The 70,101-nt window shown below is 55.7% G+C and overlaps 2 protein-coding genes across 2 annotated transcripts; both read right to left on the bottom strand.

Moving 5' to 3' along the window:
- Positions 1-10,430: 10,430 nt before the first annotated feature.
- On the bottom strand, positions 10,431-11,011 carry LOC142486152 (dynein light chain Tctex-type 5-A-like). The gene has a single exon (XM_075584811.1). The coding sequence runs from the start codon at positions 11,004-11,006 to the stop codon at positions 10,431-10,433; it is 576 nt and encodes a 191-aa protein (XP_075440926.1). The 5' UTR covers positions 11,007-11,011.
- Positions 11,012-15,408: 4,397 nt separating this feature from the next.
- Positions 15,409-64,891, bottom strand: DBT (dihydrolipoamide branched chain transacylase E2). Its single transcript, XM_075584810.1, has 7 exons — positions 64,768-64,891; positions 20,569-20,812; positions 20,054-20,220; positions 19,481-19,558; positions 19,026-19,217; positions 18,858-18,929; positions 15,409-16,437 (listed from the first exon to the last, which is right to left on the bottom strand). Exons 1-7 carry the CDS (start codon positions 64,777-64,779, stop codon positions 16,270-16,272), a joined length of 933 nt encoding a protein of 310 aa, XP_075440925.1. The 5' UTR covers positions 64,780-64,891; the 3' UTR covers positions 15,409-16,269.
- Positions 64,892-70,101: the final 5,210 nt, after the last annotated feature.

Below are 70,101 nucleotides of genomic sequence, written 5' to 3'. Positions count from 1 at the left end.
CTCACGAGCCCCCTCTATTTCCCACCCTCTACCCATGTATTTCTCCCCTCTGTCTCACTCTCCCCCCCCCCTCCCGCCTCGCTTGTATTTATCTCCCCTGCGTCTCACTCTTTCTCCCTCTTTTCTTCACTCACTCCCTCCCCCCTCTTCTCTCACTCGCTCCTACCTTCCGTCAATTACCCCACTCGCTCAGTCCCCCCCACTTACTCAGTCCCCCCCACAAAATACATACCAAAAAAAACCACCCCTCTAAACACATGTAACCTCACCCGCAATCTACTATATATTTCTGAAAGCATTGTATGTATGTATGTTTCACTGTGTTCCCTGTCCCTAGCGGCAATCTCATTGGTCCCTTGGCCCGCCAGGCCCCGCACACCTCTCATTGGCCTCACACACTCACACCACCCCTTGGCCCGCCCCCCACACCTCTCATTGGTCTGAGGCGGAGTGACGGGCCAAAGGTCCAAAAAACACACACACACACACCTCTCTCTCTGTCCTCTCCCCCCCCCCCCATCACACTCACCTCCCCCCCTCCCCAGTGCTCCACTCGCCTCCGCTCCACTCACCTCTGCTCCACTCACCTCCTGCTCCACTCCCTCCCGCTCCACTCACCTCCCACTCCACTCCCTCTCCACTCACCTCCCCCCTCCCCGGTGCTCCACTCACCTCCCCGCCTCCGCTCCACTCACCTCCGCTCCACTCACCTCCCTCCCGCTCCACTCCCTCCCTCTCCACTCACCTCCCTCCACCTCCCTCTCGCTCCACTTACCTCCCTCCCGCTCCACTCACCTCCCTCTCCACTCACCTCCTCCCACTCCAGTCCCTCCCGCTCCACTCCCTCCTGCCTCGCGGACTAAGTAACATGGCGGCGGCCGGAAGGAGAGGTGACGTGTGTGTGTGTGTCACTGTGTGTGCGTGACACTGTGTGTGTGTGACACTGTGTGACACTGTGTGTGTGTGTGTGTGTGTGTGACACTTTGTGTGTGTGTGACACTGTGTGTGACACTTTGTGTGTGTGTGTGTTACTGTGTGTGTGTGTGTGTGTGTGTGTGTGTGTGTGTGTGTGTGTGTGTGTGTGTGTGTGTGTGTGTGTGTGTGTGTGTGTGTGTGTGTGTGTGTGTGTGTGTGTGTGTGTGTGTGTGTGTGTCACACAGTGTGTGTGCCTCCCCCCCTCCTGTCCACTCTCCCCCCCTCCTGTCCACTCTCCTCCCCCTCCTGTCCACTGTCACCCCCCTCCTGTCCACTCTCCCCCCCCTCCTGTCCACTCTCCTCCCCCACCTGTCCACTGTCCCCCCCTCATGTCCACTGCCCCCCCTCCTGTCCACTACCCCCCCCTCCTGTCCACTGTCCCCGTCCCTCCCCTCCTCCTGTCCACTGTCCCTCCCCCCACCTTTTCCTAGCGCCAAATTTAACTCACGGGCAACGCCGGGTCTCTCAGCTAGTACATAATAAAAATACCAGCCCCGCCAATACATATTAAAAGGACCCCCACCGCCAATACATTTTTAAAAGACCCCCTCCCCCCCCCCCCCCCCCCCCCCCCCAAATACATTTTTTTTTTAAATCGGGCCGCACGGGTAAAATCATCATCATCATATCTCCCCCCACACCCCTCATATCACCCCCCCTGCATCTCCCTCATATCACCCCCCCTGCATCTCCCTCATATCACCCCCCCTGAATCTCCCTCATATCACCCCCCTGCATCTCCCTCATATCACCCCCCCTGTATCTCCCTCATATCACCCCCCCCCTGCATCTCCCTCATATCACCCCCCTGCATCTCCCTCATATCACCCCCCCTGCATCTCCCTCATATCACCCCCCCTGCATCTCCCTCATATCACCCCCCTGCATCTCCCTCATATCACCCCCCTGCATCTCCCTCATATCACCCCCCCCTTGCATGTCCCTCATATCACCCCCCTGCATCTCCCTCATATCACCCCCCCTGCATCTCCCTCATATCACCCCCCCCCCGCATCTCCCTCATATCACCCCCCCTACATCTCCCTCATATCACCCCCCCCCTTGCATGTCCCTCATATCACCCCTCCAGCATGTCCCTCATATCACCCCCCCTGCATCTCCCTCATATCACCCCCCCTTTCATGTTCCTCATATCACCCCCCTGCATCTCCCTCATATCACCCCCTGCATCTCCCTCACATCACTCCCCCTGCATCTCCCTCATATCACACCCCCTCTGCATCTCCCTCATATCACCACCTGCATCTCCCTCATATCACCCCCCCTTGCATGTCCCTCATATCACCCCCCTGCATCTCCCTCATATCACCCCCCCCTGCATCTCCCTCATATCATCATATCACCCCCCTGCATCTCCCTCATATCACCCCCCCTGCATCTCCCTCATATCACCCCCCTGTATCTCCCTCATATCACCCCCCCCCTGCATCTCCCTCATATCACCCCCCCTGCATCTCCCTCATACTGTATCACACCCCCTGCATCTCCCTCATATCACCCCCCCTGCATCTCCCTCATATCACCCTCCCTGCATCTCCCTCATATCACCCCCCCCCTTGCATGTCCCTCATATCACCCCCCTGCATCTCCCTCATATCACCCCCCCCCTTGCATGTCCCTCATATCACACCCCTGCATCTCCCTCATATCACCCCCCCCCCCTGCATCTCCCTCATATCACCCCCCTGCATGTCCCTCATATCACCCCCTGCATCTCCCTCATATCACCCCACTGCATGTCCCTCATATCACCCCCCTGCATCTTCCTCATATCACCCCCCTGCATGTCCCTCATATCACCCCCCTGCATGTCCCTCATATCACCCCCTGCATCTCCCTCATATCACCCCCCCCCGCATCTCCCTCATATCACCCCCCTGCATGTCCCTCATATCACCCCCCTGCATCTCCCTCATATCACCCCCCTGCATCTCCCTCATATCACCCCCCCTGCACCTCCCTCATATCACCCCCCCCCTGCATCTCCCTTATATCACCCGCCTGCATCTCCCTCATATCACACCCCCCAGCATTTCCCTCATATCACCCCCCCTGCATCTCCCTCATATCACCCCCCCTGCATCGCCCTCATATCACACCCCCTGCATTTCCTTCATATCACCCCCCTACATCTCCCTCATATCACCCCCCCTGCATTTCCCTCATATCACCCCCCTGCATCTCCCTCATATCACCCCCCCTGCATCTCCCTCATATCACCCCCCCTGCATATCCCTCATATTACCCCCCTGCATGTCCCTCACATCACCGCCCCTGCATGTCCCTTATATCACCCCCCCTGCATCTCCCTCATATCACCCCCCCTGCATCTCACTCATATCACCCCCCTGCATGTCCCTCACATCACCCCCCCTGCATGTCCCTTATATCACCCCCCCCCTACACCTCCCTCATATCGCCCCCCCCCTGCATCTCCCTCATATCGCCCCCCCCCTGCATCTCCCTCATATCACCCCCCCCCTGCATCTCCCTCATATCACCCCCCTGCACCTCCCTCATATCACCCCCCCTGCATGTCCCTCATATCACCCCCCTGCATCTCCCTCATATCACCCCCCCTGCATCTCCCTCATATCACCCCCCCTGCATCTCCCCCATATCACCCCCCCTGCATCTCCCCCATATCACCCCCCCTGCATCTCCCTCATATCACCCCCCCCCCCTGCATCTCCCTCATATCATCATATCACACCCCCTGCATCTCCCTCATATCACCCCCCCCTGCATCTCCCCCATATCACATCCCCCCTGCATCTCCCTCATATCACCCCCCTGCATCTCCCTCATATCACTCCCCCCTCCCTGCATGTCCCTCACATCGTCCCCCCCCCATGTCCCTCACATCACTCCCCCCCCTGCATCTCCCTCACATCATCCCCCCCTGCATGTCCCTCACATCACCCCCCTGCATGTCCCTCACATCACCCCCCCCTGCATGTCCCTCACATCATCCCCCCGCATGTCCCTCACTTCACCCCCCCTCCCTGCATGTCCCTCACATCGTCCCCCCTGCATGTCCCTCACTTCACCCCCCCTCCCTGCATGTCCCTCACATCGTGTCACCCCTGCATGTCCCTCACATCACTCCCCCCCCCATGTCTCTCACATCACCCCCCCTGCATGTCCCTCACATCACCCCCCCCTGCATGTCCCTCACATCATCCCCTGCATGTCCCTCACATCGTCCCCCCCTGCATGTCCCTCACATCACCCCCCCCTGCATCTCCCTCATATCACCCCCCCTTCATCTCCCTCGTATCACCCCCCCTGCATCTCCCTCATATCACCCCCCCTGCATCTCCCTCATATCACCCCCCTGCATCTCCCTCATATCACCCCCCCTGCATCTCCCTCACATCACCCCCCCTGCATGTCCCTCACTTCACCCCCCCCTGCATGTCCCTCACATCACCCCCCCCGCATGTACCTCACATCGTCCCCCTGCATGTCCCTCACATCGTCCCCCCCCTGCATGTCCCTCACATCATCCCCCCCCCTGCATGTCCCTCACACCCTCCCCCCCCTGCATGTCCCTCACACCCTCCCCCCCTGCATGTCCCTCACATCGTCCCCCCTGCATGTCCCTCACATCGTCGTCATCCCCTATGTCCCTCACATCGTCGTCGTCCCCTATGTCCCTCACATCATCCTCCCTGCATGTCCCTCACATCACACACACCCTCCCGCCCCCTGCATGTCCCATCTCCCTCTCTCCTCCACCTCAAGCGGCAGCGTGCAAGTTGCGGGCGGGCAGTAGGCGGCGGGACACACGCGAGCTAGAGCGGGCTCGGCGGGGCGATGGGAAGAGCCGGTGAAGCCGGAGAGAGGATGATCCAGGGAGCGGAAGAGCCGGTGAAGCCGGAGAGAGGATGATCCAGGGAGCGGAAGAGCCGGTGAAGCCGGAGAGAGGATGATCCAGGGAGTGGAAGAGCCGGGGTAGCCGGGTAGAGGAAGAGGGGGCACACTGCCGCAGCACGCCGCCCCCTGGTGTCCGTACTCGCGAAGCACGTGTACGTACACGGGTATGGTGCAATGAAAAATAAATGTACGTCCTTGCGAGTGTACGTAAAACGGGGTGTGCCTGTTTGCAATAATGCTAAACACAGTGAAGGAGAAATAATAAAAGGGAGCTCCAAAACTCCTACTCACAATTGAGTAGAATAGAAGCAGTAATGCAACCAGTGGCAGTGCTGTCCCTGGACGGGGTGTTGTAGTCGGGTCAGCAATCTCGTGCAGAGATAAACAAAGCCAGAGTGCAGGTCACAACATATTTATAACACAACGACCTCACAACTGAAGGCTTACAGTAAGAAAGTGAGTATTGGGCTGGGTAGGGATATGGTGTGGCTGTATGGTTGTCAGGAATGAGGGCACACCCCGCCCTCGGCGCTGCCCTTCCTTACCTATGCCGCTGGCTGCAGTCCCCTCCGCCCCTGCTCGGCATCACGGCCCGTTCCTCCGCCCCCGGCTCTCTCGCACGCCGCTCCTCTTACAGGGCGCGCACCTCTCAACTTAATTTATGCACTGCACCGGCCGTGTAACTCCGCCCCCCGGCCATCTCGGGTCCCAGGCTCACGTCCTCCTCCATACACCTGCAGCAAACCTGGCCATTAACCCCTGCCCTATCACAAAGGGCTCCTGGGCACGCCTCTAATCTGCCCCTCCCTCCCATTGGCTCTCCTCACTTTATAACCCCTGTGCTTCCTCTCCAACCTCGCTCTGCATAGTTCGTCTGCCTAGTGCTGTTTCATGCTGTGCCCAGCTCTCTCTCTCTGTTTCAGCTTCGTTACCGAACCGGCTTGTCTACCTACCCTCTCTGGCTCTACGACCTCGGCTTCCACTCGACCACGCTTACCTCTCGGACCCCCTCGAACTCGGCACTTGGACCTCTACTACCCGGAACTCTGATACCCTCGACCTCTGGCTTCGGACCCTACTACGGCACCTTCTCTACGCCCGGATCTGGGAAGTACACTACCTACCCTAGTACCCCTGGCCTTGACCACACTACCAAATCCACATTCCGGGCACGCTCTCACTATTGCTGGTGCGTGGTTACTCACTTTCCACCTCAGTATTGGGGGTTAGTCTGGTCTGCGGGCAGAACAGCGTGACAATGGTAAGTCGCAATCTCACCACTCCACCGCTTTACTGCCCGTGCCGTCAGTCACTGCCGCATGCGTCTTGTTCCTCTGGCGTCACTTCCGGTCGCATGAATTCACCCGCCGGAGCCGTCAGGAGATACCTCGGGGATGCCTCTCTCTGAGTCTTGCCGCAAGCCACGCTCTACGCGTTTCGCCGTTCGCAAATGACGGCTTCCTCAGGAGTGGTTACCTACTACCTCACATGTGGTTTAAATACCCACTACTCTATCCCCGAAGCTAATCTATTGTCTATCGGATAGAGACACACCTGTCTTACATTCATATTAGTGTAGCGTCATTACAATCACAAATAACGCAATGTGTAAGCATTTAAAATACATAAGAAATACATAAAAACAGTATACAGTAAAAATATATAATTAATATATGTTATAAAATGTCTAGCTCCTACAAATGGGTATGTTGCCCCCAAACAACATAGCCATATAACATCTAATCTAACATTCTGCACGGACAGTACTACAGATACATCGATTTATGCTTTTTCCTCATTAGACATGAAACAGAAGGATGAGAAAAAAAATATTAATAAAAAGAATATTAATAAACGAATATAAATAAAACAACAAGGGGATTTGTGGTCACAGATACATATAGATATCCTACAGAATATGCAAAGGTCCCGTCACCCAGCCTTGTCACCAATATCACAGAAAGACCCCCAGCTCTATATCGACATTGAGTCCATATGGAGCTAGCGTTTTAAGTGTAAAAATCCAAAAAGAACAAACAAGCAATAAAGTCCGGGCGCAAAATATCACAGAGAATACCAGAAAAAGAGAGCTGCATTTGTGAGTACTCTGCCTGCTATGTCTTCATTCATATTACATCTACCTGTCTCATTGTACTTGCTGATTTGTCCATTACAGTATATATAGAGGACAGTCAGCCTCTCATAGAGACTTGTATGAGATTCTATTTTGCTTAGAGGCATGATTTATAGTCTCACGCAGCGTTCATTGTTTGTTTAACCCCAATTCCAGTGAACTTTTTGTTGTATTATTTTTTCAAATGGTCTAGCTGTTACTGAGCCCTGAATACTGGGACTGGTGCCCTAAAAACTCTCTTCCTTCAGAAAAGATGGGGAGGGTGGGAGGAAAAAGGAGCCCAGGACTGTCCTGCTCACACTGTTCCTTTTTCTGTATGGGAGTTTCTCTTGTTACTGTTCCTTGATCCCAATGCTCTGCAGAGATAAAATACAAAAAACCATTGTGCAGTATCCTCTGAGTAATGGAAACTCCTCTCCCAGCCACTGGCTACTTACAGCAAAGCTGCAGGGAATGGATGTTGATTTGTAGCTTTATCTTTAGTTTCAGGTCACTGCAGTAAACACTGGATCACTCCGCACCGCGTTTTGTCCTCAGGTATCTATTCTGGCACTCAGATTCAAAGTGCCCAGAGGATATAGAAGACAAACATGGCGCAAATACCGCTAATATAACATTTATTAAAATGACATGACAAAACACCACAAGGTGTCACACTCACATTTGCAATGTGATGGTTGAACCATCTACAACATGCCGCCCGCTGCCTGTAAATTCCAAGCTGCATACACTAGTAGCTGGGGGTGGATCCCTTCCTCCATCCTCGCGGCCGCGACTCCAATTAGATCATCCCCCCGATGGCAAGACTACTAGGCTGCTGCTCTCTTCCTACGTACACGGAGTGACATCACCAATAAGCTCCAGCCTACGCGTTTCGTAACTATCGTGTTACTTCGTCAGGGGGACGCAATGGGTTTTTGTATTTTATCTCTGCAGAGCATCAAGATAAAGGAACAGTAACAAGAGAATATCCCATACAGAAAAAGGAACAGTGTGAGCAAGACAGTCCTGGACTCCATTTTTCTTCCACCCTCCCCATCTTTTCTGAAGGAAGGACTGGTATTCTCTGTGATATTTTGCGCCAGGACTTTATTGTTTGTTTGTTCTTATTGTTGGTACAAGTCGCTGGATAGCCTTGTTATATACAGTATTGTTCTAAGGCTGCCATCTCACAATTTATTTTATGGTTGGATTTGGGATTGTATCACATTTTTATTGATTTCACATTGAGGTATATTATCACCCATTATTTTTACATTGCAATTATCATGTTGTAGTTTAAGGTTGAGCGCACTGTGCAGTATATTTTTATAGTCATTGTCTTAAAAATCCAAAAAGTCTCACGCCTCGTGAGTTCTAGATTTCTATCACCTCCCCTCCGATGTGGCAATACATGAGGTCAAGAATCTTCCTGGGTCTGTCCAGAGCTTCAAAGAGGGCTTAATTGGTGAGTTATTCCTTATGGCACAATTAAAGTACAAGATGTGTTGTACGTAGCTCATGAGATAACGCTGGCAGTTTTGACCGAGATGGGATTATAAAATGGCTCTCTTGACATCTTTATAAACTGGATCCTTTTAACGTTACCTTCAATGCATTCTCTGGAGGGTTCTACAAGGTTCAGGGGGCGTGGCCAAGAAAGTATTCAACACGAGTGAATGTATTAAAAATAAGATTATTGATGTTAAAGTATAACGTTCAGATCTGTGTAATCGTTGCAAGGAGACGCATGCAGTGAGGCTAGGCACGTGAGGTCTAGAAGGTAGCCAGGGACAGGTATCCATTTGTCACTCAAATTTAGGAGCAAGTTAGTTAATTAAATAATTAGTCTTGTTACATTCATCATAATCACCCGAATCTATTGATATGACTGACGCCTGTCCAAAAATCAGAGACCGGAAGTTATGAGTGTATTTATATATTGAGTCAAAACATTTTTAAACTTCAAGAGGTTATTTCCCTCCCTCTGTCGTAAAAACGTCAACCTAGCACTTGATTCACGTCAAGGGTGGGCTTATGTTGTATCAATGGGAGAAGAATGGTATATAGGTCTTGCCCTGGAATTAAGAAATCAGAATTTAACAGAGGTGTGTTTGTTATCAAATACTGTACAGTACGTGAATTTTCATATTTCTACGCCAGTGACCTCTCTGGGGAAAAACTATGAAATATGGTAACATATTGTATAGGGATTCCAGTTTTATCGTGATATTTTAAGAAATGGTTCTGCATTTATTATAACTGTATGTTCTTGTAATTATCTTTTTCTGTAATCTGAAACATTGTATTTTTATATATTACACAATTTTTTAATGTGATGCTTTGGGCTCTGAATGAACTGTTGCACGCTCTGGAGAAAGTGTTTACATTATTGGACACATTTTGCTACAACAGATATGTGTGTTAAGTGCATACTTTTTTCTATAATAAACAGGGACCGGAGACCCTGGCAGATATATTAATGACCTATTTTGCATACTTCTCTGGTGATGGAAGTGGATATGATTGCAATTGAGTAAGGAATTAATATTAACACATTGAAAGTACCTTGCGCAGGAGAAAGGCGAGTTGACTTGAGTAGCTGTGTGTATTAACCCTGGTTGCATATTTAGTCAAGTGCTCACTTGTGTGCTGTTCGTGACATAGTATATGGGGACGGATTGAGGGGAGATATTGGTCATTTGAGGGACCTTTGCGAAGATGAAAAGTGGGTCATCTAAAGAGCTGTGTATTAACCCTTTGATCCATATACAGGTCATATACTCACAGGTGTGCCGTACGTGACAATCAATAGTGAGAGTTTAATAGGGTCACCCTATTACAATAATTCTAATTAATAATGATCTTAATGGTAAAGGTGTCGGTCCCTTCACTTGAATGCTGCAGCTTTTCTCATCCACACAGTATGTAAACGTGAGGTGCAGAGATTTCACATGCCTGGAGATTTGGGGGTTCTGGTACAAACTGAATGGCATTCTAATGGTATTTTTATCAGTGAGACTCTAGTGAAGTCTGAGACGCTCATACTAACAATCAGTACTAGGGGGGGACAGAGAATCAGTGCAGGGGGGACAGAGAATTAGAGCAGGGGGGGACAGAGAATCAACCTGAGTGGGGGACAGAGAATCAGCATGGGGGGTGAGGGACAAAGAATCAGCGCATGGGGGGAGGGACAGAATCAGCGTGAGGGGGGGGCGGAGAATCAGCACAAGGGAGGGACAGAGAATCAGCGCATGGGGGGACAGAGAATCGGCACAGGGGGGACAGAGAATCAGCGTGAGGGGGAGACCGAGAGTAAGTACAAGTGGGGGAGGACAGTCAGCACAAAGGGGGGACAGAGAACCAGCACGAGGGGGGGGACAGAGAGGTGACAGTAAAAGGTGAGGTGCAGGTCACGTTTCTACTGTTACCTGCGGTTGTGTCACTCGTAATACCCAGCGTACACCACGCACAGCGCAAACAGGGAGCGATTCCTGAACAGATACTCGGCGTACGTGTCAGAGCCGGAACTCCACACGCTTCTGCTGCTGCAGCACAGGTCGCTCTGTGACACCGGTCCCAGCACCACGTGACACACCAGCTTGTACCTCTCGTACCCCAATGCCCGGACCCCCAACTTCACCCGCTCCGCCAGCTCCAGCGCCCGCCGGGAGCTCCCCGCGGCCTGGTACCTGCTGTCTTGCAGCTCGCTGTCCAGCACAGACTTGATGACCCCTTTGGCCTCCTCGGCAGAGAACACTCTGTCCGGCCACGGCTGGAGTGCCAGTTCGGGCTCCGTGGCCCCTGTCCCCATGTGAGCTCTGTGTTTGGCATTGTCCTGAGTGATGTCCCTCCTCCTGCCTCCGGGCTCCTTCCCCCGCTGACCGCTTCCTTGCTGGGTCCAGGGGGTCTCTGTTTGGGGTCTCATTGTGTCCTCCGTTCCACTCTTCTGATGCGGCTTCGGTTTGGGAGTCCCCCAGCGCCTGCTCGTCACTTCAGCTTCTCGCCCTGTCTTCATCTCGCACCTGTAAAAAATGAGATCACACACGCGTGTGGAAAGTTGTGTGTCCGTTCGCTAGGCATTGGGACACCTCTTAAGATAGTGTAACCACATTTTGCAGCGGTTTGTGTCTGTTTGGCTACAATTGGACTCCATTTTGAATCAAGATGGCGGACTGAACCTTTCACAACTGCCCGGTTGTTAACCACGTTCGGCAGGAGTGTAAGTAGCGGGGCTGAATGTAGAAAATCCATGTTTTGCACATTGGTAACGTTATGTTGTATGCTCCAGAGCGGGAACTGGGGAAATGTGCATGTTTTTTTATGTCTGATGAAAAACCCCAAAATATAGTTTACCCAACAGCATTAGAATAAAAATAGATACATTTATTTTTCATTAAGAAACTAAAAAATGTAATTATCTATTTATAAATCTCTTTATTCTGTGGTTTCTAAGAATTCCCTGAGTAACGCCGGCTATATTCAGTGTGTGTATAAAAGTCTCTCGCCTGCAAAGGGTCCTGGCACTTACTAACCTGTATGCTGCCAGACAGACCTGCAATGCTTCCCTCTGTCCAGCGGACACGGTGCAGAAACCGAGCGCTTTCCGACACGTACTCCACGTGTCTGAGCTGTGACTCCACGTGCTGCTGCAACACCAACGCACACCCTACTGCTACTATAACACACACACACACACATTACTACTACTACTACTGCAACACACACACACATTACTACTACTACTGCAACACACACACCAGCCCCAGCTGCCAGTGAAGAAAGTTACAATGATAGTTTTCACACAAACTGTGTATTACGTCCTCCCGAGATGGGAAGAGCTCCGTCACATCACCGGATTTGGGAGAGATGGGAAGAGCTCCGTCACCTCACCGGATTCGGGAGAGATGGAAAGAGCTCCGTCACATCACCGGATTCGGGAGAGATGGAAAGAGCTCCGTCACATCACCGGATTTGGGAGAGATGGGAAGTGCTCCGTCACATCACCGGATTCGGGAGAGATGGGAAGAGCTCCGTCACATCACCGGATTTGGGAGAGATGGGAAGAGCTCCGTCACATCACCGGATTTGGGAGAGATGGGAAGAGCTCCGTCACCTCACCGGATTTGGGAGAGATGGGAAGAGCTCCGTCACCTCACCGGATTTGGGAGAGATGGGTTTGTGTGTCAGGAGAAAGTTTCATTATTTTTGTAATCAAGTTTTTAGGAGAAGTTTTAGGGTTTTATTCTGCATTTGCTGGAGCGGCCGGTCAGGCGGTTTGTAGACAAAAAGCCACACAACGTCTACATGGATTATTGGCCGAAAACTGCCACTTTGGACAATATAAAATTAACCCCTTCGTTTCTGAACACATCTTTCATTTAGAGAATGAGAGAGAGAGAGAATGAGAGAGAGAGAATGAGAGAGAGAGATAATGAGAGAATGAGAGAGAGAGATAATGAGAGAATGAGAGTGTCACGGTAGCCCAAGACTTTTAACACCATTTATATTTAAGGGATCAGTCAATATGCAAAACACAGTAATGAAATAAAATGAGGTTTATTCGGATAAGACATCAGAAACACACAGAATATACACTTACTGGGGTCTGGGGTTAAAACTAGGCTTTCCTAGGTGCAAGGCGTCTGCTTCAGCAAAGGCATACCTTGATAGGACCCTTGTCCTGGACTGAAATCCAGCCTGGACCAGGTAACTTCACTCCTCAGAACCAGTCCTCAGCTTGGCTAGGAATTCCCTGGCATCGCAATGCCTCTGGGAAACCTCCCCGGCGCGTGACTGGACCAGTCCCAAGACTATAAGTCTGAACAGACAGAGAGAGAGAGCTCTGATCTGCAGCAGCCCCTTTTAGAGACTACTATGACCTATGTTTTAACATGGACAGAGCCTTTCAGCCACTCAGAGCATGGGAGTATTCTCAGCAGCCAATCAGAGCAGGGCTCATCTGGCTGATGAGGTCAGAGGCAGGGGGCATGTTGAACTGGCTCAGGACGCCCCATGGGCGGGACATATGTTCTGGCCCATAGGAAAAGAACCTACCATCCCCATCTTTTCTTTAGCCAGCCCATTGCCTCCCACTGGTCAGGCGCCACTGCGTCCAGCAGACCAGAAGGTTTCCCCCCAGGGGGTCTCTGTTCTCCAGACCCAGTACTCCGCCCTGCCCCGTCCATTTAGCACCCCGACACCTCCCAACGTCCCGTCTCCTCCTTCATCTAGGGACTCTATGCAAACTAGCTGGCACCTTAACCATATGCCTGGGCTGTCTGTATAGAGCCTTATAGTAAACGTGAAACACGATATAAAGTACACTTCATTACAGAATATACTTTGGGGGACATTATACTTATAAGGGAAATAACTGGGGATATTTGGGCTCGAAATCCAGGAGTCTGGGGGACACAGGGAAGCCCCGGTGTAATTCACCCTGCGCACCGGCAAATCATGCCTGCTCGCTGGGGAGAATTAAATTACTACCAGCAACTTTGGCCCCCCAACTCCTTTAACCAAAATAATTGTATTTCCACCCAAATATCCCACCTAAAACTGACACACAAGAAATTTCACAGTTCTAGAGCTAAGGGAACATGAAATAGGAAAAAACAGGGTCATTTTATTTTCCAGCATGTTTTGTCCCTGGCTTATGGCGGTACAAGGGACCCCACGGGTTCAGGGGTAACCTGCGGGCTTAACCTTTATTAGATAGCCTGGTTACCCCCTCCCGTCACAGAGAGAGAGAATGAAAGAGAGAGAAAATGAGAGAGAATTCATTAATTTGTCCCCGATAGACAGTCAATAGAGCCGGTGCATGTCACATATACATAGTATAGGTATACGATACCGATGGTGAGACCAGGAATCATGAGACAGCACTCAGTATGAAATATCAATAATATATTTGAAAACAGGCACACTACTATACACACACACACACACACACACACACACACACACGATATCATGCAAGAAAAGTGTTCTCACCTCCCAGTCCCAGGCTGGTGCTAATCCTCGGCAGGAGATATTCTGTATAACTCTCTGCCGACCCCCGGAACCACCAGTTAAGGGCGTGATGTGATTAACAGGTTAAAACTAACTGATCGATGCCTGTACAAAGTCCCAGAGCAAACAGAGTTCTCTCTCTGATGTGGGGAATACTGGGTGCGATTCTTAGCATTCTCTTTCTCAGTTACTCACGGGGGTTCTCTCGCTCTCCTTTTGTCTGTCTCTCCCCTTCTCCTTGTCTGTCTCTCCCCTTCTCCTTGTCTGTCTCTCCCCTTCTTCTTGTCTGCCTCTCCCCTTCTTCTTGTCTGCCTCTCTCCCCTTCTTGTCTGCCTCCCCTTTTCCTTGTTGTCTGTATCTCTCTCCCCTTCTCCTTGTCTGACTCTGTCTCCTTGTCTCCCCGACTCTATATAATACCTGCACATTACCAGGGCTGCATTGTAGCCCCACATTATGACGTTGCTATGTAACTTGCTCCTATCCTCCCCCCCCCCTCTCTCTCTCTCTCTCTGGGCTCCGTCACCTCCTGATGTGTGGAAGTGCAACGGGGTAATTACAGTAATACTGAGGAGGTCTTGGGAAATTCCAGAGACACTGCAGAGAACTGTGTACTTCTTACCACAGGGTGACAGAGGGGACCGATGGGACATGGAGACTGTCCTTCCCACCACAGGGTGATGGATGGGACATGGAGACTGTGCTTCCCACCACAGGGTGACAGACATTGGTCTGATGACGATGGTCCAATCTAGTGACGGGTGACATACCGATGGGACATGGAGACGGTCCTTCCCACTACAGCATGACAGAGGTATCGATGACTGCCCCTCCCAAAGCATGGTAACAAGTGACACACACAGGAGAAATGTACCCGGAGCCTCACTACACAGTGACAAATAGACACCTGGATGTTGGACGTCAGCCCATGGTGGCTGTTTCCACCACTACAGATTGGAATGTAGAGAGAGAGCTCAGCCTGGGGTTCCAAAGGCTTCATTAGTGCGAGAATGTCACAAACACAATAACTCACTGGCTTCCTATGCAAATCTCACACACTCCAGCTCGTAATCCCTGCTTAAAGCCGGGTATACATCCAGCACAGAGGGGCAACGAGGGGGGCGTATTTACAGGACTAATGCAAAGATACAAAGAAAACGAGTCTCAGGCTAAACCGACAAATTCTCAGACAATACCAAGGAAAGGAACACACAGCCCACCCACCTCCACCTATACACACACACAGCCTACCCCCCTGCACAACCCCTCTTCATATATATATATACACACACCAACTACCCACCGCACCCACACACATTCGTACGTATAATACAGAGACGCGCTGCTCTGCGCACGTATAACACAGATACACACACTGCTGGGTTGAAGAGCACAGCAATAAAGCCATCTTCCAATAAAGCGTTTTATTCAGATACATGAGCAGATTTTGTGTTTGTCCCCAGTATCCGAGTCATGTCAGGGTCACGCGTCCCAGTGCTGGAGTGTGGCGTCTGCACGGCACAAAGTCTGTCCCCAGGCCAAGAAACGAAAATCAAAACTATCCTGGAATTGACCTAGTTTTCTAAAACATACATGAAATCAGCGCAATCACTGTAGTTATGTATGTGAATGTACATGTAGTGTAACACAGAATCAAGCCCCACATAATGACCTACTGTATAACCCCCCAGCAGCTCCTTACCTCCGGCCTCCAACTTTAACCAATAGGAATGCTCCGTTCTGCTTTGCTTTTTTCACCCTATCGGGTGCTTAGTGTGCAGAACTTTCTGTAGCTCTGTGATTGGCCGAGACGGTCACCGCTGATTGCTCGTCGGGGGGCAGGGCTTAGCTTATATTTTACCGACAGATTCACGCAAATGTGTCCTTTTTAAACTTATAGGCGGATTTACAATAATGTTAAAAGGAGCAGCGACGCCTTCCTCCTGAATAATGAGGGGGCTCACTTCCAGGAATCCCATGTGTACCACCCTCTTCCCCTATCAGAGGCAGTGTTGAGCCCACATTAACCCCTTCCCTGCCGGGTGTGCCAGCAAACGCATCGCAAAGGAACTCTGCCCATCACTGTGACGCGTCGCTGGCCCTCTGGCAGAGAAGGGGTTATACTACATGCTTCGTCTCTGCGCTGATTGGCTGATGACTCCCCCCCTCGCTGACCTCCCTCCCCCCCCCATCTGTCCGCAGGGGATAGCGGGGTCAGTCTGAAGGGGTCCCTCTCTGGGGGGGTTGAGGTGGTTCGGAACCCCTCCGTGTCACTTCAGGTCCAGCAGCATGGAGGACGGGCTCTCCAGGTAGGACTTCCACAGGTTGGAGAATCGGGACATGGTGGCCCCGTCAATGATCCGGTGATCTGCCGACCAGCTGATGTTCAGGATGTGCGCCTTCACGACCTGCCCATCGGGGTCAAACCTGGGGAGGACCTGGGGAAGAGGAACAGGCACTCAGATCCATGGGGCACATTCTGGGGTATCTCCGGCAAATAGACTATATACATATTTATAGATTGTAAGCTCTTTGGACCAGTGTTCTGAAGTCGTTCCCTTTCCTGTCAGCGCTGCAGAAGAAGGACTGATATATTATTATGATCACTATTATTTTATGGGGGGAACCAGGGAATTGGCAATATGGAGCAGTATAATAGTGTGACGGTAGGGGTAAATGTGACTGCGTTTAATAAAAGTCCTGCATTACCCCTACCTGTCAGTAATACAGTTGTATTATGTTTTGTATGTATGTCGATGTACTATGTCTTAACCTGGTTCCAGCAGCTCAGGGACCCAGGGTTAATTTTGGTTGCAGGAGAAATATCGCAGAAGTTGTCCCTTTCCCTGTAACAGTTTTATGTAACTAATGTTATGTTGCACTTCTACCCACCAATCAGGGGCTGGGTATGTAGACAGCACCTGGCCCCGAATGTTGCAATATGGTGGGTTAAGTGTATAAAAAGGTGAGGAGGAAGACACCTAGCAGATCAGACGAGACTCAGATTCAATCTCAGGCCAGGAGTTTCGGGCTGAAAGGATTCCAGTGCTGGGGCCAAGCCTGGAGTCCAGTCCAGATTACATCCTGTTGGGAAAATCTCTCTAGGGAGGTCCCTGCGCCTAGGACTATAGGATATCCCCAGTTTACCCCGGTTAAGTATGTGTTATCTGTTTATTTGTATAGTTGTGGATAACCTTTTTCCAATAAATGTATTTTATAAACTCTCGTGTTTCTGTCTGGCGAGTTGACCCCTGGTATTAGTCCTGGTCTCCCGTGACACCCAGCGCCAGCTTTTTGTGACAGTGGGCGCGTGACTTGCTCTCGGGGTGTCTCTCTGAGATGGGGGTGGGAGGGGGGGTGTCTCTCTGAGGTGGGAGGGGGGGGGGGGTGTCTGTGACATGCACAGGGGAGGGGGTTAATGGTTTTCAGCAGTTAGAGATTTAAGGATGTAACTCCGCTATGTAGGAGTCCGGGAACATTGTATTTCAGAGCTGGAACAAACTCAGAGACGCAGCAAACAGGACACGGACAGAAAACAAACAGCCCTTATCGGCCCATCTCTAACGTGATTCTTTCTGATTTCCGGACAATAGTTAGAGAGAATCTCAAAGAGCTGGAGATGGGTAGCACGCGCACACGCACATACGCGCACACACAAACACGCAGGCAGTGTGCAAATCAGATCGCTCCCCAGTACGATACACAGAAATACTCATCTATATATATATTTAGAAATCGCAGTGTTTGGGTAGCTCCGCTGGCTGATACTATACATGTCATCTGCATTTACCATGACCCCTGGCAGACGCACTAACCAGAACGCCCTCCTACTGTCTCTGTACGGTCTTCCTACTTACCACTTAGACCAGTGATGCCCAACCAAGGTTCCGTGGAACCCTGGGACTCCTTGAAGCAGTCTAAGGGGTTCCTCCTATGGACCACAGACCCCCCTCCCCTCACCCCCCTGGGGGTGGGGTTTTTTGGTATGTATTTTGTAGGATGGATTGAGAGAGTGGGGTAATTGACGGAAGGTAGGGGACGAGTGAGAGAAGAGAGGGGCAGGAGGGAGGGAGCGAGTGAGGAAAAGAGGGAGTAAGAGTGAGACGCAAGGGATAAATACATGCGAGGCGGGAGGGGGGGAGTTAGTGAGACGGATGGGAGAGAAATACATGGGTAGAGGGTGGGAAATAGAGGTGGCTGGTGAGGTATGAAATGTTGTGACTGACCCCGGTCAAACCTAATATGTGTCAGCCAGATAGGGGTTCCCCTCCAAACAAAAAAGGTTGGAAATCACTGACAAACTGTAAGCTCTTCAGGGCAGGGATGCCTTGTCCTGTTACTTTTATATCTGGAGATCTGATTCCTATTATGCTGTTATATAAATAAAGATATGCGCATACATACACAGACGAGACAGACACATGCTCTGTAAACATCAGATATCAGTACATATACCCCATAGACACAACAAAATAAGCAAAACACCAGCACTCCTAATAATAACTAATTAAAAATGTGAGAGGTGCAGTAGGGAATAGAGTAATGCAAAAAATACTGACAGAACAGCGTCCCAGAGGGGCGGTTGAATCAGTGAGAAACCCTATAAAACAGCACTCAGACACATGAGATGTGTGTGAATAAATACAGGTGAGAGCTAGGATATCCAAATGAAATGGGTGATATGATGATAATAATTAAAACACTTTAATAGTACCAAAATGTATAAAACACAGGGTGTTTAAAATACCCCTCTGGGACGCTGTTCTGTCAGAATTTTTTGCATATACCCTATAGACAGCACCTGCAGTACATGGAGGGCGCTATATAAAGATATACATACATAGTTGAATAAACAAACCTGCATTTTTCCAATGGCTCCAATTGCCACCTCCGGGGGCAATATAACCGGCTTAGCGTAAGTGCCCCCAATCTAGAGAGAAACCAGACACACCGTCAGAAAGATTTCCTTCTCGTGCCACTACGTGTTATGTATTGGGTCCTGCACACGCGTGTGCGGCCAACTCACCGATCCGATGTTGGAGAGCGTGAACGTCCCTCCTGTAAGGTCGCTGGCGCCCAGCTGGGCTGTGGACCCAAGAGCTTGCAGGCGGTTCAGCTCTGCCGCAATCTCAAAGATGCTTCGGACCTGCACATTCTTCACATTGGGCACGATGAGGCCCTGCTGTGTGTCCATAGCGACCCCGATGTTATGAGCGGCCTGGAGGGGGAAGGGGAACAGGAAAGGGGGCATTTGTAACCTCGTCCCGCATTCCCAGATCTGTTTAAAAAAAATTCCCTTTTACCACTTCCACTAGAAGGCAGCTCCATGCATCCACTACCCTTATAAAGGAGGAGCACTCCTCCTGTTTCCCTGCAGAGTAAGGTGCAGAAAGGACGTTGCAGAGCGATCTGAAGGTCTCCGCATCACTACACGGGGCTGTATGAGAAAGGTCTGGGTGACCAGATGGTTCCGTCACAAACCTTGTAGGTGATGTTCTTGCAGTCCTCGTCCAGGGACGCGTTTAGTGCGGGATAATGAAGAAGCCCCAGACTGGCCGCCTGTGAGGAGGAGACATGGAGCTCAGAGAGGCAGAGGGCAAAACAGAACCCCAGGCTAGTGTCATACCGACGAGAGGGACTCAATACTGAACGCGAGACCAACTCAAAAAGTACACTGGGGACCCCCGGCACATACAGCAGGGGGGGGTCCCCGATACACTGGGGACCCCCGGCGCACACGGCCACACCGAGGGACCCGCTGCACACACAGCAGTTGTGTCGTGGCCCCCCAGGTACACAAAACAATTAAGTCACTGAAACACCATGGAACTGACCACGGGAGACAACGCGATCGTACATTGTAATAATCCTAATCGGCCATCTCCTTCCTACCAAATCCCAGTTTCTAAAAAGGTTTCTTTAATAAACACCTGTTCCCTCCATCACGGGCAGGCATGCGTTTCATTTTGGTGCATCTCTAACTCATTGCACTAGGATTGTTGACACACGCCACTTAACCCCTTCTGTATCCCAGGGACATTGCTTTGATCTCACCTTCAGGAAAAAGGGCATGAAGGACAACCGGACTCCGCGAGCTTCGGCCTCAGGCTTCAGCTCCAACCTCAACTGGACGAGCCTCGTCATGTCCACCTCGTCACAGTAGCCGAAGTGAGGGATCTTCAGCGCTGCCGACATAGTCTTCACCATGGCCTTGTGGAACCCTACAGGGAGGAAGAGAAGCAGACTGTATGCAGGACCTAGACCCCTACTAGAGAAAGAGAGGCAACCTGCAAGGAGGACCAAAATCCCTGCAAGAGGAAGAGAAGCAGCATGTATTGGGGACCTAGAACACTGCAGGAGGAAGAAAAACAGCCTGTATGGGGGGACCTAGAACCCTGAAAGAGAAGTGGCCTGTATGGAGGATTGAGAACCCTGCAAGAAAAATAGATGTGTACTGTATGCAAGACCTAGAACCCTGCAGGAGAAAGAGAAGCCGCCTGTGTGTCGAACCCAGAATCCTGCAAGTTATTTTCTACCTCCAAATTTGGAACACACAGGTCTATAGTTACCTTTCAAAGGCTCAGTGACGTCCTTTCCCGTGAACACGGCGGGTTTGGCGAGAGGAACCGGGACGCTGGCGCTTTGCTCCCTCTGGAAGGGTTTTGGGGTCTCTGCCTTCGGTGGAGGGGGCGTAATTTCCAGCTGGGGAGAGGGCGGCAGTATGGCCCCAGTCTGCTTGGCCAGAAAGCTCAGGATGTCCTCTTTAAGGATGCGCCCGTCTCTCCCACTACCCACCACCTCACTTAGCTTTATCTGGAAATACACAGAACAGAATCTGCAGCGTTACGACCAACCAAAATAAAGGGACCTTAACCCTCAAGGGGGCCTGAAACACACTTAATCCTCTTGGGAAACCCCTCTGGCAATGCCATGTTTAACAGACCATACAATGGATGAGCAGAAGCACCGCAGGGAAAGGTCAGAGTTTCTACTCATAACAAAGCCAGTCTTATTACACCAACAACATGTGATTTTAAACCAATTGAAGGGGGAGAGTCGTGTTAAACGTTCTGAAAAGGGTCAGAGTGATACAAAGGTACATTCCACACGGGTCAGCAGCCCGGCTCTGTACACAGACAAGAAGCCGGGGTCTCTGGCCTCCATAGCAACTTACTGAGGCTGCCTGGTTATGAGAGGCGATAACTCTCGTGTTAGACCAGGGGTGAGGGCAACTCCAGTCCTCATGCGCCACCAGCCGGTCAGGTTTTCAGGCTATCCCTGCTTCAGCACAGGTGGCTCCATCAGTGGCTCAGTCAAAGACTGCACCACCTGTGCTGACACAGGGATATCCTGAAAACCTGACCGGCTGGTGGCGCATGAGGACTGGAGTTGGACACCAGTCGAAGACTGAGCCACTGATTGAGCCACCTGTGCTGAAGCAGGGATATACTGAAAACCTGACGTGTTGTTGGCCCGTGAGGACTGGAGTTGCCCTCACCTGGTAACATGAGCGCACAATGTCTATGCTGATATTGTTCTACTTCTCTGAAAACAAAATGCAGCGGGAGAGCAGAAACCCAAAGACAGCACGGGGAGGGAAGGTACAAGGGCAGGACGGGGAGGGAAGGTACAAGGGCAGGACGGGGAGGGAAGGTACAAGGGCAGGACGGGGAGGGAAGGTACAAGGGCAGGACGGGGAGGGAAGGTACAAGGGCAGGACGGGGAGGGAAGGTACAAGGGCAGGACGGGGAGGGAAGGTACTAGGGCAGGACGGGGAAGGAAGGTACAAGGGCAGGACGGGGAGGGAAGGTACTAGGGCAGGACGGGGAGGGAAGGTACTAGGGCAGGACGGGGAGGGAAGGTACTAGGGCAGGACGGGGGAGATGAAGGTACTAGGGCAGGACGGGGAGGGAAGGTACAAGGGCAGGGCGGGGAGGGAAGGTACTAGGGCAGGACGGGGAGGGAAGGTACAAGGGAAGGACGGGGAGGGAAGGTACAAGGGCAGGACGGGGGAGCTGAAGGTACTAGGGCAGGACGGGGAGCTGAAGGTACTAGGGCAGGACGGGGAGTGAAGGTACAAGGGCAGGAAAGGGAGGGAAGGTACTAGGGCAGGAAGGGGAGGGAAGGTACTAGGGCAGGACGGGGAGGGAAGGTACAAGGGCAGGACGGGGAGGGCAGGGACAAGGGCAGGACGGGGAGGGAAGGTACAAGGGCAGGACGGGGAGGGAAGGTACAAGAGCAGGACGGGGAGGGAAGGTACAAGTGCAGGACGGGGAGGGAAGGTACTAGGGCAGGACGGGGAGGGAAGGTACAAGGGCAGGACGGGGGAGCTGAAGGTACTAGGGCAGGACGGGGAGGGAAGGTACAAGGGCAGGGCAGGGAGGGAAGGTACTAGGGCAGGACGGGGAGGGAAGGTACAAGGGCAGGGCGGGGAGTGAAGGTACTAGGGCAGGACGGGGAGTGAAGGTACAAGGGCAGGGCGGGGAGGGAAGGTACAAGGGCAGGACGGGGAGGGAAGGTACAAGGGCAGGACGGGGAGGGAAAGTACAAGGGCAGGACGGGGAGGGAAGGTACAAGGGCAGGACGGGGAGGGAAGGTACAAGGGCAGGACGGGGAGGGAAGGTACTAGGGCAGGACGGGGAGGAAAGGTACTAGGGCAGGACGGGGAGGGAAGGTACAAGGGCAGGACGGGGGAGCTGAAGGTACTAGGGCAGGACGGGGAGGGAAGGTACAAGGGCAGGGCGGGGAGGGAAGGTACTAGGGCAGGACGGGGAGGGAAGGTACAAGGGAAGGATGGGGAGGGAAGGTACAAGGGCAGGACGGGGGAGCTGAAGGTACTAGGGCAGGACGGGGAGCTGAAGGTACTAGGGCAGGACGGGGAGCTGAAGGTACTAGGGCAGGACGGGGAGCTGAAGGTACTAGGGCAGGACGGGGAGTGAAGGTACAAGGGCAGGAAAGGGAGGGAAGGTACTAGGGCAGGAAGGGGAGGGAAGGTACTAGGGCAGGACGGGGAGGGAAGGTACAAGGGCAGGACGGGGAGGGCAGGGACAAGGGCAGGACGGGGAGGGAAGGTACAAGGGCAGGACGGGGAGGGAAGGTACAAGAGCAGGACGGGGAGGGAAGGTACAAGTGCAGGACGGGGAGGGAAGGTACTAGGGCAGGACGGGGGAGCTGAAGGTACTAGGGCAGGACGGGGAGGGAAGGTACAAGGGCAGGGCGGGGAGGGAAGGTACTAGGGCAGGACGGGGAGGGAAGGTACAAGGGCAGGGCGGGGAGTGAAGGAACTAGGGCAGGAAGGGGAGTGAAGGTACAAGGGCAGGGCGGGGAGGGAAGGTACTAGGGCAGGATGGGGAGGGAAGGTACAAGTGCAGGACGGGGAGGGAAGGTACAAGGGCAGGACGGGGAGGGAAGGTACAAGGGCAGGACGGGGAGGGAAAGTACAAGGGCAGGACGGGGAGGGAAGGTACAAGGGCAGGACGGGGAGGGAAGGTACTAGGGCAGGACGGGGAGGGAAGGTACAAGGGCAGGACGGGGAGGGAAGGTACTAGGGCAGGACGGGGAGGGAAGGTACAAGGGCAGGACGGGGGAGCTGAAGGTACTAGGGCAGGACGGGGAGGGAAGGTACAAGGGCAGGGCGGGGAGGGAAGGTACTAGGGCAGGACGGGGAGGGAAGGTACAAGGGCAGGACGGGGAGGGAAGGTACTAGGGCAGGACGGGGAGGGAAGGTACAAGGGCAGGACGGGGAGGGAAGGTACTAGGGCAGAACGGGGAGGGAAGGTACAAGGGCAGGACGGGGGAGCTGAAGGTACTAGGGCAGGACGGGGAGGGAAGGTACAAGGGCAGGGCGGGGAGGGAAAGTACCAGGGCAGGACGGGGAGGGAAGGTACAAGGGAAGGACGGGTAGGGAAGGTACAAGGGCAGGACGGGGAGCTGAAGGTACTAGAGCAGGACGGGGAGCTGAAGGTACTAGGGCAGGACGGGGAGTGAAGGTACAAGGGCAGGAAAGGGAGGGAAGGTACTAGTGCAGGAAGGGGAGGGAAGGTACTAGGGCAGGACGGGGAGGGAAGGTACAAGGGCAGGACGGGGAGGGCAGGGACAAGGGCAGGACGGGGAGGGAAGGTACAAGGGCAGGACGGGGAGGGAAGGTACAAGAGCAGGACGGGGAGGGAAGGTACAAGTGCAGGACGGGGAGGGTAGGTACTAGGGCAGGACGGGGAGGGAAGGTACAAGGGCAGGACGGGGGAGCTGAAGGTACTAGGGCAGGGCGGGGAGGGAAGGTACTAGGGCAGGACGGGGAGGGAAGGTACAAGGGCAGGGCGGGGAGGGAAGGTACTAGGGCAGGACGGGGAGGGAAGGTACAAGGGCAGGGCGGGGAGTGAAGGTACTAGCAGGCAGGACGGGGAGTGAAGGTACAAGGGCAGGACGGGGAGGGAAGGTACAAGGGCAGGACGGGGAGGGAAGGTACAAGGGCAGTACGGGGAGGGAAGGTACTAGGGCAGGAAGGGGAGGGAAGGTACTAGGGCAGGACGGGGAGGGAAGGTACAAGGGCAGGACGGGGGAGCTGAAGGTACTAGGGCAGGACGGGGAGGGAAGGTACAAGGGCAGGGCGGGGAGGGAAGGTACTAGGGCAGGACGGGGAGGGAAGGTACAAGGGCAGGACGGGGAGGGAAGGTACAAGGGCAGGACGGGGAGGGAAGGTACAAGGGCAGGACGGGGAGGGAAAGTACAAGGGCAGGACGGGGAGGGAAGGTACAAGGGCAGGACGGGGGAGCTGAAGGTACTAGGGCAGGACGGGGTGCTGAAGGTACTAGGGCAGGACTGGGAGTGAAGGTACAAGGGCAGGAAAGGGAGGGAAGGTACTAGGGCAGAACGGGTAGCTGAAGGTACTAGGGCAGGACGGGGGAGCTGAAGGTACTAGGGCAGGACGGGGAGCTGAAGGTACTAGGGCAGGACGGGGAGCTGAAGGTACTAGGGCAGGACGGGGAGCTGAAGGTATTAGGGCAGGACGGGGAGCTGAAGGTACTAGGGCAGGACGGGGAGTGAAGGTACAAGGGCAGGACGGGGAGGGAAGGTACTAGGGCAGGACGGGGAGGGAAGGTACAAGGGCAGGGCGGGGAGGGAAGGTACTAGGGCAGGACGGGGAGGGAAGGTACAAGGGCAGGACGGGGGAGCTGAAGGTACTAGGGCAGGACGGGGAGGGAAGGTACTAGGGCAGGACGGGGAGCTGAAGGTACTAGGGCAGGACGGGGAGCTGAAGGTACTAGGGCAGGTCGGGGAGCTGAAGGTAGTAGGGCAGGACGGGGAGCTGAAGGTACTAGGGCAGGACGGGGAGCTGAAGGTACTAGGGCAAGACGGGGAGCTGAAGGTACTAGGGCAGGACGGGGGAGCTGAAGGTATTAGGGCAGGACGGGGAGCTGAAGGTACTAGGGCAGGACGGGGAGGGAAGGTACAAGGGCAGGAATGGGAGGGAAGGTACAAGGGCAGGACAGGGAGCTGAAGGTACTAGGGCACGACGGGGAGTGAAGGTACAAGAACAGGACGGGGAGCTGAAGGTACTAGGGCAGGACGGGGGGAGCTGAAGGTACTGGGGCAGGACGGGGGAGCTGAAGGTACTAGGGCAGGACGGGGAGCTGAAGGTACTAGGGCAGGACGGGGAGCTGAAGGTACTAGGGCAGGACGGGGGAGCTGAAGGTACTAGGGCAGGACGGGGAGCTGAAGGTACTAGGGCAGGACGGGGAGCTGAAGGTACTAGGGCAGGACAGGGAGCTGAAGGTACTAGGGCAGGACGGGGGAGCTGAAGGTACTAGGGCAGGACGGGGAGCTGAAGGTACTAGGGCAGGACGGGGAGGGAAGGTACAAGGGCAGGACGGGGGGAGGACGGGGGGGCTGAAGGTACTAGGGCAGGACGGGGGAGCTGAAGGTACTAGGGCAGGACGGGGGAGCTGAAGGTACAATGACATATACAGGAGGGCCCCGGGAATACGGCGGGTTCTGTTCCAGGGGCCCCGCCGTATAGTGAAAATCGCCAGAAAGCGGATCCGGCGATTCAGTTGTTTGCATGTGCGACCTATGCGACTGAGGATCCAAGATGGCGACCCCCTTCTCGGTGTCGCCGTATCGGCGTATCGCCGAAAAGCGGGGCCCTGCTGTATACACACACACACACACACACACACACACTGGTGTGAAAAAGAAAGTACACCCTCTTTGAATTCTATGGTTTTACATATCAGGACATAATACCAATCATCTGTTCCTTAGCAGGTATAAAAATGAGGTAAATACAACCTCAGATGAACAACAACACATGACATATTACACCGCGTCATGATTTATTTAACAAAAATAAAGCCAAAATGGAGAAGCTGTGTGTGAAAAACTAAATACACCCTTACTGCTTCCATAGGAAGTAAGATGCTAAGTAGCAGACAGGTGCTGCTAATCAAATGCCCTTGATTAATTGATCATCAGCAAGTGTGACACCTCTATAAAAGCCGAAGTTTTAGCAGTCTGCTGGTCTGGAGCATTCAGGTGTGTGTTAACACAATGCCAAGGAGGAAAGACATCAGCAATGATTTTAGAGAAGCAATTGTTACTGCCCATCACTCTGGGAAGGGTTATAAGGCCATTTCCAAACAATTTAAAGTCCATCATTCTACAGTGAGAAAGATTATCAAAAGTGGAAAACATTCAAGACAGCTGCCAATCTTCCCAGGAGTGGACGTCCCAGCAAATTCACCCCAAGGTCAGACCGTGCAATGCTCAGAGAAATTGCAAAATAAGAGTTACATCTCAGACTCTACACGCCTCAGTTAGCATGTTAAATGTTAAAGTTCATGACAGTACAATTAGAAAAAGACTGAACAAGTATGGTTTGTTTGGAAGGGTTGCCAGGAGAAAGCCTCTTCTCTCTAAAAAAACATGGCAGCACGGCTTAGGTTTGCAAAGTTGCATCTGAACAAACCACAAGACTTCTGGAACAATGTCCTTTGGACAGAGGAGACCAAAGTGGAGATGTTTGGCCATAATGCACAGCGCCACGTTTGGCGAAAACCAAACACAGCCTATCAGCACAAACACCTCATACCAACTGTCAAGCACGGTGGTGGAGGGGTGATGATTTGGGCTTGTTTTGCAGCCACAGGACCTGGGAACCTTGCAGTCATTGAATCGACCATGAACTCCTCTGTATACCAAAGTATTCTAGAGTCAAATGTGAGGCCATCTGTCTGACAGTTAAAGCTTGGCCGAAATTGGGTCATGCAACAGGACAATGATCCCAAGCACACCAGCAAATCTACAACAGAATGGCTGAAAAAGAAAAGAATCAAGGTGTTGCAATGGCCCAGTCAAAGTCCAGACCTCAACCCAATTGAAATGCTGTGGCTGGAACTTAAGAGAGCTGTGCATAAACAAATGCCCACAAACCTCAATGAACTGAAGCAACGTTGTACAGAAAACGATTACTTCAAGTTATTGCTGCTAAAGGTTGTTCTACAAGCTATTGAATCATAAGGTGTACTTAGTTTTTCACACATGGCTTCTCCATTTTGGCTTTATTTTTGTTAAATAAATCATGACACAGTGTAATATGTCATGTGTTGTTGTTCATCTGAGGTTGTATTCACCTAATTTTAAGACCTGCTAAGGAACAGATGATTGTTATTATGTCCTGATATGTAAAACCATAGAATTCAAAGAGGGTGTACTTTCTTTTTCACACGTGTGTGTTATATATATATCCATTTCCCTGCTTGCGAGAGGCAGAATAAATTCCAGCCCGTCCTCAACTGTCACCAACAGGTCGGGTTTTCAGGATATCCCTGCTTCAGCACAGGTGGCTCAATCAGTGGCTCAGTAGAAGACTTAGCCACTGATTGAGCCACCTGTGCAGAAGCAGGAACCGATTGAATCACGTATGGTAACGCTGGGACTGAGCAACCTGTGCTGAAGTAGGGCTATCCTGAAAACCTGACCTGTTGGTGGCCCTTGAGGACTGGAGTTGCCCCCCCCCCCCCCCCTGCTTTAGATACGCTGCTTCTGGATTTCTCTTCTGAATAAACCCCTAGGATCCCGGGTGAGTCCGCCCTCAGATTGCCGATCGATTGACTATTGCCAATAGACAAGCATTCATTACCAACAACTGCTCATAACAACCACGTCTTATTACAGCAACACCAAGGGAAGGGGGCGGGTCGTGTTCAACGCTCTGAGAAGGGTCTCCGCGTGATATAAAGGTGCCGGGAACATTCCACACGTCGGTCAGCAGCCCGGCTCTGTACACACAGACAAGCAGTCTGAATGGGTCTCTGGCCTCCATAGCAACTTACTGAGGCTGCCTGGTTATGAGAGGCGATAACTCTCGTGTTAGGAGCTCAGCGGCACAATGAGACCTGCCTGGTACAGATGCCAAACGTTCCCCAGCTGTGTGTGCTGTATTGTATGAAGCAGACGGCGTGTGATGGGAGCAGGGGGCAGAGGGACACAGACGCCTGATAATTCAGCCCTGCCTTCTATTATCATTGTGCAGAACCAGCCAAGCGCACAAACGGGCTGGTATTAAGGATTGTGCGATATACACCTAATCCAATGCAATACACGGTCACGGTCGCGGGGGGGGGGGAGACGGTCGCGAGACGGGGAGGGAGACGGTCGCGAGACGGTTGCGAGACGGGGGGGGGGGAGACAGTCGCGAGACGGGGGGGGAGACGGTCGCGAGACGGGGGGGAAGACGGTCGCGAGACGGGGGGGGAGACGGTCGCGAGACGGGGGGGGGAGACGGTCGCGAGACGGGGGGGGAAACGGTCGCGAGACGGGGGGGAGACGGTCGCGAGAGGGAGACGGTCGCGAGACGGGGGGGGGAGAGACGTCACAAGACGGGGGGAGAGACGGTCGCAAGACGGGGGGGGAGACGGTCGAGAGACGGGGGGGAGACGGTCGCGAGACGGGGGAGAGACGGTCGCGAGACGGGGGGGGAGACGGTGGGGAGAGACGGTCGCGAGACGGGGGGGAGAGACGGTGGGGAGAGACGGTCGCGAGACGGGGGGGAGAGACGGTCACGAGACGGGGGGAGAGACGGTCACGAGACGGGGGGGAGAGACGGTCGCGAGACGGGGGGGGAGAGACGGTCGCAAGACGGGTGGGAGACGTTCGCGAGACGGGGGAGGAGACGGTCGCGAGACGGGGGAGGAGACGGTCGCGAGACGGGGGGAAGACGGTCGCGAGACGGGGGGGAGACGGTCGCGAGACGGGGGGGGGGAGACGGTCACGAGACGGGGGGGGGAGACGGTCACGAGACGGGGGGGGGAGACAGTCGCGAGACGGGGGGAGAGACGTTCGCAAGACGGGGGGGAGAGACGTTCGCAAGACAGTGGGGAGAGACGTTCGCAAGACGGAGGGGGGAGAGACGTTCGCAAGACGGATGGGGGATAGACGGTCACAAGACGGGGGGGAGAGACGGTCGCAAGACGGGGGGGGTGATACGTTCGCAAGACGGGGGGGAGAGACGTTCGCAAGACGGGGGGGGGGAGACGGTCGCGAGACGGGGGGGAGACGATCGCGAGACGGGGGGAGACGATTGCGAGACGGGGGGAGACGGTCGCGAGACGGGGGGGAGACGGTCGCGAGATTGGGGGGGGGAGACGTCACAAGACGGGGGGAAGAGACGGTTGCAAGACGGGGGGGGGAGAGACGCTCGCAAGACGGGGGGAGAGAGACGGTCGCAAGACGGAGGGGGGAGAGACGCTCGCAAGACGGGGGGGAGGGACGGTCGCAAGACGGGGGGGGGGGGGAGACGGTCGCAAGACGGGGTGGGGGGAGAGACGGTCGCAAGACGGGGGGGGGGGGAAGGGGAGAGACGGTCGCAAGATGGGGGGGGGAGGGAAGGACCAAAACATTATTCTGGTCTGAAATTATTACTGTGGTCTGAAAGCATTTGAAGATTTGGGATGTGAAGTGACATGCTCTCCCTGGAAAGCAGGATCCATGGCCACCCCTGGCCTAGAACATAAACCTCGTCCATTAGCATGTATATATCCCGGGCAGAGAAGGACTCCTCTGAAATGGGCAAGTCCTGCCCGGGTAACGCCCAGCCTCCCACATTATAATGCGACGTTCTTCCTGCCCGGGTAACGCCAGCCTCCCACATTATAATGCAACGTTCTTCCTGCCGGGTAACGCCCAGCCTCCCACATTATATGCGACGTTCTTCCTGCCCGGGTAACGCCCAGCCTCCCACCCCCCACATTATAATGCGACGTTCTTCCTGCCCGGGTAACGCCCAGCCTCCCACCTTATAATGCGACGTTCTTCCTGCACGGGTAACGCCCAGCCTCACACCTCCCACCTTATAATGCGACGTTCTTCCTGCCTGGGTAACGTCCAGCCTCCCACCTCCCACATTATAATGCGACGTTCTTCCTGCCCGGGTAATGCCCAGCCTCCCACCTCCCACATTATAATGCGACATTCTTCCTGCCCAGATAACGCCAGACTCCCACCTCCCATATTATAATGCGACGTTCTTCCTGCCCGGGTAACGCCCAGCCTCCCACCTCCCACATTATAATGCGACGTTCTTCCTGCTCGGGTAACTCCCAGCCTCCCACATTATAATGCAACGTTCTTCCTGCCCGGGTAACGCCCAGCCTCCCACATTATAATGCGACGTTCTTGCTGCCCGGATAACGCCCAGCCTCCCACATTATAATGCAAAGTTCTTCCTGCCCGGGTAACGCCCAGCCTCCCACCTCCCACATTATAATGCAAAGTTCTTCCTGCCTGGGTAACGCCCAGCCTCCCACTTCCCACATTATAATGCGACGTTCTTCCTGCCCGGGTAACGCCCAGCCTCCCACCTCCCACATTATAATGCGACGTTCTTCCTGCCCGGGTAACGCCCAGCCTCCCACCTCCCACATTATAATGCGACGTTCTTCCTGCCCGGGTAACACCCAGCCTCCCACCCCCCACATTATAATGCGACGTTCTTCATGCCCGGGTAACGCCCAGCCTCCCACCCCCCACATTATAATGCGACGTTCTTCCTGCCCGGGTAACGCCCAGCCTCCCACATTATAATGCGACGTTCTTCCTGCCCGGGTAACGGCCAGCCTCCCACATTATAATGCGACGTTCTTCCTGTCCGGGTAACGCCCAGCCTCCCACATTATAATGCGACGTTCTTCCTGCCCGGGTAACGCCCAGCCTCCCACATTATAATGCGACGTTCTTCCTGCCCGGGTAACGCTCAGCCTGCCACCCCCCACATTATAATACGACGTTCTTGCTGCCCGGGTAACGCCCAGCCTCCCACATTATAATGCGACGTTCTTCCTGCCCGGGTAACGCCCAGCCTCCCACCCCCCACATTATAATGCAACGTTCTTGCTGCCCGGGTAACGCCCAGCCTCCCACCTCCCACATTATAATGCGACGTTCTTCCTGCCTGGGTAACACCCAGCCTCCCACCCCCCACATTATAATGCGACGTTCTTCCTGCCCGGGTAATGCCCAGCCTCCCACATTATAATGCGACATTCTTACTGCCCGGGTAACGCCCAGCCTCCCACATTATAATGCGACGTTCTGCCTGCCTGGGTAACGCCCAGCCTCCCACCCCCCACATTATAATGCGACGTTCTTCCTGCCCGGGTAATGCCCAGCCTCCCACATTATAATGCGACATTCTTACTGCCCGGGTAACGCCCAGCCTCCCACATTATAATGCGACGTTCTTCCTGTCCGGGTAACGCCCAGCCTCCCACATTATAATGCGACGTTCTTCCTGCCCGGGTAACGCCCAGCCTCCCACATTATAATGCGACGTTCTTCCTGCCCGGGTAACGCCCAGCCTCCCACCCCCCACATTATAATGCAACGTTCTTGCTGCCCGGGTAACGCCCAGCCTCCCACATTATAATGCGACGTTCTTCCTGCCCGGGAAACGCCCAGCCTCCCACCCCCCACATTATAATGCAACGTTCTTGCAGCCCGGTTAACTCCCAGCCTCCCACCTCCCACATTATAATGCAACGTTCTTCCTGCCCGGGTAACGCCCAGCCTCCCACATTATAATGCGACGTACTTCCAGCCGGGTTAACGCCCAGCCTCCCACCCCCCACATTATAATGCGACGTTCTTCCTGCCCGGGTAACGCCCAGCCTCCCACCCCCCACATTATAATGCGACGTTCTTCCTGCCCGGGTAACGCCAGCCTCCCACATTATAATGCGACGTTCTTCCTGCCCGGGTAACGCCCAGCCTCCCACCCCCCACATTATAATGCGACGTTCTTGCTGCCCGGGTAACGCCCAGCCTACCACCTCCCACATTATAATGCAACGTTCTTCCTGCCCGGGTAACGCCAGCCTCCCACATTATAATGCGACATTCTTCCTGCACGGGTAACGCCCAGCCTCCCACATTATAATGCGACGTTCTTCCTGCCCGGGCAACGCCCAGCATCCCACCCCCCACATTATAATGCGACGTTCTTCCTGCCCGGGTAACGCCCAGCATCCCACCCCCCACATTATAATGCGACATTCTTCCTGCACGGGTAACGCCCAGCCTCCCACCTCCCACATTATAATGCGACGTTCTTCCTGCCCGGGTAACGCTCAGCCTCCCACCTCCCACATTATAATGCGATGTTCTTCCTGCCCGGGTAACGCCAGCCTCCCACCTCGCACATTATAATGCGATGTTCTTCCTGCCCGGGTAACGCCCAACCTCCCACATTATAATGCGACGTTCTTCCTGCCCGGGTAACGCCCAGCCTCCCATCTCCAACATTATAATGCGACGTTCTTCCTGCCCGGGTAACGCCCAGCCTCCCACCTCCCACATTATAATGCGACGTTCTTCCTGCCCGGGAAACGCCCAGCCTCCGACCTCCCACATTATAATGCGACGTTCTTCCTGCCCGGGTAACGCTCAGCCTCCCACCTCCCACATTATAATGCGATGTTCTTCCTGCCCGGGTAACGCCAGCCTCCCACCTCGCACATTATAATGCGATGTTCTTCCTGCCCGGGTAACGCCCAACCTCCCACATTATAATGCGATGTTCTTCCTGCCCGGGTAACGCCCAGCCTCCCACCCCCCACATTATAATGCAATGTTCTTCCTGCCCGGGTAACGCCCAGCCTCCTACATTATAATGCGTCGTTCTTCCTGCCCGGGTAACGCCCAGCCTCGCAAATTATAATGCGACGTTCTTCCTGCCCGGGTAATGCCCAGCCTCCCACATTATATTGCGACGTTCTGCCTGCCTGGGTAACGCCCAGCCTCCCACCTCCCACATTATAATGCGACGTTCTTCCTGCCCGGGTAACGCCCAGCCTCCTACATTATAATGCGACGTTCTTCCTGCCCGGGTAATGCCCAGCCTCCCACATTATATTGCGACGTTCTGCCTGCCTGGGTAACGCCCAGCCTCCCACCTCCCACATTATAATGCGACGTTCTTCCTGCCCGGGTAACGCCCAGCCTCCCACCTCCCACATTATAATGCAATGTTCTTCCTGCCCGGGTAACGCCCAGCCTCCTACATTATAATGCGACGTTCTTCCTGCCCGGGTAATGCCCAGCCTCCCACATTATATTGCGACGTTCTGCCTGCCTGGGTAACGCCCAGCCTCCCACCTCCCACATTATAATGCGACGTACTTCCTGCCCGGGTAACGCCCAGCCTCCCACCCCCCACATTATAATGAGACATTCTTCCTGCCCGGGTAATGCCCAGCCTCCCACATTATAATGCGACATTCTTACTGCCCGGGTAACGCCCAGCCTCCCACATTATAATGCGACGTTCTGCCTGCCTGGGTAACGCCCAGCCTCCCACCCCCCACATAATAATGCGACGTTCTTCTTGCCCGGGAAACGACCAGCCTCACACATTAAAATGCGACGTTCTTCCTGCTCGGGTAACGCCCAGCCTCCCACCTCCCACATTATAATGCGACGTTCTTCCTGCCCGGGTAACGTCCAGTCTCCCACCCCCCACATTATAATGCGACGTTCTTCCTGCCCGGGTAACGCCCAGCCTCCCACCTCCCACATTATAATGCGACGTTCTTCCTGCCCGGGTAACGCCCAGCCTCCCACCCCCCACATTATAATGCGACGTTCTTCCTGCCCGGGTAACGCCCAGCATCCCACCTCCCACATTATAATGCGAAGTTCTTCCTGCCCGGGTAACGCCAGCCTCCCACCTCGCACATTATAATGCGATGTTCTTCCTGCCCGGGTAACGCCCAACCTCCCACATTATAATGAGATGTTCTTCCTGCCCGGGAAACGCCCAGCCTCCCACCCCCCACATTATAATGCGACGTTCTTCCTGCCCGGGTAACGCCCATCCTCCCACCCCCCACATTATAATGCAATGTTCTTCCTGCCCGGGTAACGCCCAGCCTCCTACATTATATTGCGACGTTCTGCCTGCCTGGGTAACGCCCAGCCTCCCACCCCCCACATTATAATGCGACGTTCTTCCTGCCCGGGTAATGCCCAGCCTCCCACATTATAATGCGACATTCTTACTGCCCGGGTAACGCCCAGCCTCCCACATTATAATGCGACGTTCTGCCTGCCTGGGTAACGCCCAGACTCCCACCCCCCACATTATAATGCGACGTTTTTCTTGCCCGGGAAACGCCCAGCCTCCCACATTATAATGCGACGTTCTTCCTGCTCGGGTAACGCCCAGCATCCACCTCCCACATTATAATGCGACGTTCTTCCTGCCCGGGTAACGCCCAGCCTCCCACCTCCCACATTATAATGCGACGTTCTTCCTGCCCGGGTAACGCCCAGCCTCCCACCTCCCACATTATAATGCGACGTTCTTCCTGCCCGGGTAACGTCCAGCCTCCCATCCCCCACATTATAATGCAACGTTCTTCCTGCCCGGGTAACGCCAAGCCTCCCACCTCACACATTATAATGCGACGTTCTTCCTGCCCGGGTAACGCCCAGCCTCCCACCCCCCACATTATAATGCGACGTTCTTCCTGCCCGGGTAACGCCCAGCCTCCCACCACCCACATTATAATGCGACGTTCTTGCTGCCCGGGTAACGCCCAGCCTACCACCTCCCACATTATAATGCAACGTTCTTCCTGCCCGGGTAACGCCAGCCTCCTACATTATAATGCGACATTCTTCCTGCACGGGTAACGCCCAGCCTCCCACATTATAATGCGACGTTCTTCCTGCGCGGGCAATGAGGCATCCCACCCCTCACATTATAATGCGACGTTCTTCCTGCCCGGGTAACGCCCAGCATCCCACCCCCCACATTATAATGCGACGTTCTTCCTGCCCGGGTAACGCCCAGCATCCCACCTCCCACATTATAATGCGACATTCTTCCTGCACGGGTAACGCCCAGCCTCCCACACTATAATGCGACGTTCTTCCTGCCCGGGTAACGCCCAGCCTCCCACATTATAATGCGACGTTCTTCCTGCCCGGGTAACGCCCAGCCTCCCACCCCCCACATTATAATGCGACGTTCTTCCTGCCCGGGTAACGCCCAGCCTCCCACCTCCCACCTTATAATGCGACGTTCTTCCTGCCCGGGTAACGCCCAACCTCCCACATTATAATGCGACGTTCTTCCTGCCCGGGTAATGCCCAGCCTCCCACCTTATAATGCAACGTTCTTCCTGCCCGGGTAATGCCCAGCCTCCCACATTATAATGCGACGTTCTTCCTGCCTGGGTAACGCCCAGCCTCACACCTCCCACATTATAATGCGACGTTCTTCCTGCCCGGGTAACGTCCAGCCTCCCACCTCCCACATTATAATGCGACGTTCTTCCTGCCCGGGTAACGCCAGCCTCCCACATTATAATGCGACGTTCTTCCTGCCCGGGTAACGCCCAGCCTCCCACCCCCCACATTATAATGCGACGTTCTTCCTGCCCGGGTAACGCCAGCCTCCCACATTATAATGCGACGTTCTTCCTGCCCGGGTAACACCCTGCCTCCCACCTTATAATGCGACGTTCTTCCTGCCCGGGTAACGCCAGCCTTCCATCTCCCACATTATAATGCGACATTCTTCCTGCCCGGGTAACGCCCAGCCTCCCACACCCCACATTATAATGCGACGTTCTTCCTGCCCGGGTAACGCCAAGCCTCCCACATTATAATGAGACGTTCTTCCTGCCCGGGTAACGCCCAGCCTCCCACATTATAATACGACGTTCTTGCTGCCCGGGTAACGCCCAGCCTCCCACATTATAATGAGACGTTCTTCCTGCCCGGGTCACGCCCAGCCTCCCACATTATAATGCGACGTTCTTCCTGCCCGGGTAACGCCCAGCCTCCCACATTATAATGCGACGTTCTTCCTGCCCGGGTCACGCCCAGCCTCCCACATTATAATGCGACGTTCTTCCTGCCCGGGTAACGCCCAGCCTCCCACATTATAATGCGACGTTCTTCCTCCCCGGGTAACGCCCAGCCTCCAACCCCCCACATTATAATGCGACGTTCTTCCTGCCCGGGTAACGCCCAGCCTCCCACCTCCCACATTATAATGCGACGTTCTTCCTGCCCGGGTAACGCCCAGCCTCCCACCCCCCACATTATAATGCGACGTTCTTCCTGCCCGGGTAACGCCCAGCCTCCCACCACCCACATTATAATGCGACGTTCTTGCTGCCCGGGTAACGCCCAGCCTACCACCTCCCACATTATAATGCAACGTTCTTCCTGCCCGGGTAACGCCAGCCTCCCACATTATAATGCGACATTCTTCCTGCACGGGTAACGCCCAGCCTCCCACATTATAATGCGACGTTCTTCCTGCCCGGGCAACGAGGCACCCCACCCCCCACATTATAATGCGACGTTCTTCCTGCCCGGGTAACGCCCAGCATCCCACCCCCCACATTATAATGCGACGTTCTTCCTGCCCGGGTAACGCCCAGCATCCCACCTCCCACATTATAATGCAACATTCTTCCTGCACGGGTAACGCCCAGCCTCCCACACTATAATGCGACGTTCTTCCTGCCCGGGTAACGCCCAGCCTCCCACATTATAATGCGACGTTCTTCCTGCCCGGGTAACGCCCAGCCTCCCACCCCCCACATTATAATGCGACGTTCTTCCTGCCCGGGTAACGCCCAGCCTCCCACCTCCCACCTTATAATGCGACGTTCTTCCTGCCCGGGTAACGCCCAGCCTCCCACCTCCCACATTATAATGCGACGTTCTTCCTGCCCGGGTAACGCCTAACCTCCCACATTATAATGCGACGTTCTTCCTGCCCGGGTAACGCCCAGCCTCCCACCTCCCACATTATAATGCGACGTTCTTCCTGCCCGGGTAACGCCCAACCTCCCACATTATAATGCGACGTTCTTCCTGCCCGGGTAACGCCCAGCCTCCCACCTCCCACATTATAATGCGACGTTCTTCCTGCCCGGGTAACGCCCAGCCTCCCACCCCCCACATTATAATGCGACGTTTTTCCTGCCCGGGTAACGCCCAGCCTCCCACCACCCACATTATAATGCGACGTTCTTGCTGCCCGGGTAACGCCCAGCCTACCACCTCCCACATTATAATGCAACGTTCTTCCTGCCCGGGTAACGCCAGCCTCCCACATTATAATGCGACATTCTTCCTGCACGGGTAACGCCCAGCCTCCCACATTATAATGCGACGTTCTTCCTGCCCGGGCAACGCCCAGCATCCCACCCCCCACATTATAATGCGACGTTCTTCCTGCCCGGGTAACGTCCAGCATCCCACCCCCCACATTATAATGCGACGTTCTTCCTGCCCGGGTAACGCCCAGCATCCCACCTCCCACATTATAATGCGACGTTCTTCCTACCCGGGTAACGCCCAGCCTCCCACATTATAATGCGACGTTCTTCCTGCCCGGGTCACGCCCAGCCTCCCACATTATAATGCGACGTTCTTCCTGCCCGGGTCACGCCCAGCCTCCCACATTATAATGCGACGTTCTTCCTGCCCGGGTAACGCCCAGCCTCCCACATTATAATGCGACGTTCTTCCTCCCCGGGTAACGCCCAGCCTCCCACCCCCCACATTATAATGCGACGTTCTTCCTGCCCGGGTAACGCCCAGCCTCCCACCCCCCACATTATAATGCGACGTTCTTCCTGCCCGGGTAACGCCCAGCCTCCCACCCCCCACATTATAATACGACATTCTTGCTGCCCGGGTAACGCCCAGCCTCCCACATTATAATGCGACGTTCTTCCTGCCCGGGTAACGCCCAGCCTCCCACCCCCCACATTATAATGCGACGTTCTTCCTGCCCGGGTAACGCCCAGCCTCCCACCCCCTACATTATAATGCGACGTTCTTCCTGCCCGGGTAACGCCCAGCCTCCCACCCCCCACATTATAATGCGACGTTCTTGCTGCCCGGGTAACGCCCAGCCTACCACCTCCCACATTATAATGCAACGTTCTTCCTGCCCGGGTAACGCCAGCCTCCCACATTATAATGCGACATTCTTCCTGCACGGGTAATGCCCAGCCTCCCACATTATAATGCGACGTTCTTCCTGCCCGGGTAACGCCCAGCATCCCACCCCCCACATTATAATGCGACATTCTTCCTGCACGGGTAACGCCCAGCATCCCACCCCCCACATTATAATGCGACGTTCTTCCTGCCCGGGTAACGCCCTGCCTCCCACCTTATAATGCGACGTTCTTCCTGCCCGGGTAACGCCCAGCCTCCCATCTCCCACATTATAATGCGACGTTCTTCCTGCCCGGGTAACGCCCAGCCTCCCACATTATAATGCGACGTTCTTCCTGCCCGGGTAACGCCCAGCCTCCCACCTCCCACATTATAATGCGACGTTCTTCCTGCCCGGGTAACGCCCAGCCTCCCATCTCCCACATTATAATGCGACGTTCTTCCTGCCCGGGTAACGCCCAGCCTCCCACATTATAATGCGACGTTCTTCCTGCCCGGGTAACGCCCAGCCTCCCACCTCCCACATTATAATGCGACGTTCTTCCTGCCCGGGTAACGCCCAGCCTCCCACCTCCCACATTATAATGCGACGTTCTTCCTGCCCGGGAAACGCCCACCCTCCCACCTCATATTGCGACGTTCTTCCTGCCCGGGTAACGCTCAGCCTCCCACCTCCCACATTATAATGCGATGTTCTTCCTGCCCGGGTAATGCCCAACCTCCCACATTATAATGCGATGGTCTTCCTGCCCGGGTAACGCCCAGCCTCCCACATTATAATGCGACGTTCTTCCTGCCTGGGTAATGCCCAGCCTCCCACATTATATTGCGACGTTCTGCCTGCCTGGGTAACGCCCAGCCTCCCACCCCCCACATTATAATGCGACGTTCTTCCTGCCCGGGTAACGCCCAGCCTCCCACCCCCCACATTATAATGCGACGTACTTCCTGCCCGGGTAACGCCCAGCCTCCCACCTCCCACATTATAATGCGACGTTCTTCCTGCCCGGGTAACGCCCAGCCCCCCACCTCCCACATTATAATGCGACGTTCTTCCTGCCCGGGAAACGCCCAGCCTCCCACCTCCCACATTATAATGCGACGTTCTTCCTGCCCGGGTAACGCTCAGCCTCCCACCTCCCACATTATAATGCGATGTTCTTCCTGCCCGGGTAACGCCCAGACTCCCACCCCCCACATTATAATGCAACGTTCTGCCTGCCTGGGTAACGCCCAGCCTCCCACCCCCCACATTATAATGAGACGTTCTTTCTGCCCGGGTAACGCCCAGCCTCCCACCTCCCACATTATAATGTGACGTTCTTCCTGCCCGGGTAACGCCCAGCCTCCCACCCCCCACATTATATTGCGACGTTCTGCCTGCCTGGGTAACGCCCAGCCTCCCACCCCCCACATTATAATGAGACGTTCTTCCTGCCCGGGTAATGCCCAGCCTCCCACCCCCCACATTATAATGAGACGTTCTTCCTGCCCGGGTAACGCCCAGCCTCCCACCCCCCACATTATATTGCGACGTTCTGCCTGCGTAACGCCCAGCCTCCCACCTCCCACATTATAATGAGACGTTCTTCCTGCCCGGGTAATGCCCAGCCTCCCACCCCCCACATTATAATGAGACGTTCTTCCTGCCCGGGTCACGCCCAGCCTCCCACATTATAATGCGACGTTCTTCCTGCCCGGGTAACGCCCAGCCTCCCACCTCCCACATTATAATGCGACGTTCTTCCTCCCCGGGTAACGCCCAGCCTCCAACCCCCCACATTATAATGCGACGTTCTTCCTGCCCGGGTAACGCCCAGCCTCCCACCTCCCACATTATAATGCGACGTTCTTCCTGCCCGGGTAACGCCCAGCCTCCCACCCCCCACATTATAATGCGACGTTCTTCCTGCCCGGGTAACGCCCAGCCTCCCACCACCCACATTATAATGCGACGTTCTTGCTGCCCGGGTAACGCCCAGCCTACCACCTCCCACATTATAATGCAACGTTCTTCCTGCCCGGGTAACGCCAGCCTCCCACATTATAATGCGACATTCTTCCTGCACGGGTAACGCCCAGCCTCCCACATTATAATGTGACGTTCTTCCTGCCCGGGCAACGAGGCATCCCACCCCCCACATTATAATGCGACGTTCTTCCTGCCCGGGTAACGCCCAGCATCCCACCCCCCACATTATAATGCGACGTTCTTCCTGCCCGGGTAACGCCCAGCATCCCACCTCCCACATTATAATGCAACATTCTTCCTGCACGGGTAACGCCCAGCCTCCCACACTATAATGCGACGTTCTTCCTGCCCGGGTAACGCCCAGCCTCCCACATTATAATGCGACGTTCTTCCTGCCCGGGTAACGCCCAGCCTCCCACCCCCCACATTATAATGCGACGTTCTTCCTGCCCGGGTAACGCCCAGCCTCCCACCTCCCACCTTATAATGCGACGTTCTTCCTGCCCGGGTAACGCCCAGCCTCCCACCTCCCACATTATAATGCGACGTTCTTCCTGCCCGGGTAACGCCTAACCTCCCACATTATAATGCGACGTTCTTCCTGCCCGGGTAACGCCCAGCCTCCCACCTCCCACATTATAATGCGACGTTCTTCCTGCCCGGGTAACGCCCAACCTCCCACATTATAATGCGACGTTCTTCCTGCCCGGGTAACGCCCAGCCTCCCACCTCCCACATTATAATGCGACGTTCTTCCTGCCCGGGTAACGCCCAGCCTCCCACCCCCCACATTATAATGCGACGTTCTTCCTGCCCGGGTAACGCCCAGCCTCCCACCACCCACATTATAATGCGACGTTCTTGCTGCCCGGGTAACGCCCAGCCTACCACCTCCCACATTATAATGCAACGTTCTTCCTGCCCGGGTAACGCCAGCCTCCCACATTATAATGCGACATTCTTCCTGCACGGGTAACGCCCAGCCTCCCACATTATAATGCGACGTTCTTCCTGCCCGGGCAACGCCCAGCATCCCACCCCCCACATTATAATGCGACGTTCTTCCTGCCCGGGTAACGTCCAGCATCCCACCCCCCACATTATAATGCGACGTTCTTCCTGCCCGGGTAACGCCCAGCATCCCACCTCCCACATTATAATGCGACATTCTTCCTGCACGGGTAACGCCCAGCCTCCCACACTATAATGCGACGTTCTTCCTGCCCGGGTAACGCCCAGCCTCCCACATTATAATGCGACGTTCTTCCTGCCCGGGTAACGCCCAGCCTCCCACCCCCCACATTATAATGCGACGTTCTTCCTGCCCGGGTAACGCCCAGCCTCCCACCTCCCACCTTATAATGCGACGTTCTTCCTGCCCGGGTAACGTCCAGCCTCCCACCTCCCACATTATAATGCGACGTTCTTCCTGCCCGGGTAACGCCCAACCTCCCACATTATAATGCGACGTTCTTCCTGCCCGGGTAACGCCCAGCCTCCCACCTCCCACATTATAATGCGACGTTCTTCCTGCCCGGGTAACGCCCAACCTCCCACATTATAATGCGACGTTCTTCCTGCCCGGGTAATGCCCAGCCTCCCACCTCCCACATTATAATGCAACGTTCTTCCTGCCCGGGTAATGCCCAGCCTCCCACATTATAATGCGACGTTCTTCCTGCCTGGGTAACGCCCAGCCTCACACCTCCCACATTATAATGCGACGTTCTTCCTACCCGGGTAACGCCCAGCCTCCCACATTATAATGCGACGTTCTTCCTGCCCGGGTCACGCCCAGCCTCCCACATTATAATGCGACGTTCTTCCTGCCCGGGTCACGCCCAGCCTCCCACATTATAATGCGACGTTCTTCCTGCCCGGGTAACGCCCAGCCTCCCACATTATAATGCGACGTTCTTCCTCCCCGGGTAACGCCCAGCCTCCCACCCCCCACATTATAATGCGACGTTCTTCCTGCCCGGGTAACGCCCAGCCTCCCACCCCCCACATTATAATGCGACGTTCTTCCTGCCCGGGTAACGCCCAGCCTCCCACCCCCCACATTATAATACGACATTCTTGCTGCCCGGGTAACGCCCAGCCTCCCACATTATAATGCGACGTTCTTCCTGCCCGGGTAACGCCCAGCCTCCCACCCCCCACATTATAATGCGACGTTCTTCCTGCCCGGGTAACGCCCAGCCTCCCACCCCCTACATTATAATGCGACGTTCTTCCTGCCCGGGTAACGCCCAGCCTCCCACCCCCCACATTATAATGCGACGTTCTTGCTGCCCGGGTAACGCCCAGCCTACCACCTCCCACATTATAATGCAACGTTCTTCCTGCCCGGGTAACGCCAGCCTCCCACATTATAATGCGACATTCTTCCTGCACGGGTAATGCCCAGCCTCCCACATTATAATGCGACGTTCTTCCTGCCCGGGTAACGCCCAGCATCCCACCCCCCACATTATAATGCGACATTCTTCCTGCACGGGTAACGCCCAGCATCCCACCCCCCACATTATAATGCGACGTTCTTCCTGCCCGGGTAACGCCCTGCCTCCCACCTTATAATGCGACGTTCTTCCTGCCCGGGTAACGCCCAGCCTCCCATCTCCCACATTATAATGCGACGTTCTTCCTGCCCGGGTAACGCCCAGCCTCCCACATTATAATGCGACGTTCTTCCTGCCCGGGTAACGCCCAGCCTCCCACCTCCCACATTATAATGCGACGTTCTTCCTGCCCGGGTAACGCCCAGCCTCCCACCTCCCACATTATAATGCGACGTTCTTCCTGCCCGGGAAACGCCCACCCTCCCACCTCATATTGCGACGTTCTTCCTGCCCGGGTAACGCTCAGCCTCCCACCTCCCACATTATAATGCGATGTTCTTCCTGCCCGGGTAATGCCCAACCTCCCACATTATAATGCGATGGTCTTCCTGCCCGGGTAACGCCCAGCCTCCCACATTATAATGCGACGTTCTTCCTGCCTGGGTAATGCCCAGCCTCCCACATTATATTGCGACGTTCTGCCTGCCTGGGTAACGCCCAGCCTCCCACCCCCCACATTATAATGCGACGTTCTTCCTGCCCGGGTAACGCCCAGCCTCCCACCCCCCACATTATAATGCGACGTACTTCCTGCCCGGGTAACGCCCAGCCTCCCACCTCCCACATTATAATGCGACGTTCTTCCTGCCCGGGTAACGCCCAGCCCCCCACCTCCCACATTATAATGCGACGTTCTTCCTGCCCGGGAAAAGCCCAGCCTCCCACCTCCCACATTATAATGCGACGTTCTTCCTGCCCGGGTAACGCTCAGCCTCCCACCTCCCACATTATAATGCGATGTTCTTCCTGCCCGGGTAACGCCCAGACTCCCACCCCCCACATTATAATGCAACGTTCTGCCTGCCTGGGTAACGCCCAGCCTCCCACCCCCCACATTATAATGAGACGTTCTTTCTGCCCGGGTAACGCCCAGCCTCCCACCTCCCACATTATAATGTGACGTTCTTCCTGCCCGGGTAACGCCCAGCCTCCCACCCCCCACATTATATTGCGACGTTCTGCCTGCCTGGGTAACGCCCAGCCTCCCACCCCCCACATTATAATGAGACGTTCTTCCTGCCCGGGTAATGCCCAGCCTCCCACCCCCCACATTATAATGAGACGTTCTTCCTGCCCGGGTAACGCCCAGCCTCCCACCCCCCACATTATATTGCGACGTTCTGCCTGCGTAACGCCCAGCCTCCCACCTCCCACATTATAATGAGACGTTCTTCCTGCCCGGGTAATGCCCAGCCTCCCACCCCCCACATTATAATGAGACGTTCTTCCTGCCCGGGTAACGCCCAGCCTCCCACCCCCCACATTATATTGCGACGTTCTGCCTGCCTGGGTAACGCCCAGCCTCCCACCCCCACATTATAATGAGACGTTCTTCCTGCCTGGGTAACGCCCAGCCTCCCACATTATAATGCGACGTTCTTCCTGCCCGGGTAACGCCCAGCCTCTCACCCCCCACATTATAATGAGACGTTCTTCCTGCCCGGGTAATGCCCAGCCTCCCACATTATAATGCGACATTCTTACTGCCAGGGTAACGCCCAGCCTCCCACATTATAATGCGACGTTCTGCCTGCCTGGGTAACGCCCAGCCTCCCACCCCCCACATTATAATGCGACGTTCTTCTTGCCCGGGAAACGCCCAGCCTCCCACATTATAATGCGACGTTCTTCCTGCTCGGGTAACACCCAGCCTCCCACATTATAATGCGACGTTCTTCCTGCACGGGTAACGCCCAGCCTCCCACATTATAATGCGACGTTCTTCCTGCCCGGGTAACGCCCAGCCTCCCACCTCTCACATTATAATGCGACGTTCTTCCTGCCCGGGTAACGTCCTGCCTCCCACCCCCCACATTATAATGCAACGTTCTTCCTGCCCGGGTAACGCCCAGCCTCCCATCTCCCACATTATAATGCGACGTTCTTCCTGCCCGGGTAACGCCCAGCCTCCCACCCCCCACATTATAATGCGACGTTCTTCCTGCACGGGTAACGCCCAGCCTCCCACCCCCCACATTATAATGCGACGTACTTCCTGCCCGGGTAACGCCCAGCCTCCCACCTCCCACATTATAATGCGACGTTCTTCCTGCCCGGGTAACGCCCAGCCCCCCACCTCCCACATTATAATGCGACGTTCTTCCTGCCCGGGAAACGCCCAGCCTCCCACCTCCCACATTATAATGCGACGTTCTTCCTGCCCGGGTAACGCCCAGCCTCCCACATTATAATGCGACGTTCTTCCTGCCCGGGTAACGCCCAGCCTCCCACCTCCCACATTATAATGCGACGTTCTTCCTGCCCGGGTAACGCCCAGCCTCCCACCTCCCACATTATAATGCGACGTTCTTCCTGCCCGGGAAACGCCCACCCTCCCACCTCATATTGCGACGTTCTTCCTGCCCGGGTAACGCTCAGCCTCCCACCTCCCACATTATAATGCGATGTTCTTCCTGCCCGGGTAATGCCCAACCTCCCACATTATAATGCGATGGTCTTCCTGCCCGGGTAACGCCCAGCCTCCCACATTATAATGCGACGTTCTTCCTGCCTGGGTCATGCCCAGCCTCCCACATTATATTGCGACGTTCTGCCTGCCTGGGTAACGCCCAGCCTCCCACCCCCCACATTATAATGCGACGTTCTTCCTGCCCGGGTAACGCCCAGCCTCCCACCCCCCACATTATAATGCGACGTACTTCCTGCCCGGGTAACGCCCAGCCTCCCACCTCCCACATTATAATGCGACGTTCTTCCTGCCCGGGTAACGCCCAGCCTCCCACATTATAATGCGACGTTCTTCCTGCCCGGGTAACGCCCAGCCTCCCACCTCTCACATTATAATGCGACGTTCTTCCTGCCCGGGTAACGTCCTGCCTCCCACCCCCCACATTATAATGCAACGTTCTTCCTGCCCGGGTAACGCCCAGCCTCCCATCTCCCACATTATAATGCGACGTTCTTCCTGCCCGGGTAACGCCCAGCCTCCCACCCCCCACATTATAATGCGACGTTCTTCCTGCACGGGTAACGCCCAGCCTCCCACCCCCCACATTATAATGCGACGTACTTCCTGCCCGGGTAACGCCCAGCCTCCCACCTCCCACATTATAATGCGACGTTCTTCCTGCCCGGGTAACGCCCAGCCCCCCACCTCCCACATTATAATGCGACGTTCTTCCTGCCCGGGAAACGCCCAGCCTCCCACCTCCCACATTATAATGCGACGTTCTTCCTGCCCGGGTAACGCCCAGCCTCCCACATTATAATGCGACGTTCTTCCTGCCCGGGTAACGCCCAGCCTCCCACCTCCCACATTATAATGCGACGTTCTTCCTGCCCGGGTAACGCCCAGCCTCCCACCTCCCACATTATAATGCGACGTTCTTCCTGCCCGGGAAACGCCCACCCTCCCACCTCATATTGCGACGTTCTTCCTGCCTGGGTAACGCTCAGCCTCCCACCTCCCACATTATAAAGCGATGTTCTTCCTGCCCGGGTAATGCCCAACCTCCCACATTATAATGCGATGGTCTTCCTGCCCGGGTAACGCCCAGCCTCCCACATTATAATGCGACGTTCTTCCTGCCTGGGTCATGCCCAGCCTCCCACATTATATTGCGACGTTCTGCCTGCCTGGGTAACGCCCAGCCTCCCACCCCCCACATTATAATGCGACGTTCTTCCTGCCCGGGTAACGCCCAGCCTCCCACCCCCCACATTATAATGCGACGTACTTCCTGCCCGGGTAACGCCCAGCCTCCCACCTCCCACATTATAATGCGACGTTCTTCCTGCCCGGGTAACGCCCAGCCCCCCACCTCCCACATTATAATGCGACGTTCTTCCTGCCCGGGAAACGCCCAGCCTCCCACCTCCCACATTATAATGCGACGTTCTTCCTGCCCGGGTAACGCTCAGCCTCCCACCTCCCACATTATAATGCGATGTTCTTCCTGCCCGGGTAACGCCCAGACTCCCACCCCCCACATTATAATGCAACGTTCTGCCTGCCTGGGTAACGCCCAGCCTCCCACCCCCCACATTATAATGAGACGTTCTTTCTGCCCGGGTAACGCCCAGCCTCCCACCTCCCACATTATAATGTGACGTTCTTCCTGCCCGGGTAACGCCCAGCCTCCCACCCCCCACATTATATTGCGACGTTCTGCCTGCCTGGGTAACGCCCAGCCTCCCACCCCCCACATTATAATGAGACGTTCTTCCTGCCCGGGTAATGCCCAGCCTCCCACCCCCCACATTATAATGAGACGTTCTTCCTGCCCGGGTAACGCCCAGCCTCCCACCCCCCACATTATATTGCGACGTTCTGCCTGCGTAACGCCCAGCCTCCCACCTCCCACATTATAATGAGACGTTCTTCCTGCCCGGGTAATGCCCAGCCTCCCACCCCCCACATTATAATGAGACGTTCTTCCTGCCCGGGTAACGCCCAGCCTCCAACCCCCCACATTATATTGCGACGTTCTGCCTGCCTGGGTAACGCCCAGCCTCCCACCCCCACATTATAATGAGACGTTCTTCCTGCCTGGGTAACGCCCAGCCTCCCACATTATAATGCGACGTTCTTCCTGCCCGGGTAACGCCCAGCCTCTCACCCCCCACATTATAATGAGACGTTCTTCCTGCCCGGGTAATGCCCAGCCTCCCACATTATAATGCGACATTCTTACTGCCAGGGTAACGCCCAGCCTCCCACATTATAATGCGACGTTCTGCCTGCCTGGGTAACGCCCAGCCTCCCACCCCCCACATTATAATGCGACGTTCTTCTTGCCCGGGAAACGCCCAGCCTCCCACATTATAATGCAACGTTCTTCCTGCTCGGGTAACGCCCAGCCTCCCACATTATAATGCGACGTTCTTCCTGCACGGGTAACGCCCAGCCTCCCACATTATAATGCGACGTTCTTCCTGCCCGGGTAACGCCCAGCCTCCCACCTCTCACATTATAATGCGACGTTCTTCCTGCCCGGGTAACGTCCTGCCTCCCACCCCCCACATTATAATGCAACGTTCTTCCTGCCCGGGTAACGCCCAGCCTCCCATCTCCCACATTATAATGCGACGTTCTTCCTGCCCGGGTAACGCCCAGCCTCCCACCCCCCACATTATAATGCGACGTTCTTCCTGCACGGGTAACGCCCAGCCTCCCACCCCCCACATTATAATGCGACGTACTTCCTGCCCGGGTAACGCCCAGCCTCCCACCTCCCACATTATAATGCGACGTTCTTCCTGCCCGGGTAACGCCCAGCCCCCCACCTCCCACATTATAATGCGACGTTCTTCCTGCCCGGGTAACGCCCAGCCTCCCACATTATAATGCGACGTTCTTCCTCCCCGGGTAACGCCCAGCCTCCCACCCCCCACATTATAATGCGACGTTCTTCCTGCCCGGGTAACGCCCAGCCTCCCACCCCCCACATTATAATGCGACGTTCTTCCTGCCCGGGTAACGCCCAGCCTCCCACCCCCCACATTATAATACGACATTCTTGCTGCCCGGGTAACGCCCAGCCTCCCACATTATAATGCGACGTTCTTCCTGCCCGGGTAACGCCCAGCCTCCCACCCCCCACATTATAATGCAACGTTCTTCCTGCCCGGGTAACGCCCAGCCTCCCACCCCCCACATTATAATGCGACGTTCTTCCTGCCCGGGTAACGCCCAGCCTCCCACCCCCTACATTATAATGCGACGTTCTTCCTGCCCGGGTAACGCCCAGCCTCCCACCCCCCACATTATAATGCAACGTTCTTGCTGCCCGGGTAACGCCCAGCCTACCACCTCCCACATTATAATGCAACGTTCTTCCTGCCCGGGTAACGCCAGCCTCCCACATTATAATGCGACATTCTTCCTGCACGGGTAATGCCCAGCCTCCCACATTATAATGCGACGTTCTTCCTGCCCGGGTAACGCCCAGCATCCCACCCCCCACATTATAATGCGACATTCTTCCTGCACGGGTAACGCCCAGCATCCCACCCCCCACATTATAATGCGACGTTCTTCCTGCCCGGGTAACGCCCTGCCTCCCACCTTATAATGCGACGTTCTTCCTGCCCGGGTAACGCCCAGCCTCCCATCTCCCACATTATAATGCGACGTTCTTCCTGCCCGGGTAACGCCCAGCCTCCCACATTATAATGCGACGTTCTTCCTGCCCGGGTAACGCCCAGCCTCCCACCTCCCACATTATAATGCGACGTTCTTCCTGCCCGGGTAACGCCCAGCCTCCCATCTCCCACATTATAATGCGACGTTCTTCCTGCCCGGGTAACGCCCAGCCTCCCACATTATAATGCGACGTTCTTCCTGCCCGGGTAACGCCCAGCCTCCCACCTCCCACATTATAATGCGACGTTCTTCCTGCCCGGGTAACGCCCAGCCTCCCACCTCCCACATTATAATGCGACGTTCTTCCTGCCCGGGAAACGCCCACCCTCCCACCTCATATTGCGACGTTCTTCCGGCCCGGGTAACGCTCAGCCTCCCACCTCCCACATTATAATGCGATGTTCTTCCTGCCCGGGTAATGCCCAACCTCCCACATTATAATGCGATGGTCTTCCTGCCCGGGTAACGCCCAGCCTCCCACATTATAATGCGACGTTCTTCCTGCCTGGGTAATGCCCAGCCTCCCACATTATATTGCGACGTTCTGCCTGCCTGGGTAACGCCCAGCCTCCCACCCCCCACATTATAATGCGACGTTCTTCCTGCCCGGGTAACGCCCAGCCTCCCACCCCCCACATTATAATGCGACGTACTTCCTGCCCGGGTAACGCCCAGCCTCCCACCTCCCACATTATAATGCGACGTTCTTCCTGCCCGGGTAACGCCCAGCCCCCCACCTCCCACATTATAATGCGACGTTCTTCCTGCCCGGGAAACGCCCAGCCTCCCACCTCCCACATTATAATGCGACGTTCTTCCTGCCCGGGTAATGCTCAGCCTCCCACCTCCCACATTATAATGCGATGTTCTTCCTGCCCGGGTAACGCCCAGACTCCCACCCCCCACATTATAATGCAACGTTCTGCCTGCCTGGGTAACGCCCAGCCTCCCACCCCCCACATTATAATGAGACGTTCTTTCTGCCCGGGTAACGCCCAGCCTCCCACCTCCCACATTATAATGTGACGTTCTTCCTGCCCGGGTAACGCCCAGCCTCCCACCCCCCACATTATATTGCGACGTTCTGCCTGCCTGGGTAACGCCCAGCCTCCCACCCCCCACATTATAATGAGACGTTCTTCCTGCCCGGGTAATGCCCAGCCTCCCACCCCCCACATTATAATGAGACGTTCTTCCTGCCCGGGTAACGCCCAGCCTCCCACCCCCCACATTATATTGCGACGTTCTGCCTGCGTAACGCCCAGCCTCCCACCTCCCACATTATAATGAGACGTTCTTCCTGCCCGGGTAATGCCCAGCCTCCCACCCCCCACATTATAATGAGACGTTCTTCCTGCCCGGGTAACGCCCAGCCTCCCACCCCCCACATTATATTGCGACGTTCTGCCTGCCTGGGTAACGCCCAGCCTCCCACCCCCACATTATAATGAGACGTTCTTCCTGCCTGGGTAACGCCCAGCCTCCCACATTATAATGCGACGTTCTTCCTGCCCGGGTAACGCCCAGCCTCTCACCCCCCACATTATAATGAGACGTTCTTCCTGCCCGGGTAATGCCCAGCCTCCCACATTATAATGCGACATTCTTACTGCCAGGGTAACGCCCAGCCTCCCACATTATAATGCGACGTTCTGCCTGCCTGGGTAACGCCCAGCCTCCCACCCCCCACATTATAATGCGACGTTCTTCTTGCCCGGGAAACGCCCAGCCTCCCACATTATAATGCGACGTTCTTCCTGCTCGGGTAACGCCCAGCCTCCCACATTATAATGCGACGTTCTTCCTGCACGGGTAACGCCCAGCCTCCCACATTATAATGCGACGTTCTTCCTGCCCGGGTAACGCCCAGCCTCCCACCTCTCACATTATAATGCGACGTTCTTCCTGCCCGGGTAACGTCCTGCCTCCCACCCCCCACATTATAATGCAACGTTCTTCCTGCCCGGGTAACGCCCAGCCTCCCATCTCCCACATTATAATGCGACGTTCTTCCTGCCCGGGTAACGCCCAGCCTCCCACCCCCCACATTATAATGCGACGTTCTTCCTGCACGGGTAACGCCCAGCCTCCCACCCCCCACATTATAATGCGACGTACTTCCTGCCCGGGTAACGCCCAGCCTCCCACCTCCCACATTATAATGCGACGTTCTTCCTGCCCGGGTAACGCCCAGCCCCCCACCTCCCACATTATAATGCGACGTTCTTCCTGCCCGGGTAACGCCCAGCCTCCCACATTATAATGCGACGTTCTTCCTCCCCGGGTAACGCCCAGCCTCCCACCCCCCACATTATAATGCGACGTTCTTCCTGCCCGGGTAACGCCCAGCCTCCCACCCCCCACATTATAATGCGACGTTCTTCCTGCCCGGGTAACGCCCAGCCTCCCACCCCCCACATTATAATACGACATTCTTGCTGCCCGGGTAACGCCCAGCCTCCCACATTATAATGCGACGTTCTTCCTGCCCGGGTAACGCCCAGCCTCCCACCCCCCACATTATAATGCAACGTTCTTCCTGCCCGGGTAACGCCCAGCCTCCCACCCCCCACATTATAATGCGACGTTCTTCCTGCCCGGGTAACGCCCAGCCTCCCACCCCCTACATTATAATGCGACGTTCTTCCTGCCCGGGTAACGCCCAGCCTCCCACCCCCCACATTATAATGCAACGTTCTTGCTGCCCGGGTAACGCCCAGCCTACCACCTCCCACATTATAATGCAACGTTCTTCCTGCCCGGGTAACGCCAGCCTCCCACATTATAATGCGACATTCTTCCTGCACGGGTAATGCCCAGCCTCCCACATTATAATGCGACGTTCTTCCTGCCCGGGTAACGCCCAGCATCCCACCCCCCACATTATAATGCGACATTCTTCCTGCACGGGTAACGCCCAGCATCCCACCCCCCACATTATAATGCGACGTTCTTCCTGCCCGGGTAACGCCCTGCCTCCCACCTTATAATGCGACGTTCTTCCTGCCCGGGTAACGCCCAGCCTCCCATCTCCCACATTATAATGCGACGTTCTTCCTGCCCGGGTAACGCCCAGCCTCCCACATTATAATGCGACGTTCTTCCTGCCCGGGTAACGCCCAGCCTCCCACCTCCCACATTATAATGCGACGTTCTTCCTGCCCGGGTAACGCCCAGCCTCCCATCTCCCACATTATAATGCGACGTTCTTCCTGCCCGGGTAACGCCCAGCCTCCCACATTATAATGCGACGTTCTTCCTGCCCGGGTAACGCCCAGCCTCCCACCTCCCACATTATAATGCGACGTTCTTCCTGCCCGGGTAACGCCCAGCCTCCCACCTCCCACATTATAATGCGACGTTCTTCCTGCCCGGGAAACGCCCACCCTCCCACCTCATATTGCGACGTTCTTCCTGCCCGGGTAACGCTCAGCCTCCCACCTCCCACATTATAATGCGATGTTCTTCCTGCCCGGGTAATGCCCAACCTCCCACATTATAATGCGATGGTCTTCCTGCCCGGGTAACGCCCAGCCTCCCACATTATAATGCGACGTTCTTCCTGCCTGGGTAATGCCCAGCCTCCCACATTATATTGCGACGTTCTGCCTGCCTGGGTAACGCCCAGCCTCCCACCCCCCACATTATAATGCGACGTTCTTCCTGCCCGGGTAACGCCCAGCCTCCCACCCCCCACATTATAATGCGACGTACTTCCTGCCCGGGTAACGCCCAGCCTCCCACCTCCCACATTATAATGCGACGTTCTTCCTGCCCGGGTAACGCCCAGCCCCCCACCTCCCACATTATAATGCGACGTTCTTCCTGCCCGGGAAACGCCCAGCCTCCCACCTCCCACATTATAATGCGACGTTCTTCCTGCCCGGGTAACGCTCAGCCTCCCACCTCCCACATTATAATGCGATGTTCTTCCTGCCCGGGTAACGCCCAGACTCCCACCCCCCACATTATAATGCAACGTTCTGCCTGCCTGGGTAACGCCCAGCCTCCCACCCCCCACATTATAATGAGACGTTCTTTCTGCCCGGGTAACGCCCAGCCTCCCACCTCCCACATTATAATGTGACGTTCTTCCTGCCCGGGTAACGCCCAGCCTCCCACCCCCCACATTATATTGCGACGTTCTGCCTGCCTGGGTAACGCCCAGCCTCCCACCCCCCACATTATAATGAGACGTTCTTCCTGCCCGGGTAATGCCCAGCCTCCCACCCCCCACATTATAATGAGACGTTCTTCCTGCCCGGGTAACGCCCAGCCTCCCACCCCCCACATTATATTGCGACGTTCTGCCTGCGTAACGCCCAGCCTCCCACCTCCCACATTATAATGAGACGTTCTTCCAGCCCGGGTAATGCCCAGCCTCCCACCCCCCACATTATAATGAGACGTTCTTCCTGCCCGGGTAACGCCCAGCCTCCCACCCCCCACATTATATTGCGACGTTCTGCCTGCCTGGGTAACGCCCAGCCTCCCACCCCCACATTATAATGAGACGTTCTTCCTGCCTGGGTAACGCCCAGCCTCCCACATTATAATGCGACGTTCTTCCTGCCCGGGTAACGCCCAGCCTCTCACCCCCCACATTATAATGAGACGTTCTTCCTGCCCGGGTAATGCCCAGCCTCCCACATTATAATGCGACATTCTTACTGCCAGGGTAACGCCCAGCCTCCCACATTATAATGCGACGTTCTGCCTGCCTGGGTAACGCCCAGCCTCCCACCCCCCACATTATAATGCGACGTTCTTCTTGCCCGGGAAACGCCCAGCCTCCCACATTATAATGCGACGTTCTTCCTGCTCGGGTAACACCCAGCCTCCCACATTATAATGCGACGTTCTTCCTGCACGGGTAACGCCCAGCCTCCCACATTATAATGCGACGTTCTTCCTGCCCGGGTAACGCCCAGCCTCCCACCTCTCACATTATAATGCGACGTTCTTCCTGCCCGGGTAACGTCCTGCCTCCCACCCCCCACATTATAATGCAACGTTCTTCCTGCCCGGGTAACGCCCAGCCTCCCATCTCCCACATTATAATGCGACGTTCTTCCTGCCCGGGTAACGCCCAGCCTCCCACCCCCCACATTATAATGCGACGTTCTTCCTGCACGGGTAACGCCCAGCCTCCCACCCCCCACATTATAATGCGACGTACTTCCTGCCCGGGTAACGCCCAGCCTCCCACCTCCCACATTATAATGCGACGTTCTTCCTGCCCGGGTAACGCCCAGCCCCCCACCTCCCACATTATAATGCGACGTTCTTCCTGCCCGGGAAACGCCCAGCCTCCCACCTCCCACATTATAATGCGACGTTCTTCCTGCCCGGGTAACGCCCAGCCTCCCACATTATAATGCGACGTTCTTCCTGCCCGGGTAACGCCCAGCCTCCCACCTCCCACATTATAATGCGACGTTCTTCCTGCCCGGGTAACGCCCAGCCTCCCACCTCCCACATTATAATGCGACGTTCTTCCTGCCCGGGAAACGCCCACCCTCCCACCTCATATTGCGACGTTCTTCCTGCCCGGGTAACGCTCAGCCTCCCACCTCCCACATTATAATGCGATGTTCTTCCTGCCCGGGTAATGCCCAACCTCCCACATTATAATGCGATGGTCTTCCTGCCCGGGTAACGCCCAGCCTCCCACATTATAATGCGACGTTCTTCCTGCCTGGGTAATGCCCAGCCTCCCACATTATATTGCGACGTTCTGCCTGCCTGGGTAACGCCCAGCCTCCCACCCCCCACATTATAATGCGACGTTCTTCCTGCCCGGGTAACGCCCAGCCTCCCACCCCCCCACATTATAATGCGACGTACTTCCTGCCCGGGTAACGCCCAGCCTCCCACCTCCCACATTATAATGCGACGTTCTTCCTGCCCGGGTAACGCCCAGCCCCCCACCTCCCACATTATAATGCGACGTTCTTCCTGCCCGGGAAACGCCCAGCCTCCCACCTCCCACATTATAATGCGACGTTCTTCCTGCCCGGGTAACGCTCAGCCTCCCACCTCCCACATTATAATGCGATGTTCTTCCTGCCCGGGTAACGCCCAGACTCCCACCCCCCACATTATAATGCAACGTTCTGCCTGCCTGGGTAACGCCCAGCCTCCCACCCCCCACATTATAATGAGACGTTCTTTCTGCCCGGGTAACGCCCAGCCTCCCACCTCCCACATTATAATGTGACGTTCTTCCTGCCCGGGTAACGCCCAGCCTCCCACCCCCCACATTATATTGCGACGTTCTGCCTGCCTGGGTAACGCCCAGCCTCCCACCCCCCACATTATAATGAGACGTTCTTCCTGCCCGGGTAATACCCAGCCTCCCACCCCCCACATTATAATGAGACGTTCTTCCTGCCCGGGTAACGCCCAGCCTCCCACCCCCCACATTATATTGCGACGTTCTGCCTGCGTAACGCCCAGCCTCCCACCTCCCACATTATAATGAGACGTTCTTCCTGCCCGGGTAATGCCCAGCCTCCCACCCCCCACATTATAATCAGACGTTCTTCCTGCCCGGGTAACGCCCAGCCTCCCACCCCCCACATTATATTGCGACGTTCTGCCTGCCTGGGTAACGCCCAGCCTCCCACCCCCACATTATAATGAGACGTTCTTCCTGCCTGGGTAACGCCCAGCCTCCCACATTATAATGCGACGTTCTTCCTGCCCGGGTAACGCCCAGCCTCTCACCCCCCACATTATAATGAGACGTTCTTCCTGCCCGGGTAATGCCCAGCCTCCCACATTATAATGCGACATTCTTACTGCCAGGGTAACGCCCAGCCTCCCACATTATAATGCGACGTTCTGCCTGCCTGGGTAACGCCCAGCCTCCCACCCCCCACATTATAATGCGACGTTCTTCTTGCCCGGGAAACGCCCAGCCTCCCACATTATAATGCGACGTTCTTCCTGCTCGGGTAACGCCCAGCCTCCCACATTATAATGCGACGTTCTTCCTGCACGGGTAACGCCCAGCCTCCCACATTATAATGCGACGTTCTTCCTGCCCGGGTAACGCCCAGCCTCCCACCTCTCACATTATAATGCGACGTTCTTCCTGCCCGGGTAACGTCCTGCCTCCCACCCCCCACATTATAATGCAACGTTCTTCCTGCCCGGGTAACGCCCAGCCTCCCATCTCCCACATTATAATGCGACGTTCTTCCTGCCCGGGTAACGCCCAGCCTCCCACCCCCCACATTATAATGCGACGTTCTTCCTGCACGGGTAACGCCCAGCCTCCCACCCCCCACATTATAATGCGACGTACTTCCTGCCCGGGTAACGCCCAGCCTCCCACCTCCCACATTATAATGCGACGTTCTTCCTGCCCGGGTAACGCCCAGCCCCCCACCTCCCACATTATAATGCGACGTTCTTCCTGCCCGGGAAACGCCCAGCCTCCCACCTCCCACATTATAATGCGACGTTCTTCCTGCCCGGGTAACGCTCAGCCTCCCACCTCCCACATTATAATGCGATGTTCTTCCTGCCCGGGTAACGCCCAGACTCCCACCCCCCACATTATAATGCAACGTTCTGCCTGCCTGGGTAACGCCCAGCCTCCCACCCCCCACATTATAATGAGACGTTCTTTCTGCCCGGGTAACGCCCAGCCTCCCACCTCCCACATTATAATGTGACGTTCTTCCTGCCCGGGTAACGCCCAGCCTCCCACCCCCCACATTATATTGCGACGTTCTGCCTGCCTGGGTAACGCCCAGCCTCCCACCCCCCACATTATAATGAGACGTTCTTCCTGCCCGGGTAATGCCCAGCCTCCCACCCCCCACATTATAATGAGACGTTCTTCCTGCCCGGGTAACGCCCAGCCTCCCACCCCCCACATTATATTGCGACGTTCTGCCTGCGTAACGCCCAGCCTCCCACCTCCCACATTATAATGAGACGTTCTTCCTGCCCGGGTAATGCCCAGCCTCCCACCCCCCACATTATAATGAGACGTTCTTCCTGCCCGGGTAACGCCCAGCCTCCCACCCCCCACATTATATTGCGACGTTCTGCCTGCCTGGGTAACGCCCAGCCTCCCACCCCCACATTATAATGAGACGTTCTTCCTGCCTGGGTAACGCCCAGCCTCCCACATTATAATGCGACGTTCTTCCTGCCCGGGTAACGCCCAGCCTCTCACCCCCCACATTATAATGAGACGTTCTTCCTGCCCGGGTAATGCCCAGCCTCCCACATTATAATGCGACATTCTTACTGCCAGGGTAACGCCCAGCCTCCCACATTATAATGCGACGTTCTGCCTGCCTGGGTAACGCCCAGCCTCCCACCCCCCACATTATAATGCGACGTTCTTCTTGCCCGGGAAACGCCCAGCCTCCCACATTATAATGCGACGTTCTTCCTGCTCGGGTAACGCCCAGCCTCCCACATTATAATGCGACGTTCTTCCTGCACGGGTAACGCCCAGCCTCCCACATTATAATGCGACGTTCTTCCTGCCCGGGTAACGCCCAGCCTCCCACCTCTCACATTATAATGCGACGTTCTTCCTGCCCGGGTAACGTCCTGCCTCCCACCCCCCACATTATAATGCAACGTTCTTCCTGCCCGGGTAACGCCCAGCCTCCCATCTCCCACATTATAATGCGACGTTCTTCCTGCCCGGGTAACGCCCAGCCTCCCACCCCCCACATTATAATGCGACGTTCTTCCTGCACGGGTAACGCCCAGCCTCCCACCCCCCACATTATAATGCGACGTTCTTCCTGCACGGGTAACGCCCAGCCTCCCACATTATAATGCGACGTTCTTCCTGCCCGGGTAACGCCCAGCCTCCCACCTCTCACATTATAATGCGACGTTCTTCCTGCCCGGGTAACGTCCTGCCTCCCACCCCCCACATTATAATGCAACGTTCTTCCTGCCCGGGTAACGCCCAGCCTCCCACCTCCCACATTATATTGCGACGTTCTGCCTGCCTGGGTAACGCCCAGCCTCCCACCCCCCACATTATAATGCGACGTTCTTCCTGCCCGGGTAACGCCCAGCCTCCCACCCCCCACATTATAATGCAACGTTCTTCCTGCCCGGGTAATGCCCAGCCTCCCACCCCCCACATTATAATGCAATGTTCTTCCTGCCCGGGTAACGCCCAGCCTCCTACATTATAATGCGACGTTCTTCCTGCCCGGATAACGCCCAGCCTCCCACATTATAATGCGACGTTCTTCCTGCCCGGGTAACGCCCAGCCTCCCACCTCTCACATTATAATGCGACGTTCTTCCTGCCCGGGTAACGTCCTGCCTCCCACCCCCCACATTATAATGCAACGTTCTTCCTGCCCGGGTAACGCCCAGCCTCCCACCTCCCACATTATATTGCGACGTTCTGCCTGCCTGGGTAACGCCCAGCCTCCCACCCCCCACATTATAATGCGACGTTCTTCCTGCCCGGGTAACGCCCAGCCTCCCACCCCCCACATTATAATGCAACGTTCTTCCTGCCCGGGTAATGCCCAGCCTCCCACCCCCCACATTATAATGCAATGTTCTTCCTGCCCGGGTAACGCCCAGCCTCCTACATTATAATGCGACGTTCTTCCTGCCCGGATAACGCCCAGCCTCCCACATTATAATGCGACGTTCTTCCTGCCCGGGTAATGCCAGCCTCCCACATTATAATGCGACGTTCTTCCTGCCCGGATAACGCCCAGCCTCCCACATTATAATGCGACGTTCTTCCTGCCCGGGGAATGCCAGCCTCCCACATTATAATGCGACGTTCTTCCTGCCCGGGTAACGCCCAGCCTCCCACATTATAATGCGACGTTCTTCCTGCCCGGGTAACGCCCAGCCTCCCACCCCCCACATTATAATGCGACGTTCTTCCTGCCCGGGTAACGCCCAGCCTCTCACCTCCCACATTATAATGCGACGTTCTTCCTGCCCGGGTAACGCCCAGCCTCCCACCCCCCACATTATAATGCGACGTTCTTCCTGCCCGGGTAACGCCCAGCCCCCCACCTCCCACATTATAATGCGATGTTCTTCCTGCCTGGGTAACGCCCAGCCTCCCACCTCCCACATTATAATGCGACGTTCTTCCTGCCCGGGTAATGCCCAGCCTCCCACATTATAATGCGACATTCTTACTGCCCGGGTAACGCCCAGCCTCCCACATTATAATGCGACGTTCTTCCTGTCCGGGTAACGCCCAGCCTCCCACATTATAATGCGACGTTCTTCCTGCCCGGGTAACGCCCAGCCTCCCACATTATAATGCGACGTTCTTCCTGCCCGGGTAACGCCCAGCCTCCCACCCCCCACATTATAATGCAACGTTCTTGCTGCCCGGGTAACGCCCAGCCTCCCACATTATAATGCGACGTTCTTCCTGCCCGGGAAACGCCCAGCCTCCCACCCCCCACATTATAATGCAACGTTCTTGCTGCCCGGTTAACTCCCAGCCTCCCACCTCCCACATTATAATGCAACGTTCTTCCTGCCCGGGTAACGCCCAGCCTCCCACCCCCCACATTATAATGCGACGTTCTTCCTGCCCGGGTAACGCCCAGCCTCCCACCCCCCACATTATAATGCAACGTTCTTCCTGCCCGGGTAATGCCCAGCCTCCCACCCCCCACATTATAATGCAACGTTCTTCCTGCCCGGGTAATGCCCAGCCTCCCACCCCCCACATTATAATGCAATGTTCTTCCTGCCCGGGTAACGCCCAGCCTCCTACATTATAATGCGACGTTCTTCCTGCCCGGGTAACGCCCAGCCTCCCACATTATAATGCGACGTTCTTCCTGCCCGGGTAGTGCCAGCCTCCCACATTATAATGCGACGTTCTTCCTGCCCGGATAACGCCCAGCCTCCCACATTATAATGCGACGTTCTTCCTGCCCGGGTAATGCCAGCCTCCCACATTATAATGCGACGTTCTTCCTGCCCGGATAACGCCCAGCCTCCCACATTATAATGCGACGTTCTTCCTGCCCGGGGAATGCCAGCCTCCCACATTATAATGCGACGTTCTTCCTGCCCGGGTAACGCCCAGCCTCCCACCTCCCACATTATAATGCGACGTTCTTCCTGCCCGGGTAACGCCCAGCCTCCCACCCCCCACATTATAATGCGACGTTCTTCCTGCCCGGGTAACGCCCAGCCTCTCACCTCCCACATTATAATGCGACGTTCTTCCTGCCCGGGTAACGCCCAGCCTCCCACCCCCCACATTATAATGCGACGTTCTTCCTGCCCGGGTAACGCCCAGCCCCCCACCTCCCACATTATAATGCGATGTTCTTCCTGCCTGGGTAACGCCCAGCCTCCCACCTCCCACATTATAATGCGACGTTCTTCCTGCCCGGGTAATGCCAGCCTCCCACATTATAATGCGACGTTCTTCCTGCCCGGGTAACGCCCAGCCTCCCACATTATAATGCGACGTTCTTCCTGCCCGGGTAACGCCCAGCCTCCCACCTCCCACATTATAATACGACGTTCTTCCTGCCCGGGTAACGCCCAGCCTCCCACCCCCCACATTATAATGCGACGTTCTTCCTGCCCGGGTAACGCCCAGCCTCCCACCTCCCACATTATAATACGACGTTCTTCCTGCACGGGTAACGCCCAGCCTCCCACATTATAATGCGACGTTCTTCCTGCCCGGGTAACGCCCAGCCTCCCACCTCTCACATTATAATGCGACGTTCTTCCTGCCCGGGTAACGTCCTGCCTCCCACCCCCCACATTATAATGCAACGTTCTTCCTGCCCGGGTAACGCCCAGCCTCCCACCTCCCACATTATATTGCGACGTTCTGCCTGCCTGGGTAACGCCCAGCCTCCCACCCCCCACATTATAATGCGACGTTCTTCCTGCCCGGGTACCGCCCAGCCTCCCACCCCCCACATTATAATGCAACGTTCTTCCTGCCCGGGTAATGCCCAGCCTCCCACCCCCCACATTATAATGCAACGTTCTTCCTGCCCGGGTAATGCCCAGCCTCCCACCCCCCACATTATAATGCAATGTTCTTCCTGCCCGGGTAACGCCCAGCCTCCTACATTATAATGCGACGTTCTTCCTGCCCGGGTAACGCCCAGCCTCCCACATTATAATGCGACGTTCTTCCTGCCCGGGTAGTGCCAGCCTCCCACATTATAATGCGACGTTCTTCCTGCCCGGATAACGCCCAGCCTCCCACATTATAATGCGACGTTCTTCCTGCCCGGGTAATGCCAGCCTCCCACATTATAATGCGACGTTCTTCCTGCCCGGATAACGCCCAGCCTCCCACATTATAATGCGACGTTCTTCCTGCCCGGGGAATGCCAGCCTCCCACATTATAATGCGACGTTCTTCCTGCCCGGGTAACGCCCAGCCTCCCACATTATAATGCGACGTTCTTCCTGCCCGGGTAACGCCCAGCCTCCCACCTCCCACATTATAATGCGACGTTCTTCCTGCCCGGGTAACGCCCAGCCTCCCACCCCCCACATTATAATGCGACGTTCTTCCTGCCCGGGTAACGCCCAGCCTCTCACCTCCCACATTATAATGCGACGTTCTTCCTGCCCGGGTAACGCCCAGCCTCCCACATTATAATGCGACGTTCTTCCTGCCCGGGTAACGCCCAGCCCCCCACCTCCCACATTATAATGCGATGTTCTTCCTGCCTGGGTAACGCCCAGCCTCCCACCTCCCACATTATAATGCGACGTTCTTCCTGCCCGGGTAATGCCAGCCTCCCACATTATAATGCGACGTTCTTCCTGCCCGGGTAACGCCCAGCCTCCCACATTATAATGCGACGTTCTTCCTGCCCGGGTAACGCCCAGCCTCCCACCTCCCACATTATAATACGACGTTCTTCCTGCCCGGGTAACGCCCAGCCTCCCACCCCCCACATTATAATGCGACGTTCTTCCTGCCCGGGTAACGCCCAGCCTCCCACCTCCCACATTATAATGCGACGTTCTTCCTGCCCGGGTAACGCCCAGCCTCCCACCTCCCACATTATAATGCGACGTTCTTCCTGCCCGGGTAACGCCCAGCCTCCCACCTCCCACATTATAATGCGACGTTCTTCCTGCCCGGGTAACGCCCAGCCTCCCACCTCCCACATTATAATGCGACGTTCTTCCTGCCCGGGTAACGCCCAGCCTCCCACCTCCCACATTATAATGCGACGTTCTTCTCATCATTTGCAGCTTTCACCCGTTTCATTTACTTATCACAGCAAAGTCTAAAAGGAAACAGCAGGAAATCTTCCCACGGGTTCCTCCCGGGAGCTTAAGGTAACACACAGAATATGAGCCGGGTGAGGCACTGAGATGCCCCCGTGAGAAGTGGGGAGCTGCCCTTCTCTGGCAGGACGGAACCGGGAGGTTCCAGGGAGTAACCTGCTACTCTGCAGAGACCCTGGCATGCCTGTGTATAAGGGCAGAGCCTTCCCGCGTGCCTGTGTATAAGGGCAGAGCCTCCCCGCGTGCCTGTGTATAAGGGCAGTGCCCCCCGCGTGCCTGTGTATAAGGGCAGAGCTCCCCCCGCGTGCCTGTGTATAAAGGCCCAGGTCCTGCGGGTGCCTGTGTATGAGGGCCTAGGTCCTGCGGGTGCCTGTGTATAAGGGCAGAGCCTCCCCGCGTGCCTGTGTATAAGGGCAGTGCCCCCCGCTGCCTGTGTATAAGGGCAGAGCTCCCCCGCGTGCCTGTGTTTAAAGGCCAGGTCCTGCGGGTGCCTGTGTATGAGGCCCTAGGTCCTGCGGGTGCCTGAGTATAAGGGCCCAGGTCCTGCGGGTGCCTGCGTATAAGGGCCCAGGTCCTGCGGGTGCCTGCGTATAAGGGCCCAGGTCCTGCGGGTGCCTGCGTATAAGGCCCAGGTCCTGCGGGTGCCTGCGTATAAGGGCCCAGGTCCTGCGGGTGCCTGTGTATGAGGGCCTAGGTCCTGCGGGTGCCTGTGTATAAGGGCAGAGCCTCCCCGCGTGCCTGTGTATAAGGGCAGAGCCTTCCCGCGTGCCTGTGTATAAGGGCAGAGCCTCCCCGCGTGCCTGTGTATAAGGGCAGTGCCCCCCGCGTGCCTGTGTATAAGGGCAGAGCTCCCCCGCGTGCCTGTGTTTAAAGGCCCAGGTCCTGCGGGTGCCTGTGTATGAGGGCCTAGGTCCTGCGGGTGCCTGTGTATAAGGGCAGAGCCTCCCCGCGTGCCTGTGTATAAGGGCAGTGCCCCCCGCGTGCCTGTGTATAAGGGCAGAGCTCCCCCGCGTGCCTGTGTTTAAAGGCCAGGTCCTGCGGGTGCCTGTGTATGAGGCCCTAGGTCCTGCGGGTGCCTGAGTATAAGGGCCCAGGTCCTGCGGGTGCCTGCGTATAAGGACCCAGGTCCTGCGGGTGCCTGCGTATAAGGGCCCAGGTCCTGCGGGTGCCTGCGTATAAGGGCCCAGGTCCTGCGGGTGCCTGCCGTATAAGGGCCCAGGTCCTGCGGGTGCCTGTGTATAAGGGCAGAGCTCCCCCGCGTGCCTGTGTTTAAAGGGCCCAGGTCCTGCGGGTGCCTGTGTATGAGGGCCTAGGTCCTGCGGGTGCCTGTGTATAAGGGCAGAGCCTCCCCGCGTGCCTGTGTATAAGGGCAGTGCCCCCCGCGTGCCTGTGTATAAGGGCAGAGCTCCCCCGCGTGCCTGTGTTTAAAGGCCCAGGTCCTGCGGGTGCCTGTGTATGAGGCCCTAGGTCCTGCGGGTGCCTGAGTATAAGGGCCCAGGTCCTGCGGGTGCTGCGTATAAGGGCCCAGGTCCTGCGGGTGCCTGCGTATAAGGGCCCAGGTCCTGCGGGTGCCGGCGTATAAGGGCCCAGGTCCTGCGGGTGCCTGCGTATAAGGGCCCAGGTCCTGCGGTTGCCTGTGTATAAGGGCCCAGGTCCTGCGGTTGCCTGTGTATAAGGGCCCAGGTCCTGCGGTTGCCTGTGTATAAGGGCCCAGGTCCTGCGGTTGCCTGTGTATAAGGGCCCAGGTCCTGCGGTTGCCTGTGTATAAGGGCCCAGGTCCTGCGGTTGCCTGTGTATAAGGGCCCAGGTCCTGCGGTTGCCTGTGTATAAGGGCCCAGGTCCTGCGGTTGCCTGTGTATAAGGGCCCAGGTCCTGCGGTTGGCCTGTGTATAAGGGCCCAGGTCCTGCGGTTGCCTGTGTATAAGGGCCCAGGTCCTGCGGTTGCCTGTGTATAAGGGCCCAGGTCCTGCGGTTGCCTGTGTATAAGGGCCCAGGTCCTGCGGTTGCCTGTGTATAAGGGCCCAGGTCCTGCGGTTGCCTGTGTATAAGGGCCAGGTCCTGCGGTTGCCTGTGTATAAGGGCCAGGTCCTGCGGTTGCCTGTGTATAAGGGCCCAGGTCCTGCGGTTGCCTGTGTATAAGGGCCCAGGGTCCTGCGGTTGCCTGTGTATAAGGGCCCAGGTCCTGCGGGTGCCTGCGTATAAGGGCCCAGGTCCTGCGGGTGCCTGCGTATAAGGGCCCAGGTCCTGCGGGTGCCTGTGTATAAGGGCCCAGGTCCTGCGGGTGCCTGCGTATAACACAACCCGGACTCACATTGTTCTCCATGGCGAGGCGGCGCACGGCCGGCGTAGCGAGCGTTTTGTGCCCCTTGATCTCCTGGTGCGTGTTCTCCTCGTGGGACACGGCGGGCGTCTCCACCACGTCCTCCTCGGGGGCCACGTCTGGAGAAAGAGAGGGGCGAGAGACACACTGAAAGCGCTCAGCCACGTAACACCACCGCCCTGCCGGTTCGCCTCCCCCTGCAACGCGTGGCTTTACACGCCGACATAGTGAGGCCCCGGCAGCAGAAGAGTTAACAGACGACTCGTTTTTCAGGCCCCCGATAATTGGAGGGCGTTCCAGTGATAAGGTGCGAGAGGCGCCCAGCTCAGATCCCCGTCACCCTCATACATTACTCTGCTGTTCCCAGCTCAGATCCCCCGTCACCCTCATACATTACTCTGCTGTTCCCAGACAGATCCCCGTCACCCTCATACATTACTCTGCTGTTCCCAGCTCAGATCCCCCGTCACCCCTCATACATTACTCTGCTGTTCCCAGACAGATCCCCGTCAACCCTCATACATTACTCTGCTGTTCCCAGGACAGATCCCCGTCACCCTCATACATTACTCTGCTGTTCCCAGACAGATCCCCGTCACCCTCATACATTACTCTGCTGTTCCCAGCTCAGATCCCCGTCACCCTCATACATTACTCTGCTGTTCCCAGACAGATCCCCGTCACCCTCATACATTACTCTGCTGTTCCCAGACAGATCCCCGTCACCCCTCATACATTACTCTGCTGTTCCCAGACAGATCCCCGTCACCCCTCATACATTACTCTGCTGTTCCCAGACAGATCCCCGTCACCCTCATACATTACTCTGCTGTTCCCTGACAGATCCCCGTCACCCCTCATACATTACTCTGCTGTTCCCTGACAGATCCCCGTCACCCTCATACATTACTCTGCTGTTCCAGCTCAGATCCCCGTCACCCTCATACATTACTCTGCTGTTCCCAGCTCAGATCCCCGTTACCCCTCATACATTACTCTGCTGTTCCCAGCTCAGATCCCCGTCACCCCTCATACATTACTCTGCTGTTCCCAGCTCAGATCCCCGTCACCCTCATACATTACTCTGCTGTTCCCAGACAGATCCCCGTCACCCCTCATACATTACTCTGCTGTTCCCAGACAGATCCCCGTCACCCCTCATACATTACTCCTGCTGTTCCCAGCTCAGATCCCCGTCACCCTCATACATTACTCTGCTGTTCCCAGACAGATCCCCGTCACCCTCATACATTACTCTGCTGTTCCCTGACAGATCCCCGTCACCCCTCATACATTACTCTGCTGTTCCCTGACAGATCCCCGTCACCCTCATACATTACTCTGCTGTTCCCAGCTCATCCCCGTCACCCTCATACATTACTCTGCTGTTCCCAGCTCAGATCCCCGTTACCCCTCATACATTACTCTGCTGTTCCCAGCTCAGATCCCCGTCACCCCTCATACATTACTCTGCTGTTCCCAGCTCAGATCCCCGTCACCCTCATACATTACTCTGCTGTTCCCAGACAGATCCCCGTCACCCTCATACATACTCTGCTGTTCCCAGCTCAGATCCCCGTCACCCCTCATACATTACTCTGCTGTTCCCAGCTCAGATCCCCGTCACCCTCATACATTACTCTGCTGTTCCCAGACAGATCCCCGTCACCCTCATACATTACTCTGCTGTTCCCAGCTCAGATCCCCGTCACCCTCATACATTACTCTGCTGTTCCCAGCTCAGATCCCCGTCAACCCTCATACATTACTCTGCTTTCCAGCTCAGATCCCCGTCACCCCTCATACATTACTCTGCTGTTCCCAGCTCAGATCCCCGTCACCCTCATACATTACTCTGCTGTTCCCAGACAGATCCCCGTCACCCCTCATACATTACTCTGCTGTTCCCAGCTCAGATCCCCGTCACCCCTCATACATTACTCTGCTGTTCCCAGCTCAGATCCCCGTCACCCCCTCATACATTACTCTGCTGTTCCCTGACAGATCCCCGTCACCCCTCATACATTACTCTGCTGTTCCCTGACAGATCCCCGTCACCCCTCATACATTACTCTGCTGTTCCCAGACAGATCCCCGTCACCCCTCATACATTACTCTGCTGTTCCCAGCTCAGATCCTCGTCACCCCTCATACATTATTCTGCTGTTCCCAGCTCAGATCCCCGTCACCCTCATACATTACTCTGCTGTTCCAGCTCAGATCCCCGTCACCCTCATACATTACTCTGCTGTTCCCAGCTCAGATCCCCGTCACCCCTCATACATTACTCTGCTGTTCCAGCTCAGATCCCCGTCACCCTCATACATTACTCTGCTGTTCCCTGACAGATCCCCGTCACCCCTCATACATTACTCTGCTGTTCCCAGACAGATCCCCCGTCACCCCTCATACATTACTCTGCTGTTCCCAGACAGATCCCCGTCACCCCTCATACATTACTCTGCTGTTCCCAGCTCAGATCCCCGTCACCCTCATACATTACTCTGCTGTTCCCAGCTCAGATCCCCGTCACCCCTCATACATTACTCTGCTGTTCCCAGACAGATCCCCGTCACCCCTCATACATTACTCTGCTGTTCCCAGCTCAGATCCCCGTCACCCTCATACATTACTCTGCTGTTCCCAGCTCAGATACCCGTCTCCCTCATACATTACTCTGCTGTTCCCAGACAGATCCCCGTCACCCTCATACATTACTCTGCTGTTCCCAGCTCAGATCCCCGTCACCCCTCATACATTACTCTGCTGTTCCCAGCTCAGATCCCCGTTACCCTCATACATTACTCTGCTGTTCCCAGCTCAGATCCCCCGTCACTCCTCATACATTACTCTGCTGTTCCCAGCTCAGATCCCCGTCACCCTCATACATTACTCTGCTGTTCCCAGCTCAGATCCCCGTCACCCCTCATACATTACTCTGCTGTTCCCAGCTCAGATCCCCGTCACCCTCATACATTACTCTGCTGTTCCCAGACAGATCCCCGTCACCCCTCATACATTACTCTGCTGTTCCCAGCTCAGATCCCCGTCACCCCTCATACATTACTCTGCTGTTCCCAGCTCAGATCCCCGTCACCCCTCATACATTACTCTGCTGTTCCCTGACAGATCCCCGTCACCCCTCATACATTACTCTGCTGTTCCCTGACAGATCCCCGTCACCCCTCATACATTACTCTGCTGTTCCCAGACAGATCCCCGTCACCCCTCATACATTACTCTGCTGTTCCCAGCTCAGATCCCCGTCACCCTCATACATTACTCTGCTGTTCCCAGCTCAGATCCCCGTCACCCTCATACATTACTCTGCTGTTCCCAGCTCAGATCCCCGTCACCCCTCATACATTACTCTGCTGTTCCCAGCTCAGATCCCCGTCACCCTCATACATTACTCTGCTGTTCCCAGCTCAGATCCCCGTCACCCTCATACATTACTCTGCTGTTCCTGACAGATCCCCGTCACCCCTCATACATTACTCTGCTGTTCCCAGACAGATCCCCGTCACCCCTCATACATTACTCTGCTGTTCCCAGACAGATCCCCGTCACCCCTCATACATTACTCTGCTGTTCCCAGCTCAGATCCCCGTCACCCTCCTACATTACTCTGCTGTTCCCAGCTCAGATCCCCGTCACCCCTCATACATTACTCTGCTGTTCCCAGCTCAGATCCCCGTCACCCCTCATACATTACTCTGCTGTTCCCAGCTCAGATCCCCGTCACCCTCATACATTACTCTGCTGTTCCCAGCTCAGATACCCGTCCTCCCTCATACATTACTCTGCTGTTCCCAGACAGATCCCCGTCACCCTCATACATTACTCTGCTGTTCCCTGACAGATCCCCGTCACCCTCATACATTACTCTGCTGTTCCCAGACAGATCCCCGTCACCCTCATACATTACTCTGCTGTTCCCAGCTCAGATCCCCGTCACCCTCATACATTACTCTGCTGTTCCCAGCTCAGATCCCCGTCACCCTCATACATTACTCTGCTGTTCCCAGCTCAGATCCCCGTCACACCTCATACATTACTTTGCTGTTCCCAGCTCAGATCCCCGTCACCCCTCATACATTACTCTGCTGTTCCCAGCTCAGATCCCCGTCACCCTCATACATTACTCTGCTGTTCCCAGACAGATCCCCGTCACCCCTCATACATTACTCTTCTGTTCCCAGCTCAGATCCCCGTCACCCTCATACATTACTCTGCTGTTCCCAGACAGATCCCCGTCACCCTCTCATACATTACTCTGCTGTTCCCGCAACAGATCCCCGTCACCCCTCATACATTACTCTGCTGTTCCCAGACAGATCCCCGTCACCCCTCATACATTACTCTGCTGTTCCCAGACAGATCCCCGTCACCCCTCATACATTACTCTGCTGTTCCCTGACAGATCCCCGTCACCCCTCATACATTACTCTGCTGTTCCAGCTCAGATCCCCGTCAACCCTCATACATTACTCTGCTGTTCCCAGACAGATCCCCGTCACCCCTCATACATTACTCTGCTGTTCCAGACAGATCCCCGTCACCCTCATACATTACTCTGCTGTTCCCAGACAGATCCCCGTCACCCCTCATACATTACTCTGCTGTTCCCGCCAGATCCGTCCCCTCATACATACTCTGCTTTCCCAGACAGATCCCCGTCACCCTCATACATTACTCTGCTGTTCTGACATCCCTCACCCTCATACATACCTGCTGTTCCGACAGATCCCCGTCACCCCTCATACATTACTCTGCTGTTCCCAGACAGATCCCGTCACCCTCTACTTACTCTGCTGTTCCAGACAGATCCCCGTCACCCCTCATACATTACTCTGCTGTTCCCAGACAGATCCTCGTCACCCCTCATACATTACTCTGCTGTTCCCAGACAGATCCCCGTCACTCCTCATACATTACTCTGCTGTTCCCAGACAGATCCCCGTCACCCCTCATACATTACTCTGCTGTTCCCAGCTCAGATCCCCGTCACCCTCATACATTACTCTGCTGTTCCCAGCTCAGATCCCCGTCACCTCCTCATACATTACTCTGCTGTTCCCCAGACAGATCCCCGTCACCCTCATACATTACTCTGCTGTTCCAGCTCAGATCCCCGTCACCCCTCATACATTACTCTGCTGTTCCCAGACAGATCCCCGTCACCCCTCATACATTACTCTGCTGTTCCCAGCTCAGATCCCCGTCACCCTCATACATTACTCTGCTGTTCCCAGACAGATCCCTGTCACCCCTAAGGCTGAGTTTATAGTGGCGTAGTGCTTGCTGAGGCGCGCTGAGCATTAT

Source organism: Ascaphus truei, unplaced genomic scaffold, assembly GCF_040206685.1.
Source record: "Ascaphus truei isolate aAscTru1 unplaced genomic scaffold, aAscTru1.hap1 HAP1_SCAFFOLD_754, whole genome shotgun sequence".
Taxonomy (NCBI): domain Eukaryota; kingdom Metazoa; phylum Chordata; class Amphibia; order Anura; family Ascaphidae; genus Ascaphus; species Ascaphus truei.
This window is presented reverse-complemented; position numbering and strand designations above follow the sequence as displayed.

What these genes read in the sequence shown, in the direction of transcription:
- LOC142486152 (XM_075584811.1), bottom strand. Translation starts at nt 11,006, where the DNA reads ATGAAGACAGGGCGAGAAGCTGAAGTGACGAGCAGGCGCTGGGGGACT.
- DBT (XM_075584810.1), bottom strand. An exon ending in TCATGCCCTTTTTCCTGAAG is followed by an intron (nt 19,559 to 20,053) that starts GTGAGATCAAAG and finishes TCCTCCTCACAG; the next exon opens with GCGGCCAGTCTGGGGCTTCT. An exon ending in CGCTCTCCAACATCGGATCG is followed by an intron (nt 18,930 to 19,025) that starts GTGAGTTGGCCG and finishes GTTTCTCTCTAG; the next exon opens with ATTGGGGGCACTTACGCTAA.